This window comes from Watersipora subatra, chromosome 3 (assembly GCF_963576615.1).
Source record: "Watersipora subatra chromosome 3, tzWatSuba1.1, whole genome shotgun sequence".
NCBI classification, from domain to species: Eukaryota; Metazoa; Bryozoa; class Gymnolaemata; order Cheilostomatida; family Watersiporidae; genus Watersipora; species Watersipora subatra.
In genome coordinates this window covers 67857973-67910229 of record NC_088710.1, presented here as the reverse complement: position 1 = coordinate 67910229, position 52257 = coordinate 67857973, and the positions used below count along the sequence as shown (strand labels likewise).

The 52257-nt window shown below is 37.1% G+C and overlaps 1 protein-coding gene and 1 non-coding gene across 2 annotated transcripts; both read right to left on the bottom strand.

Annotated features, from left to right (window-relative positions):
• Positions 1-3587: 3587 nt before the first annotated feature.
• Positions 3588-50382, bottom strand: LOC137391989 (cadherin EGF LAG seven-pass G-type receptor 2-like). The gene is made up of 45 exons (XM_068078567.1): positions 49269-50382; positions 48014-48247; positions 47446-47655; positions 40917-41000; positions 38234-38376; positions 37777-37870; positions 37353-37515; positions 35194-35388; positions 34877-35108; positions 32484-32612; positions 32255-32424; positions 30912-31156; positions 28843-29045; positions 27331-27530; positions 26247-26408; positions 25860-26034; positions 24074-24199; positions 23714-23966; positions 22677-22819; positions 22424-22583; positions 20353-20600; positions 19454-19695; positions 18622-18783; positions 18420-18530; positions 18016-18169; positions 17687-17841; positions 17397-17510; positions 16900-17095; positions 15730-15929; positions 14711-14833; positions 14284-14608; positions 12394-12531; positions 12185-12314; positions 11867-12031; positions 11568-11679; positions 11264-11464; positions 10834-10987; positions 10588-10654; positions 10277-10343; positions 9954-10057; positions 9662-9833; positions 8657-8942; positions 5645-5785; positions 4135-4909; positions 3588-3920 (listed from the first exon to the last, which is right to left on the bottom strand). Exons 1-45 carry the CDS (start codon positions 50258-50260, stop codon positions 3899-3901), a joined length of 8877 nt encoding a protein of 2958 aa, XP_067934668.1. The 5' UTR covers positions 50261-50382; the 3' UTR covers positions 3588-3898.
• Trnaf-gaa (transfer RNA phenylalanine (anticodon GAA)) lies at positions 37933-38005 on the bottom strand. Its single transcript has one exon. It is a non-coding gene; the product is annotated as a tRNA-Phe (tRNA).
• Positions 50383-52257: the final 1875 nt, after the last annotated feature.

The window sequence follows — 52257 nt, the reverse complement described above, 5'->3', positions numbered from 1 at the left end:
TCCAGTGCCCAACAGTACAACCTTTGCTTTCTTTAGCTGCTAGTGTTGTAGCCATGGTTCCTGATTACTGATGATAGTCCCATCTATGCCCGTGTCCAGCCTGAATGTCGTTTTCTGTCAATTTACTTTGACTTCAGCTTGCCAACTGTCACAGGTAACTTGATCAATACAGAACTACTCGAAAAACTTTTTTTCAGGCTCAAGACTTCATGTACTGCCTTGCTCCTACACTGGGCCTGCCAGTGGCCAAGCTTGTCACACTTTTTTCATATTGATTATCTCGCCCTGAATACATTTGAAGTTATCTCTAGAAGTGCAAGGTCGATATAAAGTTCATGATGTATTCTGTTTAGACGGCTGGCCAAATTTGTTACCCCTGTAGCATTAGATGACCTTGTCATTACGTTGTCTATTGCTGTAAAACTTACGCTCTTTGCAACGAACTGCATCACAATAGAAGAAACCTAATCTTGTCCTAATCATTGAAAATTTACCACCCTCACAATTACAAAATGTCTCACTCAGTAGCCCTACCTTTAGTAGTTGGTGTGCATTTTTAGAGTTGATGCCATACTTCTTTAGTATTTGTTTTGTTTGCCCACTATCGGTGATGTCCATCAATACCATATTGGCATCACCTTTTACGCTCATTTTAAATTTAGTTCATCTTGTTCCATTTATTGATTTTTTAAGTTTCTCAAAATTCGCTAAAACCTCTGCAGCATCGATTGAACCATTGTATGCTTGAAGGCTTTATTCCAGGCCTACATGTGTTATGGCATATAGGAAGTCTATGAGTGATGCAACCTTCCAATCACTCATAGACGGGAATGAGTGGTGCGAAAGTGCCAGTTGTGAACTTTTAATAGCTACTGTGTTTAAACAAATGCCCAGTCAGTCACTTCTCTCACCACTGGTAGTCTCTAGCATCGTTGCTACAATGTTTGTGTTTTTTGAGGTTGACATTTTCTGATGCATAAAATATCTTTATTTCAACATTGCCATAAGTGAAGAGAGTTGAAAGTAATATTTAGCGTGAGTTACTTAGAGACCTGGTTTGTTTGTCAGACTATGTTTAAATGTCTCCTCAAATTCTTCATGTTTCATCAAACCTGACTGAACAACTCGGTTAATGCTCATACAAAATTGGTAAAACATATTCTGTTTGAAGATGGAGAACATCACCAGGTCAGTTTTTTGTGTTATTCCCAATTATTGTTTGCGTATTCAGAATAAATTAAAAATTTTTTAGATTGCTTTTAAGGGTGATGTAGGCGCTTAACCCAAATTACTTATTCATCGATGTTGAGGTCTCCAAGCAATCAGACATCTGTCAATTAGAAGAATAGTTGTCTCTTTGTTCTCTCTACTGACTTTGTCTTTCATCTGGAATCGGTAACTTCTGAATCAACAGCAATAGCAATTTATCGTGAATGTTTAACCATAGCAAAAGCGGCCTGCTACTGGTGTTGATTTAGCAGTTGCTGATACTAGTTGAAAGACAAAGGTCAATTCAGAAAATTTCTGAGGCCTTAGACAGCTCAAACTGAAATTTCTGTCTAAACAGGTAAGTCACCGCCAAATGAAATAAAAATAAGGGAAGAAATGTGTGTATGCTCCTGCAGAACAGAAATAGCTACAGTCCACAGTAAACTGCTAGCTCGTAAAGGAAACAGTTTGACTAAGTAGATTACTTCAATTAGTTTTCGCCTGACATTAATATCGACCTGTCCACTTCAACATAAATTAGGTTGATTGGATACTGAATATGCTTTACTTCATATGTATAGCAAGCATACATGTTTATGTGTACTGCATGGATATGTATTTGTATAATACTTGTTAGCTATTTATAATATAATGCTTAATTTGTGCTCGCAATGATGCTGTAAAGAATTTTTTTGCAGTTTTAGCCATGAAAACAAGAACAAAGACAGATTATTTGAAGAGATCTCGATGCAAGTGTAGCCAAGACACTAGATTGGACATGAGATAGACGCAAGACTACTACATCTGTTATAAAAGATAACCTAAAGGTTTTGTTTAGGGCCAAGGTGAATGCAGCTCTCTGATTTTATCAACATAACGGCAGAGTATCTTGTAGTAGAGGAGGAAAGTTGACACCCAGAGATTTGTCAAACAAATTCAACAATGTCAAATATTGCAGGTGTGAATGCTCAGTAGAGACTACTTCTCCCAATGGAAGCCTACTTCTATTGGCTACTACTTGAAGACTACTTCACCCAACAGAAGCAATCACAAGATGTCCCATATGATCATCAGCTGGTGTAATCTGCAACTAAATCAGTAATTCTGTGCATTTGTGTCATTAGCCTATTAAGTGATGTTCCTTCGGGGCAACTGATTACACAGGCTGTGTGCAACTATATTGTAAACTAGCTGTGCGACCCGGGTTTTAAAAATCAGCTTATAAACAAGGAGAGGTATTGAGAGTTGCTTGTCACTTGCTATTAGCCTGGCACATTGCCAATGGAAAATTTCAGTAAGCTTACTAATAAAAGCTCGGCTAATGGCGGTACGCCATGACTGCGTCATGGTATTTGTTCCGATATAGCGACATATATGGCCTAGCGAGTCTATCAATTTCTGTGGCTAAATCGGTATGGCGTTGTACTATACGGTATACGGTATGGATTGTTTATTCCAAGATAAAAACAGTGAATAATAATGAATTAATAGTACCGCTCCTGCTCATCAGTTATAGCAACGGCATATCAAAACATAAGTTGTTTATCATTTAGTACGTATCACTATTATATTTGCTTCAATCAGATTCTTTAAAACGTGAGCTTACCTAAATGTAATTTCAAGCAGATTTGAGCTATTGCAATACTTCAATCTAAAGCCTATTTATGCTCATTTCCTTTGACGCATTTGATTGGTAAGACTAAAAGATTAAGATTTTCCGCAAATCGGTGTATGTGTGAAACATCTTAGAGCTGAAATGGAAAAATAATTCAATCAGGCCTGAAGTAAGAGGTTTTTAAATTCTATTTACACATACCCAAACCAATTAAACATTTCTAAACGGTTTTTAAGGTGCAAAGTGCATATCAAGTACTTGGTTATTTTAGTCAAGTTTAAAAACACTAAATGGTAGCTTTCATATTGTACCACGGATGTACTTGAATAGGTTTTGCCGTAGGCAACGATTAAGCATCCCACATATAAGTGACTAATGTTTCTTACATCAGGTGGATGTTCAATTGCTCTGGGTTTCTCTCTTCTTGGATTAAACTTGTACATTTTGGAGGTAACGCAAAAGCTGCTTTAGAAACTCAGGCTACTATGCAATCCTAAGCATTTGACGATTCAAATAATTTGAGTCGGGACAATTTAGCCTCCACTCTTGTAGATAACCTTTTGAATTGGCTGATGACAATGGCCTCAATTTTTCATGCGCATAAAAAGTGCATCACTATATGTTAAATGTCAAACTAAGGTATAATCACAGCTGTTCATATGACAATATAGAGATGGTCACCAGAAAGGCAACCATAGTCTATTAAATTACATGTGTGTTTCATATAAACAAGGAAAAAACTTCCTAGTAAAAAAGTGTTTAGTTTAATATCAGTTCCCTGTACAAAAGCACATCGATACATTACACTATGTATAAATGTACAAAAGCAATATATAAGTACATGTATGGCATATTTACTAAAAGATTTGAGCCTAGATATGTGAGAGATTGCAAATGTAACACATTGACGTAAGTGGGGATGGAATAACTTGAGCTGTTTGACAGCAATACACAAACGAATTTGCTGCCACTATAGGTGACATGAAAAAGGTTCAATTAAGGTACTAAAAATCTCCAATGTAATGTAAAATGCTAACAATCTGTGTTAGGCCAGTCAGTGGACAGTTGTGACTGCTAGACCTCTGTCTCATTGTTTCTACAACAAATTAACAGTATTTGATATGTTTGAATAACATACATGTAAGTAGCTTTTTCAATTAGATGCGTATCCTATACCCTATAACATAATAGTGTTATTTATGCCAACATCTGAACTTGAGTTTAGCAAATCAAAGTATGCACTCTTGCGTCCCGAATTACAAATTAAAAAGGCTATAAGTAAAACTTAAAGAATAGAGGCTTGCACTTACACATCACTGAGCACATCCAGGTTGGTCTCAACAAAGAGAACACCCTCGCTTGTTGAATCACTGCTAGATTGGGTGGTGAGATGATGAGAGAGATCTGGTGGGGGAGGCACAAAGACATCTTGCTGGTTTCTACCACTTAATGCTGTTGAGGTGTTGTCAGTGTCAACTATTTCATCTTTTCTTTTTCTGCTGGTTGGTGAGTTTAGTTCTTTGTCGAGGTTGGGTAAAGCTGATGCAACTTGAGCACCTGATGGATCTATTGGAAAATCTATTGGGGCTTCAATAGGTCTTGGAGTTTGACCTTGTTTGCAATCTGGATTCACGCTTGCACTATTCTGTGGTCGTCTAGGTAAACTTTCCGTATTACTGTCTGCTCCAGTTGCTACAGGAGGTCGTCCAAAGCTGATCATTTGATCATGTGAGGACGGGCTGTTAAGGAAGCTTCTATTGATGTGCTGATTATATTGTGTGGGTGAAATCCGTGCTGGCATGTCTGGTGTTAGAGAAGAGTTATACCTTCCTGTAAGCGGTGGCAGCACATCAGGCCGTTCTGTAAGCTGGTTTCTGTTACTGCTCTGTAGGCTTAGTCCATCAAGCCTAGACTCGGAACCATGTGTGCTGCTTGTACTCTCCGATATCCTTCCCCATCGGCCAGGTGTGCCAAAATATGGAGGTGGCGGTGCATAGCCAGTGCCCTGATTAAATGTTGACATCATAACTTCTTCATTCTTTGGAGCTGGTGGGTGGTGAAGTTTGGACTGTGGAAACGCTTGTTCTAAGGCAACAAGGTATATGCATGAATATCAAGTGCAAGCATTATGTGTAATTTACGGATAAAAGTGACAAGGCTTCATCAGCATCGTCGCTTTTAATATATATATGATAAATATATATATTTATAATATATGTAATATATATTATAAATATATATATATATTATATATATTATAAATATATATATTTATAATGTATTTGAAACAAATATTAAGAAGAAAGTAAACTTTCAGTAATTGCGCTACAAATTTGTTTCGTGCGATGCACTCATCCCTAATATATATTATATATATTTATAATATATATTATAAATATATATTATAATAAAATATGTCTCTGTATTATGACATAATACAGAGACATATTCTATTGCGTGTTCATTGTGAACACTGAGACGTAATTTTTCTGGCTTTCTCTTAGCACATGCCGGTTATCTGATTCACATAAAAATAAATGAAACATGGTCTGGCTTGCTCCATGTAAAAAATAAAAGTGAAGCACATGTTTATTCATTACATTACAGGGTTCGAATTTCTGCAATTTTTCGTTGGTAATCATGATTAAAAGCACAGGTTTCACAGATGATCAAAAGAAATGGTAAAAACAAGTTAAAGGTCCTTTAAAGTAATAAAAAAACCAGCTTACAAGATAATAACAGATAAAATTGTCTTAATTATTGGCTTGGGAGAATACTGATGGCCTCTGCACATTTCATATAATAAAGGTAAATACTGACCAGGGCTAGCAACCACTGGACTAATAGATGTGATTGGAGGTATTGCATCATCTTCATCTGATGTGTGACTTGAAGCCAACTCTATATCTTTTTCTCTTTCTGTTCTGATCTCACTATCTGTCTCCGATTCACTGCTTGCATCTGTTCAAAATGATCAGGAAGGATGCACATGTGGACAATAAATAAAACAACCACAGGTTTTGTTACAATGCCAATATTGTTTACATTTTCAAAAGCTGTGCTAATATGCCTAAGCTGGAAAGTATTAGCAGTAAGGTGCCGTTTTAATTTGGAATGTATAGTACATGTTTCAGAAACACCATCGAATTGGCGTAAACAGTTTGACATAACCAGCGATTCTTACAAAAACATGAGTCACATAAAAATTTTAGAAACTTTCTGCTGAAGCAGCAACTGTTTCACATTCTATGCATATATATTCTACTAAAGTCCCCCTGTCATACAGCCCACAACCACAGTGTTAATAGAAAAAAATGGGTACTGCTGGTTGAGAAATGCAATATTAGCAGTCAAATGGCACTGCAGTGCAATAGAACTGCAATGGTAGCTGCAATGGTAGCTGTAATGTGCTGGGTGTTATTATGTACAACAAACAGCAATAATAAAAGGAAAAGATTATACAGTCAAACATTGATAACTCAAACTTGACGGGAACGAGTGAAAGTGTTCGAGTTATCAGAGCGTTCAAGTTATCAGAGCACTGTCATAAGTCCATGTACGATTTTATTTCATATGTTATTTCTCGCATTTATTAGTAGATACATGTACATATACAAACTATAATATAAATCAACAGCATGAATGGCTTGTTTCAAATTAAATGCTTCGAATGTAAAGTTTAAAAATTTTTTATCAGAAAGTATAGAGATTTTTCTATCACTAGAGATTTGTTTGTTATTTTATGTGATGTGACTGCAAGGACATTTTCAGATTCAAATTGGCAAAACTTGATCGGTGTTGAAATGCTCAGAGAAAAAGACATCTTTTTCTTTTGAGCATTTTAACCAAGATCAATGTTGCTGATTTTTCTTGAAGTTTATGTGAAGATTACCTCGCTTTTCCTTTTCTTCGAAGGACCATCGCTAAGCAGATGTTTGGTAAAAATCAAATTTCAGAAATAGTTTGCCGATGACGGTAATAACGAAGCCTACGAAGTACGAACTACTACAAGTTGAGGTTCATTTCTATGGCTTGTAATGAAGTGATATTCTAAAGCGATAACAACCGTCTCGGTAGCCGTTGGGCAAAAAACTGTTCGAGTTGATGAAGTTGAGGTCGATTTATCTGAAGCAATTTATCATTGCGTGGGAACGGACCAAACAAAACCGTTCGAGTTAACCATGTGTTTGAGCTAGCCGAGGGCGAGTTATCCATGTTTGACTGTATGTTCATATCTCTCCCCTACAATAGGAGAAATGCAATATTAGAAGCAAAATGGCAAGCTGCTGTGTAATATACACAGCTTGAAAGTTGGTTGTGTTGAATGTAGAATGGTTTTGACAGCGATCTGTAACAGAAAGCAAGCATTAGCATGTGTCTGGAAGTTTTCTGCAAACTGGAGCAAAATAAAGAAATGTTCTTGTCATAAAGGGGCATTGTAGTTCGGCCCTAGCTTGTACATGAGATGTAAAGAAATTTGGCTAATGTTCTAGATAATTTAATGGAACTTTCGGTAATTGGACAAACCACATAGGCTGATAAACTGTGTACCACATTTTCGTACCTGTAAATCGGTCTACGGTCTATGTCTCAAACGGTCTACGTTTATTACAGAAACCTTCAGCAATTGGACAATGCCATAGACTGGTGAAATGTGCACGTTTTCCTCGTGAAATGCTCACGGCTTTATGGTTCTACTATCTGTCGCACGGCTTTATGGGTGTTTTGTTGGCCGGTCTTAATTTTGATTAGAAAGGCTTTTCAGGTTTTAATGGCGATTTTAGGCCAAATTAATCTTTCTAGTTGTGTATAATCTGATCAGATGGGTTAATTTTAGGTTATTGTCTACAAATTTCAAAGACTTGGTAACATATTTAATTAGTTGTATAAGTGTTTGGTTTCATTATTATACTTAACCGACTCGACAGAAAAATGGTTAAATTTTTTAATGGGATTTCGTTACAAGGGTTTGGGTATGACCGTTGAAGAATACTTTTCGGGAGTTGTGTGCACATGCATTTATCATAAAGCTCCCAAACACTCGCTTCGTTCGTGTTTGGTCGTGGGATAATTTATCAAATTAGACGGAATTGTATATTTTTAGTGCAGCTGAAACAAAGAATTTTACATTTTCTGTTTCATAGTATGCAAGTTTCATTTATAGAAAATTAAAAGTTTGTAGAATGAACTTTACCAACTTTCACACTGGTATAATAGTAACAAATAAAATTAGGTTCAACAACATTCTACCTAAAACTATATGGGTGGCAGAAGCTATTTTCCCGATTATTCTATTGACTAGTCTAGACAAAGCTCTACAAAGATTTTTTGATATAAAGAACAGCTACTGGTATATAGGAATACGTCACCGAGCACAAAAATATTTTAAGCTAGTCTAGTTATTAGTTGACTGCAAAACAACAATGATAACGCCATTCGTTGAACTCCTTGTATATGTGATAGCACAATGGAAACACTTTTATAACAAAGTTACATAAAGTGTTTAGACTTTAGCATTCTCACAGACCATGAAGTGAGGTCTGAGTTGAAGACAGAGCCCTGCAATGAAAACATTTCATTGTATACTACATGAATTGTAATTGAAATAAATGCAATGAGCTGCCTGCTATTTCACTTTGTTAGGCTTTTAACTGTTGATGTCGTTATCTCTTAGTGTACTCCACCATGGATTTTACGTTACAGGTATTAGTACGTGCACTAAACCACGCACATGAGGATATATAAAATTGAAATCATTAAGACTAATCACAATACATTAAAAGGCATCATCTACAAACACATGCTAAAATAGACTCATAAGCATATTCTAACCTGAAGTAGTGCGTCTCCTGCGACTATACTGACTGTAAGTTGGAATATCTGAAGAGGTTGAACTCTGACCTCTGCGATAAGCAATGTGATCTGTGCTGGGAACAGATGAGGTCAACCTGCTATTTGATGTGGTGCTACTTTCACTGCCTGTACCAAACATGCCAGCGAGATTCATGTTGTTCACACCGCCGAACCCTCGACCGTTAGGCTTGTCCAAAGTGTCCGACTCTTCAAGAGTGCCATGACCTTGGCAAGTCCTCCATCTCCTTTGCAACTCTTCACGACCCTATCAGCCCACCACAGTTAATTGACATATTCTACTGTTGCATGGCACAGTATGTACTAGATATGATAAACGCACTTAGCAGGTCACAACATATGAATAAGTTCAGCAACTTTCTCACAGTACCAACAGTATATATCTATATGTAAATATATCGTGTATATATACATAATATATTGATATATACATATCAATATATATAATTGTATAAATACATGTATATACATATTTAAACGACTTTTCAAGACTGATGAAAGATGTTTTTGGTTTTTCCTTAAACTATTTTTGTCAGATTGCTGCATGTTTGTTTCATGAATGAGCTGCTGGGTTTTAGAGGCGCAAAATAAATGTTTCTGTCTATTTTTATGAATCTATTTACCTCCTTTGGCCAAATTCTGTCCTCTCCAATATATGTGATTGACAGTCGATCTTGCAGTTTTGAAAGAATAGATAATTCATTTCAGCAGTTTTGGTAAAGTTGTCGGTTGGTCAATGCTTACAGATGCAGGGTTGAAAGTGCCGATTAGCTAGCATTACCTCACAATATATGGTATGAAATATGAATGGCTCAAAACTCTAGCTTGACGACTTGCCAAACTTGGCATACATATATGCAATGAGCACAGGCAGAAGGACAATTGCTCACCTGCTTGCTGAACACAACATGAGAGGACAATTGCTCACCTGCTTGCTGAACACAACATGAGAGGACAATTGCTCACCTGCTTGCTGAACACAACATGAGCAAAAAGAGAAAAGACAGCTGTGATGAGAGTGAATGCTGAGAATATATAGTCAAGGGAGTCGACATCATTGAAGTTGGCACTGAGCAAGGCGAATAACCAGGTGCAGGCAGTGAGAGGCATGAATATCATGGCTATCCATACAGCTGACCTGCAAGCAAAGGAACGTCAATCATCAAATATTCTCTCACCAAACATTTAAAACCCTCAGGTTGCTCGATAATAGCGCACGGATGCATTCATTTTACTTATCTCATGAGTACTCGCTTACTTGAACTTCTTGATATCATTCTTACGAGCAGTGGTCATGTGACTACTGCTGTCGATATCTTTACAGCTGATGGCCATTGCAAATGTCAGAAGAACACCGATAGCCTACAACACATTAGAAAACAACGCAACATTACCATTATGCAACAAGTGTGAGAGCATCTGGGTTTTTATAAAAAAACTCATTTTGCACACACAATACTTGCTTCAGTTTGCATATATGACTTGTCTTCAACTTCCTTCTTACACGAATAAACTCAAACTTGCGCAATCGTTAGCATTTACTGGTCGGCAAGTATTAGAAAGACACGAAGCTTTACTTACGATGCAACAAAATATGGTGGGACCAGCCAGGCTCCATATCATACTTTCCGTTATATCCAGCCAGCACCTAAGCAATTAAAATACAGACATTTACTAAATCAGCCACTGGTATGAACAGGTGTTTAGCTCATGCTAACAATAATCATTTGCATCTACAGGGTATTCAACTATCTTTGGAATAAGATACTGTACCCATGCGATGGAAAACATGTTAGATTGCAAGGAAAGTGTAAAACTTGGTAAACGAGCAACCCTAACAGGCATTGCGCAATACTGTTGCTTATACACAAATAAAATACAAGCATACTTACAAAGTAGGGCCGCCGAAATCTTCTGAGCTGAGTCCTAAGGAGAGACCAGTCACTACGACTGGACCAACTGCAATAGCACAAAAAATGTCAATCTACAGCTATTGCAAGCTAATTGATAGTACATCTTACTTCTATGCATTCTCGTGTTTATGCAATTGCACTTCGTGAACAATTTTTTATTAAAGACAAGGTCAGACCATACTCTTTATAAAGCCTGATATACACGGAGTTTGCATTTGAACCTACCATAACCAATAACAAAGTAGAGCTGCATCGCATCTCCATCAACATGTCTTTTCTCAGTGAGGATGCGATAAAGATGCAATGAATCCACGAAGAGCCAGGCAAAAAGGGCGAGAACAAAGAACTGGAGCATCACAGCCACCACCTGGCATGCAACCTGCAAACGTGTGTCAAAATATTTTAACCTGTACGTTTTACAAGTGCAACTATTAATGATTGACGGCTAACCGCTGCAACAAATGTCCAAATGTTGGCAGTTTGTGAACTAGTTTACCACTACGCAATCAGCAGCGAGGTTGAGACAACATAGTTCAATGTAGTGAAACTTGGAGTGCATATTTTGATAATCTCGGCCACTTTAAACATTGAATGTTGCTAAGTAGCCAAACAAATTTTAACATAACAAGACAGCCAGGATGTCTAGGAAGCTCACCTGATTGCTATAACTGTCAGCGCCTGCTATAAACACAATTACAGCAAGGCAGAAACACAGTTGGATGTTGATCTGGTTGTAAATGTAGTTGGACTTGAGGTCCTTCAGGCATATGAAGACGATGAGAGTAAATACTAGGCAGAAAAGAGAAAGGGCTGCAGAAACGTACATATGTACACCGAGGGGTCTGCCTGATGCACCCTGTAAACAGCACATGGTATATGTTATATATGTGGGCTACATTAATGCTATTACGATTTGCTAGTATTTTGCAAGCTTGTACATAAATGGTTAAGAAACAAACCGAATTAAGAGGGAAGTCAGTGATCAGAGCATAAATGCTCAGGTGGTTGCAAGAGCAGACAATTCTATCCTCGTGTATTTCTTTCACGTCACAAAACTCTCCTGACCATTTCCTATAGGTAGAAAAATATCTGGAAGCTCAAGCACAAGTAAGCATTTTTTACTTAATAGAATATTGTAGAACAGATGAATCACAGAGCTATTATATTTTTCAATAAGCAAATTAAACATAGAAATTGTGATAGCTTGAACAGTAAATAAGATATCAAAATACGAGAAGAATAACACGAGTGAGCTCACATGTCGGAGTTTAGATAGACACACTCGGGATTCCTGTTCAGACTTGAGTCTCTCAACTTGTAGGTGATCTCTATTGGCTCATTGAGCTCTGCCTTGCTCTCTCCCTGTTGCAGTACAAGACTGAGTACAACGGAGTTGACTGTCAGTCCGCCATAGCTACGCGCCCTGCAATAACACAGCTCTGTGAGTTTGTAATTTTCACACCCGAGTCCTTCTAGAAACGAATACTTAAATAGAAAATATTGATAGTGAATTTCAGCAGAACAAAACAATCTCTTTAATGATTGCTAGTATTGAAAACAACATGCAGTAGCATACCCCAAGATGGGTTCATTGTAGAGGTCAATGTCTGAAGCATAAGGATTGTTTTTGCTCGATGCCATGGCTACTAGTATTTCTCCAGCTGTTGAGTAGAGTATATAGCCACCAACTGCTTTGTCTTTTAGAACTACAATAAACACTTTGCAACATGCCTTATCAGTACCAGGCGGTTTGGATATTTGTATGAACACAAGACAAAGACTCACGGCCATTAGGTTGCTCAGAGAAGAGACCATTAGGGAGTTTAATCGATGTAACTTCATCAAACAGAGTGCTTTCCTTCTTGATATTATTGTATTTGGGCAGTTTAGCTCCATTTCCTCTCATGGTGTCCAGTCCTAAAACTGCAACACCAATATTGCACTCAAAGAGTCTGCTGAAGCTACAAAATTTTGTCCCTGCTTCCGAATGATGAACAATTTTGAGCAGAGTTAAGCATGCTTCCTTTAAACCTTTGACTGCCTTTAACCCTTTGACTGCCTTTAACCCTTTGACTGCCTTTAACCCTTGGACTGCCTTTAACCCTTTGACTGCCTTTAACCCTTTGACTGCCTTTAACCCTTTGACTGCCTTTAACCCTTTGACTGCCTTTAACCCTTTGACTGCCTTTAACCCTTTGACTGCCTTTAACCCTTTGACTGCCTTTAACCCTTTGACTGCCTTTAACCCTTTGACTGCCTTTAAACCTTTGACTGCCTTTAACCCTTTGACTGCCTTTAACCCTTTGACTGCCTTTAACCCTTTGACTGCCTTTAACCCTTTGACTGCCTTTAACCCTTTGACTGCCTTTAACCCTTTGACTGCCTTTAACCCTTTGACTGCCTTTAACCCTTTGACTGCCTTTAACCCTTTGACTGCCTTTAACCCTTTGACTGCCTTTAACCCTTTGACTGCCTTTAACCCTTTGACTGCCTTTAACCCTTTGACTGCCTTTAACCCTTTGACTGCCTTTAACCCTTTGACTGCCTTTAACCCTTTGGCTGCCGCATTATTCGTCGAGTCAATTGCTCAAAAACACGGCATTTTGTTTTGGCTGTTGCTCTGTTATTACTAGGTCTATCTAGCCCAAATTAACAATCCAATCTAAGAACCCTTTAAACAACAGAATATGACCAATAGTACCTGTCTTGGCTAATCTTATAGCAAACCAGATGATGCCAAATACAACAAAGGTTGTTTTTTGAAATAAAAATACAACTGTCTGGGCTCTAGTTCATATTTCATAAACGCTAGCAATTTTATTTTGTTGCTAGAAATGTTACACGTTAACATGAAAACAGTTTAGATCATGTAGAATAAATTAATGCAGAGTTATATAATGTAATATGAATATATTACAAACCGGCATTGGAGCTCTAAAAAATGTACGATCGACTAAAAAATAAATTTTTATCCTTCAAAATATGAATATTGATAGCAATCTTCCTAAAAATAAAGACAATGAGTGATGACAAAAAGGAAGGTTTTGGATTTAAACTAAAAAACATTGTAACAACATTAGACATAAAACATCATACAAAAAACGTAAGTCTTTTTATAGAAACGAACGGTTTCGGATAATTGACTTTTGCCAAACATAGTTTTTTTATTGGTGAGAAAAGCAGTTACTAAGCAGTATAGCATTTCCTTTTAATATTTCATAGCTGTATAAAGGTTTATACTGTGTTGGAACTCGGGTTAAGGGGGCTGTCACAAAATTTTAAAAATGTTGATAAATTGTTAAAAAGCGTTTGCAACATCGTGATTAAATGGGTGCTACTTTGTCGTTATCCGTTTCTTTTGCCACTATTATTCAACTACTCGTCCTAACTGTCTAAAACTGATTAATAGGCAATCTAAATATATTTCTACTGTGAATATATATTGTTTGTAGATATTTTATAAACATAGTATGCTTATTCACTGGTTGTAAGTTTCATCAATTCTGAGCAATTGCAGATTGGTAGAAATGTGAAAATGGCACCCAAAGGTTAAGGTAATAAATAACAAACTTACTTGCATAAAAAGCTTTACATGTATAAAGTAGAGCAGATGTGACATGATCGTCTTGTGACAAGCGTCAGTAGCAGCAAACAGTAATCATGGTATTAACTAACCTATGTTTTCTGAGATGAGTTGAAAGGGATCCATGCCAATGGAGACGAATTTGGTAGCCATGTTGTAGGCTAGATTGCCCATATAGTCATCAAAATCCTTCAAAAGGTCAAGTAAGAGCGTAGGCTCCGAAGTGTTGGAAAGCTGCACCCAAGTGAGAGTCAGGCTAGGTCGAAGCAGCCTGCTCATCACCTGTATGAGGTTGTCAGTGAAATATCTATCCTTTGTATGAGTTAAGTTGAAGGCTATCGCTGACTTCTCTCTCAACAGAACTTCCCGCAGAATCTTGACACTGATTAACAGGTCATTTGCATAGAGGCTGTCGATCTATGAAATAGCCAAAGTGATGCAAAACAGGGCTACGACTTAGAGCTAATTCACTCACAGCAGCAACCTAGAAAGCATGTAAAAGATAAAGCTAAATTGAACCTTGTCGGTAGAATTCTTGAGGTCCGTGATGATTTGAGGAGCGATGTACATGTAACTCGTAGTTCCTACAGCGTGGATGGGTATAGAGGCATTATCGTCCGATCGCAACTCAAGGTCCATGAGCTAAGTAAAAAAAGGTCAAGGCATGATTCATAAATGTTTTAATCAGCATGCTTTTATGCTTTTGAAGATTGAACCTTCAATAGCATCCTCCAATGCATAGGGAAGACGCTTTGAAAGATAATTTTTTTATGTTAATCTTTTGGAAAAATCATACAAAGGCCCTTGGAAGCATGAAAATGATAGCATTCAAAGATTTTCCCACAAGATGGCATGCTGTAATCGCAAGACGACCATTCATACCAGTACTACTATATACATGTAATACTATAAAAACTTAATTTAACATTATTTAAATTTAAAATTAAAACTTTAACAACTGATTACTACAAACTTTCAAAGATTAATGTTCAAAAAATAGTCATTGACATTGTAAACAACCAAAATAGGTCAACTGCATGTAAAGTCTGCTAGGTGAGCTTTAGTCTGTGAACTTGAATTGGTTTCAGCATGACAGTCAACTAAAATTTATGAAATTTGATTACATATGCAATGATATCTCTGAAGGAGGAAAAACAGTGAAAATATCATCAAGGCAAATTACATGGACCTATTAACTATAAGTTAATATAATATAACTATAATATTAACTATAACTATTAAGTATAGTTATAGGTCTATGGGCAATTATTATCCGAGTTATCTGTGTTTAAAAAAATATTTAGCCACACTTTGACGTTTCAGCGATACTGGCGACCCCAGATTTCACAACACAGTTTGGAACGATTACAGGGATGACGATCAGTGTAAAAAGCTTCTATATGTTATAAAACAAAGTTAATGCTATAGTAAAAAAATGATGACGAAGGATTCTCACTACTCTTCGGTGTAGTATCTTATGTGAATGTCCAAGGTAGACAGACTGAGCAGTTGTCACAGTTCCTCATTGTCACACTTACCGTTTTATTGAGAGTGAGGAAGTTAGAAGATGTACAGCCAGTAAGGTTAGGAGAGAGCCATCCCAAAACATTGTCTTGACATACACGAGTGGCATTTCCAACGCTGTCAGGAGGACACGACTCTATGCGCAGCACTCCAAACTTGGTGCGGGTCCACCAGATACCAGATACATGAGTCTTTGGACAAGAGTCATAGAGCACTATACAATAGATGTGAGGGTAAATTCTATGTAAGGTCAATGACAGCTTAACAAAACTATTTCAATAACCTGAGAAGTTTGCTCTATGTAAGTATGCTCTATGCTTTATGTTCTATGTACGTAGCAGAGATTATGCCATGTTACACAACCTTGATTTGATACATTGACCAATCAATGAGCGATTTTTATGTATTGTAAAAATTGTGTAGCAGCCTTGGTAAAAATGATTTTCTCAATTAACTAGTAAGCTTAACACACCAGGCAAGTTGGAATAGAGATTTACAGTGCGAGTGCATTATTTAAAAGAGGCAAGTTGGAATAGAGAGTTACAGTGCGAATGCATTATTTAAAAGAGGCAAGTTGGAATAGAGAGTTACAGTGCGAGTGCATTATTTAGAAGAGGCAAGTTGGAATAGAGATTTATGGTGCGAGTGCATTATTTAAAAGAGGCAAGTTGGAATAGAGATTTACAGTGCGAGTGCATTATTTAAAAGAGGCAAGTTGGAATAGAGAGTTACAGTGCGAGTACATTATTTAAAAGAGGCAAGTTAGAATAGAGATATACAGTGCGAGTGCATTATTTAAAAGAGGCAAGTTGGAATAGAGAGTTACAGTGCGAGTACATTATTTAAAAGAGGCAAGTTAGAATAGAGAGTTACAGTGCGAGTGCATTATTTAAAAGAGGCAAGTTAGAATAGAGATTTACAGTGCGAGTGCATTATTTAAAAGAGGCAAGTTGGAATAGAGAGTTACAGTGCGAGTACATTATTTAAAAGAGGCAAGTTGGAATAGAGAGTTACAGTGCGAGTACATTATTTAAAAGAGGCAAGTTAGAATAGAGATATACAGTGCGAGTACATTATTTAAAAGAGGCAAGTTAGAATAGAGATATACAGTGCGAGTACACTATTTAAAGCTAGGCACAGCTGTTGCAGTACATGTACATCTACTACTTGCACATAAACCCTACCTCTGCAACCACTCTTTGTCGCTTCAGCAAATGGGTTCACGCATGTGTCACATCTCCTGCCACTGATACCTTCTCGACAGGTGCATTGTCCACTTCCCTGTTGACAAGATGAAAAGAGTGCTCCAGCTCCCGCAGGACTGTAGTAGCAGCTGCATGGCTCACACTTGTCGCTGCCAGTAGGCCGGTAGTATGAAGTCTACAGCGATCGATATATTTAAAATTTCTAAATATGCATGGAGCAAGCCTAACATCACCATTGGAAAGAGTAATTGGGTCACAAGCTGATATACTATTTGGCTAGGATTATTATACATTCATATTTCAACACGAAGATGTTCACAGTCATATTTCCGACAGTATTTTATCCCTTCGCTACTGTATCAACCGAAGCTCACATTTTATCCCAGCCTCTTAGACATATGGTTTTATGAACAAGCTAATGTAACCAAAGAACAGCTGGACAATGAATGAGTTCTCCATAAGCTACAACAACACACCTTGCACGTGCATTCACCAGTCTCCCTATCACACTGACTGTTATAGTTGAGCTCTGCGCTACAGTTGCATGGGCCGCAAACGGGCGACCCCCACCAGGCTGACAAACACTGAGTCTACAATGAAAACAATGAATATGCAAAGACCAAAAGATGTGGGTCCTAGATGTATGCTCGGAGATTTAAGCTTGAAAAGTTAACAAAAGTCAAAAAGAAAAGCCAAAACTAACAAGAAAGAAGCATTAGCATCAACCAAATTAGAATATGTCCTTGCAGCTGCAATATGTTCATACCTGGCGCTTATTCTCACAGTATGTTCCCTGATACTGATCAGTACAAACACACTGATATCCAAGGCTGGTTTCCCGGTCTACCACACATTGAGCTCCATTCTGACATGGACTATACTGCTGGCTACAGGTGCTCTCACATCTCGGGCCAACTAGACCTGCAGGTAGATCAGTATATATATATATTGAGTGAAAGGTAGGACATTTGACGTGATAAACAACTTCAAGCGAAAGGCTTTTGAAGAACATGTTTATGATAAGGAACGATTCCGTCAGCCACACAGAGGTGATTTGTGCAGATGTCCAGACAGCCGAACAACTGCATGGCTTACCTTCATTGCATTGACAAGTGGATGTCTCCCAGCCCACCTGACACACACTCGTTCCTGGAGTACATCGAAGATTACATGTGACAGGCTTAGCGCAGCCCTTCACCGCATACATCACATCTGCGGGCCCAGCCAAGCTGTCTGATAACATTACATCCTGTAAAATTTAAACTACGATTGAAGACACGCAGACATATTTTCAGCAGCATGGCATAAACATATTATTCTTACACTATTTGCTCTCTGAAACGAAAGCATCAGCGCTGATGGAGGGCAAGAGGGAAGTTATGGAAGGTAAAGCCAATAGACGGAGAACGCATGTGTACCATTTATACAGTCTATTATTCAAAACAAGAGATACTATGGTACTAAGAGTGACGATCCTAGAAAAGGCACAGTGCAGCCACCTTAATACATCCGGAGAATCCTGGGTTCTCAGAGCTCGTATCTTCATTCCCACCGACCCACAAGCTGCGCACACCTAGTCCATCGAGGCTGTTGTCCAGCGGTTTGCTCAGCTGTAAAAGTGACAATCACATTCATATTAGTAGCCATACTAGTAGCCATCCACTACTCTTTTGTCTCATGAGAAGTAGCTATACAACTAACCTGTAACTCTCCATAGTCTAGCTGAAGGAGGATCTGACCCTGATTAGCACTGTTTCTAATCAGCCTCATCTCAAAGTGGTGCCAGCTGTCATCATTTACCAGAGCTTCATCAAATGGGTACCGGTAATCCTCATATCTAAATACTATATAGCCACCCTCCAGCTACAGCATAACATAGCACCAACTGAATACCACGTGTCTTTGTTTAGCAAAGCCAAGGTGAAATTACTCTTACTGTGATGAAGTGATGAAAATTGCTATGGTATGCACGCTTGCTGTAACCTGACCAAGCGTTTACCGCTTAAGCCTGGTTCCCATATACGTCGCAAAGCACCGGCGACAGCACCGCAGGCTATCAGCGGTAAAATGTGGACCTACACGCCGGGTACCACCGGTAGTCGCCGACAGTCAACGCAAGAGTTTAGCACTGTTCAAATTTCGCAAAGAGTTGCAGGCAAAACCTTCCTGAAATGAACTGTACAGGTGAAGGTTGCCATTATTGAAACGGCATAACGAGTGAACATTTTTATGCGGTTATTAGCGATGCAGCTTTATGTGAACAGAAGCGCCAAGCCTAGCATCGCAAGTGTTTTGCTGCGCAAGATTACCGCCTGGGTCACAATCAAAATGGGAACCAGGATTTAAGCTTTGAATACAACTGACGTGCTGCGATGATGCAACAGCAATCGTCTCCAACATATCCTTAACTAAACCAGTAAGACCATCAAAAATGGTTAGTCAACTGCGCGTTGGTGCTGTACTCGTATGTCAGTCATAATTGTTAAAAACAACACAAAAAGAAAAAGAATGCAGAATGGAGCTTGAATCTTACCGTGTACTCAATGGTCTTGCCATGCTCGAGGTCAACTCGTAAAAGGGGTCTATTGTCAACGGTAGTCTTGAAGACAAAGCTGTTATACCATGGCTTGCTTACATTACCAAGCTCTGATGTGTACTTAAGGTAACCCTGGCCGTAATACGTATATGAAGGGCTTGTTCTTAGCCCACAGTCCTTGCCACTTCTTTCCTCAGGACAAATGCACTGGTACGTGCCCCAACTTGAGATACATGTGCCTGCAGTAAAAATATTTCTAAATCTGTCCATGAATAAGTTGAAACAGCATGGGTATCAAGAGGAGATAATAGCTGCCAGTCAATAACAGCTGAGAGCATAGATGTAAATGATTACACACAAGAACCTTTATGGATAATTATGGCTGAGCACAAGGATATCAACGGGGCACATACAGAAACTATTGTACAAGGGAGATAATTTGAGAGAGGACAGGTACATTCTTTTAAAGCATGCAGAGCAGGTGATTTTTGTAGCCTGAGAGTCACGAAGACATTTTTACAAAGTAAACCTGTGCTATCAACTATCAACCCTGTCAACATTGCTTGTGTTAAGTTTATCGCTATTGTTTAAAAAGACCAATTGATCTGGCTTGAAAGGCAAATGTAAAATGCATGACTCCTTTTTCATAGTCTGATAAGCATTACAAACTGCACATATTCCATCAGTTCCAATCATTCAACCCAAAACCCCAGCTCAGTCGATGGAGACTTTTAAGGAACTCACAACGTTCACTGTCACCCAGTGTTACAAATATTCAACAGCAATTTAAAATTGTTTAATAAGTTACCTGAACAAACAATTTGCTAGTTTGTATCATAGATTTGCTCAAGCATTACCATTAAACGATCATTTTGACTAGACAATCTTAGGCTAACCTTGGTTCCTGCATGGCATGTTGATGCAAGAGTCGGACTTGTACACACAACCCTTTTGAGTGTTATGGTCTGTGACAGCCGAGTTGAAATCCACATGCTCGTGGTTGACATATAGGTCACGCATACAACCTTCAAAGTAGTTGTAGGTCAGTCGATCTATATCAAGATATTCTGGTAGACCTCCGACTAGCATTGGACCAGTAAGATCTAGGTAACAGAGGCTAATGAAGCGACGGCTATCTTTACACCTACAAGATGAAATATAAGTCATGCAACAAATTTTAAGTTCGACCATTAGCAATGAGATCACAAGAACGATACTATATTTACTTAAAGGTTGACTTGCAACAAAATTCACATTACAGTTATTTGGTATCAAAAGATTCACCATGTCTTACTCTGTTGTGTTGCAGGTGCCAAATATGTGGAAATGTGATTAAAAGCTCTTAAAAGCTCAAAAATGAAAAGCCGCTGTAGATTGGAATCTCTTTATTTCGATGACGTAACCATGAAATTTGGTTATTGCCTTTGTCACGTGATGTTCTCTTGTGAATTGAAAGGCCATTAAAAAGCTCAATATAGAACTTATCGTAACACTAGTTTATGACAAACACTTCAGGTTTTACCTATGACCCCGTATCAAATATAGATGCTCGCTACTTTAGTTTTGTTTCGGTTTGGTCCAATCGGCAAGTCGTAATCTGACCATGTGACCCAATACTTCGCAAATAATTTCTGCAGCACTTTTCGATTATCACAGATGACCAACAGGCTCGTCATGATTATCAGACAATGATATGTATTATGTACTCCTTCAAACTAAGGCTAAAAAATTAAACGAATTTTTACGGTAAGTTATAGGATATCACTGGTAAAAGTGACAGCATTACGATGACGATAAAACAGACGCGTAAGAACAATAGACATGGTTTTATTGAATGCGTGAAATATACATGTATTTGTGAAAATATTTCGACGAATGAGGTTGCATGAAAGTGTAAACAGAAACCATCTTGTACAACTACATCACATTTGAGCCGTTTTGGAAAGACAATCCAAACTACAGCGGTACCATGTGGCTGCGATTTTCTGTTCGTTTTTGAGCTTTTAAGAGCTTGTAATCACATTCCCACATATTTTGCACCTACAACACAACAGAGTAAGACATGGTGAATCTTTTCATATCAAATAACTGTAATGTGAATTTTGTTGCAAGTCAACCTTTAAGTAAGAAAGATAAGTTTAAATACTTAGTTACACCTATTACTTATGCCTGAAACCAGAATACGCCAAATTGCAAATACTGGTAGACGGGCAAAACTGCATAGTGGTCTGACAGCAGCCACGGGTGGTATTACGAAAACAGCAGACACTAGCATAGAGTTAAGGAGGTGGCTACACAGACATAGATGAAACGTTTTATTTGCATAGCCTACGTATTGACTATGCGTAACCGACTAGCCGTGTTCCAACGCGCATTGAGTCTGAACAAACATGCTGGTCTATGTCGGTAGAAGAGAAACCGATACATCTGTGATTGGCCAAAAGAGTTGATTCCGACAAAAATAATATTGATTCCATTTTAACCATATTCAGCCAAGCTGATTTATTTTTCGTTTTATTTTGAAAACTGACACAGAGGTTAACATGAACAAAGACATCAATACAGACAAAGCCAATCCCAGTTCCAACAGATGTGCTAAGGTATACAGTCTCAGATAAAACTGTGCATGAAACCTTTCCTGACTAAATCTATTGAACCCAAAGCTTCTTCCTAGTTCAATTCATTTTATGAACTCAAATTATATTTGTAATTGGCCGATTTTTATCAATAATGTAAAACACTTAAATCTTTTGAGCAAAATATAATAATGTAGTAATATAATAATGTAGGCTGCAATAATGCTCTTGGCATCACAAATATTTGTGATGCCAAGAACATTCGGGTAGCCAGGCCTTTACCATTGCGTAATCATGACAGACACAAGAACATAAGAACATATGAATTCTCATTATCACGATGCATACAGCAGCAAATGTAAAAAGATGCAAGTAGTCTTAAAGCACATACGACATAATCTTAATTCTCATAGCACATGGATGCGTGTAGAGCTGTGGCTGGAACAGACTTAGGCCGACATCACATTGGTCTAAGGAGATTGTTAGTGTCCAGCTGCGGTAGTCAACTGTTACTGTATGCCATTGGCCATCATTTAATCCATACTGTTTACCTGCAAAGAATGGACAACTACCAGTTTCTTCTGCTATACCATAGCAAGATATTACACCAGGTAAACTCGCACAGGAATAACCAGATTACTTACCTACTGATACTGAGTAGGACTCATTTCCAAAAGACATAGTAAATACTACTGTGTGGTTGATGAGTTCTAAGGCTATGAAATCATGTTGATGATTGTACCTTCCATTATATAACAATAGGCCTGACTTCCTCCGACTCGCAAAGCTACAACAGAAGTTGGGCATCCTTAAATTGTTACACTACTTCAAGTGTGAACTTCTCCTCAAATAGAATGTGACTCTGTTTTTGAGAAATGGTGAGACACTAAGATTTCAGCTGCAAAGTTTTAACTCTTTCGCTACCCAATTAATTTTTTCATTAAACCACACAATTATGTATTCGGTAAAACCTAATATCTGAGAATGCTGTATATAGGTTGTCATAGCCTTTTAAACCGATTAAAGGGTCCATAAAAAGATTTTGATACCAAATTCGAAAAAACAAAGCCATAAAACAAGTCTACAAATGTACGGCAAAATCATCTCAAACACTTTTTGGCCCCTCCCCCTCCCACTGCGAGTAACAACTTGAACATGCTCCAAGTCAGAAGAGTCATCACCATTACTATATCTTAAGTCATTATTATTATCGTTAAACATAGAATAATCCCTGTCACTAGTACTATTAATAAGTAGAGAATCATGAGAAGTCCATTGATCTATGATTGATGAATGTAGCTATAATGCATCTGACATGGCAGGTCGCTGTGAAAATAAAAATTGCGATAAAGCTAAAACGTTTTAGAACAGTGAAACTCGGCTCAGCGCAGGTTGTAAACACAATTGATTCATTTGTTTAATGTAGCCAGCAATTGTTTCTTATAATTTAAGTACAGATGTGATATGCTAATTAAGTAACTACTCACCAACCCGAAACATTTTTTACGAAACGTAGTACAGCGACATCACGTGACTCTTGGCCATAAGCAAATGCTCTGCAGGGCTGCACTACACGGCTCGCTCGTAATACGCAATGTGTTAAGTCACTAAATATATTATGTGAAGAGCATCATAGAAGCGCATGAACACATTTCAGTAGAATTAAATAATCAATCCTTACCTCACTTGGAGGTTGAACATAGCCCTGGAGGTCAGCGCTGGGAACATAAGATAAGAGTTGGGGAGGAAAGTCGCTGTCCTCAAGGCACAGGTATCGGTGTAACTCTCAGTCTCTTCACAGCGACCAGTCGGGGAATGGCAGGCAAAGCCCCCCATAATCAGATCAACACACGAGGAACCCTGGCCTTGACAGACCTGCTGTGGGCATGAATCCGAGTAGTCCCCATTGCTGATGTCATATTCACACCGCTCACCTGTATATGTAGAAATTACAGGCTGACCAAGTTAAAACTGCGATGGCCAATACGAATCTCAATAAAGAGAAATGTGAGCCTAAAAGGGAACAAGAGAATAATCTGACCTTTATAGCCTGTGGGGCAAAGACACTTAAAACCATCCTCTATCTGCTGGCAAGTGGCTGAGTTCATGCATGGATTGCTATAGCAGAGGTTTATCTCTATGTCACAAATGTAGGAGATATTTTGGCCTGCGAATATCATCAAGAGCAAACTGTTTAGGAATTCATGACAGCAAATAACACAATTTATGGAGCTAAAGATATTTATACATTCACAGCTGACAAAGCATTTACACTTGTAAAGGTGTCAGTGACTGCCTCAAAAGATCAGTAAAAATGTATTAACATTTAACGTCAACAAAGTACAAACTAATGTATATAATATTTACTACAAATCTGTCATAATTGCATAAATGAGTATCGAATATGTTTTACAACTATATTTGAGCATCATTCTATCACTATTTCAACAAAAAAGTGCAGCTCTTCATCATAACAATTCCATATAATCTCACAATTCAGTTAAGTATTATCAACAATTGTATGTCTGTATCATGTCAAGATTTCAACTAGAGCAAAAAATTGTCTAACAGTATATTTGCTAAATATTTGATTGTCTAAACTATGTGTCTAAACTGTGTGTCTAAACTACGTGTCTAAACTACGTGTCTAAACTATGTGTCTAAACTGTGTGTCTAAACCATGTTGAAATGGTTTAATACCTTGAAGCCTGGGCCCGGGATAATTCAGAAAAATGTTTTCCAACCAGATTTAACACCCGGGTAAATTCAGTTTCGTAGTTTCGTTGTTTTTATTTTATTACAAAAGTTGCGTGGTGTAAGGTTTTCAGTATAATTCGAAAGTTTCAAGTCAATTGAACTGTTAGTTCTTGATATCATCGAAATACCAAGAACAATGTTAACTGATCAAGAAATAAAAAATGGCCGTCAACAGAACATTGGTTAGTTTCGCAACTGCATATTTTCGGTTTACGTAGGATTACGAATTTTTGGTCGCTTTGCGCAGTTTACGTTTTCAGTATAATTCCAACATTAAAAATGATTGAACTAGTAGTTTTCAAGATATTGCCGAAATACTAGAGGGCACGTTGAACTGACTGCGAAATGAAAAATGGTCGCCGTCCGAACATTAGTTTCTAATGACATACTGTCTGAAATTCTTAGTAATAAAGATCAAAAATAGACAACTAGAAAGCTTTTTCTCCTCAGCAACAAGAACTCTACACTAAAACGAATTGTTTTTCTATTCATAAAAAAATAAACACACTCTATTAAGCTCGGCGTACATCAACCATTATGTTTCTTCAGTTACATGTACCTCTAAAACATTACAAATTTGTTTTGTAAGAGAGTGAAAAGAAACTATGAACCACATTTTATTACTGTTTTTTTTCGTAGAGTTCTACAAGCTTAGAACTTCAATATGATATTCAGTTGAAAAGGAATTGTGCTCTCCTGAGTACATCCATAGTCGATGGTTGCTAATACTGTCTAGGATCAGAAGATTTGCTTGTGTACACAAGGTTAGGCCTCGAAGTGTTAATGAATTTAGAACAATTTCATGATAGCTATTGTAACCATGAAGTATATTAGTGTTGTAATCATTTCAAAATATTTTTCTAGTAGGCAAATACATAATACTATCATGATAAATTAAGCATATTTAATGTTTGTAAATATGTAAGAATGGTTCAGCGCAATATGAGAAAAGTGAGAGTATTCAGCGGTGACGGTTCTTGTTGATGACGCAAAGGTAAAACCCAGCTTTAGAAATTTAACAAACTTGTGGAGAGCCTTCATAGTGACTGGTGAAGCATTTGTAGTTTTACCTCCAAATCCAGAAGAGCAGTCGCAAGCGTGTATCGCAGTTGTCTTAATAGGACGAAATAGCATAGCCTCAGAATGAATGAAAGAAGCTGCTTCAGCAAATTGTAGCGTGATAGAACAGCGTCTGTAGTTGAAGCAAGGCTCCATTACACAGAGGGTGTCATCAAAGGGCATTATCTGCAGAAGAAGACTCGGAGCAATTAACAGCTGAATCAAAGCCATCAAACGTATGAATATCACCTTGGATCACCCGTAGATAAGCAGTCACACTGGAGTTGCAGAACAAATAGGACTAATCATCATAGGACTAACAGAAATCCTCTCAAGCTGCCAGCAGATGAGTCTGAAAAGACAAGTACTATACAAACCTCGAGTATAACTCAACTTACTGTTACAGCGGAGAGGTTCTTGAGCAAGTCAAGTTTCCTGTATATTTGCTCCTTGATGAAATCCTGGTCAAGGTAAACATCCACACCATTTACTTGTTGAATGGCAGCGAAGCTAACATTCAGTACAGGATTATGGAGGCTGGTGTCCACCTCTGTGTCATCCTGCGCACACAAAGGGACAAATATATATATGCTGGCAACTGAGATCTCAATGAAAAGCACTGATAACTTATAGCGGGTACATCTGGATGACTAATTGAGAATTGCTGGATTAGATGAGCTATTGGAAAAGAAAGCTGCGCTCAAACAACAAATGAGTCGAAAAGTTGATAACTCCATGTATAGACATCTATATGTTACCTTCATGCATGCATATGACTATATAGGCATCTATGTGTGTTACCTTCATACATGCATGTGACTACATAGATATCTATGTGTGTTACCTTCATGCATGCATATGACTATATAGACATCTATATGTTACCTTCATGCATGCATATGACTATATAGACATCTATGTGTGTTACGTTCATGCATGCATATGACTATATAGACATCTATGTGTGTTACCTCATGCATGCATATGACTATATAGACATCTATGTGTGTTACCTTTATACATGCATACGACTATATAGACATCTATGTATGTTACCTTTATACATGCATATGACTACATAGATATCTATGTGAGTTACCTTCATGCATGCATATGACTATATAGACATCTATGTGTGTTACCTTTATACATGCATATGACTATATAGACATCTATGTATGTTACCTTTATACATGCATGTGACTACATAGATATCTATGTGTGTTACCTTCATGCATGCATATGACTGAAACCTATCCTGATGCTATTCCTAACACACTTAGATACCGAGTTTTCTTGAAGTCTAAGAATAATAACCTTCCAAATGCTTTCATTCCAATAGCCATCACATACCCTAATGTCTATTTCACTAGTACATCAGATGTACTGTATTTGACTACCTTACATAGATGTATCCAATGCCGGCATATCTAGATATATATATGACCCTAATAGAAACACACAGCTAGTATCTCAACATACCCAGATATCTAGAATGTATATCTGAGAGGGGATTAGTCCAAGAACCTCAGCCAATGCTTGCACAGTATATATATACATGCTGGTCATAAACGTTGTGGTAGTCATGTCGTCCAATCGTAAGGTTACAGAGTTCAGCAGCATATCATCTGTTATGAGCCTGTAGATGAGCCTGCATGTTGCATTCACCTTGTTCAATATATCTGTAATAGAGGCTCTGCACAATGTATGCCCTAACTTTAATAATCCTTTTGAAAAGACAGGTATAACCAAATTATCAATTCAGAATACTTTTCCGAGTGTAACCTCCATCCATACACTATACACAGAGGTTGTAATAGCGCGTTTGTCTTCAAACACACCAAGACAAAGATATGAAAGCAGACAAACTATCAATGAAGAGTTTGAGCACACGACTCCTACAACTAGCATGGCCTGGTTGTCCCACCGTCAATTGTTGGGGCGCATGTAGTATACCTATTCAGAGTGAAGGGTTTGTATGGACAAAGTCTTCAGCGCTGTTCTGATTATTTTTTCTAAAATCAAGTACAATCTATCTGGAAGATAAATTAACAGTACGTAGTGATAAAATAACAAACGTTAGAAGTCTTTTGGTCATGAATGATCTGTTCAACTTGGAAAATTGTCAGTAGAATATGAGAGTGCATTCACTGTTAGTGAGAACTTCTACCTCATGATTTGATGGCTGCATCAGCTAAAAACCTAGTATGCATAGGCCCATCCATCTTATCATGTGATATGTCACTTACCAACACCATTAGTGACATGTTAAGGCAAGTTTTGTGCGTATGAACAATTGGTGACTCTACGTGATGGAAGCGCACGGTCAACGCTAGTTAGTGTACGTGAACAGTTTGGCAAGGTGATAAATAGAAACAAAGGCAGGGCGGAGGAAGCTATAATAAAGTGAGTCGTATATCTATCGAAGACTGTATTCGATAGATATAGGAAGCCATTTGCCCTTTGTGATTTGCCAGTAGAAAAGTTATATTCTTTACTTTCCTTCTGAAGTGCCTATTCATTCATTTCTTTCTAATTATTTTCTAGACATTCTCATCAATCTGAATCAACTCAAATTTCTATAATTCTCTTACTCACTATTACTCTTAAATATACTTACATCTGTCCATAGCTTATCTTTCCCTCCCTGAAAAATGCTAGCATTAGCTGTTGTTGTATGTAATTAACTTTACACTTTAATTAATCACCTTTCCTTGCATTATTTATTATTGGTTGCTTTTTGATAGCACCTGCTAAGTTAGGACAATTACCAACATGTTTTTTCCTGTTACAATATCTTGTTTTAAGTGTTTTTGTTCGCGCTTTTAGAGTATGGAAACCAATCAATATATATTTAATTGGCCTATAAATATAGATTGCACTAACACGTGAGTAAATTGACATACGAGCTCAGTCTGAGAACGCATTAAGCTCGTAAGTTGAAGTATGACTGTACCACATTTACTCTCGGAGAACATGAAGGAGACAACATACCACTGACTTGTACAATGAACTCTCCTTCAGTAGGCCGGTCACTGCCTAGAGCCCTATTGAGTACAATCTCCCCTGTAGCAGAGTTGAGTGTAAAGAAACTAGCCTCATTTCCAGACTTGACTGTGTAAAGTAAGCTACGCCTGTCACTTTCATCCGGATCAAAAGCTGGCACACGACCGATGACGCCTTCAGGGAAGTACGAGCTATAAACAAGACTTTAGCGTTAATAGAATTAAAGGGCACGTCTATGTGTAGGTCTTATCACAAGTTCCCAGTTAGCCAATAATAATCATTAACAGACAAAGCCAAAACAGCTGTTTTAGCGACATTTGCTAGAAAAGTGAGACGCATTGAGGCCATTTAGGAAGACGGTGGTACAGCAGATTGGTACGGATAAGGTGAAGTACGTAGAATAAGGTGACTACGTGAAGCAATAGTTAATCTACTATGTAACTACTCTGCCTGCCTGTCTACTTGTCTGGTCACAAACTCACATCACCAGAGACTCTCAAACTACTCACATCTACCTAATTTCTGTAATCAGTTTTGTAGTCGAATGAGAAATGTTTGTGCTCGGCATGCATTACGATTTTCCGCTCTGCTGTTTCGCTATTCGATTAAAATCTTCTGCCATTTCAGTCTTTGTTTAGGTATCTTGCTACCAAAGAAGAGGAGACTTTGTTTAGTTAAACAAACCATTTTTTAATTTCTTGTATTTTATTTTACAAAATGCTTCCATTAGAAAAAGTTTGAAAGAAGCCCAGTTTCCTGATAACCATACAGAGCAATATTTCTCAGTTTTAATGTTTCACTGATGATTAACTTAGTCTTGAGGATTACCTCAATGCCAATTTGTAAACAAAGTATCAACAATGAAAACCGAGCCAGTAGGCCTTTTTTAAGCTTCACTCTGCTACAATGATGACAAAGTAAGCTATTAGTCCTTTTGGTTTCTTTTAGGCTAAATAGAAACACTGGTGCTGTCAACTAGCAATATGTCACCTTTTTAGGTTCTACAGCAATCACACATCCATTCAAAAGGTTTTTAAATTCTACTAATTTGCAGCTAAAAGTGCCATTTTACTACACTGCGGCAGGCAATACAGCTATTAGAGTATATAAAGTGATGCTACTATACACATCCTGATTTAATAGAGTATATAAAGTGATGTTGCTATACACACCCATAGTTAATAGAGTATATAAAGTGATGTTACTATACACACCCATAGTTATTAGAGTATATAAAGTTAAGTAACTATACACACCCATAGTTAATAGAGTATATAAAGTTATGTTACTATACACACCCATAGTTATTAGAGTATATAAAGTGATGTTGCTATACACACCCATAGTTATTAAAGTATATAAAGTGATGTTACTATACACACCCATAGTTATTAGAGTATATAAAGTGATGTTACTATACACACCCATAGTTATTAGAGTATATAAAGTGATGTTACTATACACACACCCATAGTTATTAGAATATATAAAGTGATGCTACTATACACACCCATAGTTATTAGAGTATATAAAGTGATGTTACTATACACACCCATAATTATTAGAGTATATAAAGTGATGCTACTATACACACCCATAGTTATTAGAGTATATAAAGTGATGCTACTATACACATCTTGATTTAATAGAGTATATAAAGTGATGTTACTATACACACCCATAGTTATTAGAGTATATAAAGTGATGCTAATATACACACCCATAGTTATTAGAGTATATAAAGTGATGCTACTATACACACCCATAGTTAGTAGAGGTATATAAAGTGATGCTACTATACACACCCATAGTTATTAGAGTATATAAAGTGATGCTAATATACACACCCATAGTTAATAGAGTATATAAAGTGATGCTACTATACACACCCATAGTTAATAGAGTATATAAAGTGACGTAACTATACACACCCATAGTTAATAGAGTATATAAAGTGATGTAACTATACACACCCATAGTTATTAGAGTATATAAAGTGATGTAACTATACACACCCATAGTTAATAGAGTATATAAAGTGATGTTACTATACACACCCATAGTTATTGATGACGATTGTGAAATCTTTGAGCACTGGGCTATTGTCATTCACATCCTGAAGTTTGATAATGACTTTAGCCTTAGTGATCATGTGCTCAGAAGAGGCCTGCACTTCCAATGTATAGTTTTTACGAAGTGACTCGTAGTCTAACGAGACTTTACTGTAGAGAATGAAGGAGTTATCGCTTTGATCTTGCAAAGAAAAGGCAAATGTATCCCCGCTTACGAGCTTAAATGTCACCTGAAAATAACAAAAGACAACTGGCTACATTATCAAACACTTGTACCGCTTCAGAGAGTAAATGTAAAGCCGTGGTCACACGGGCACCGAACCGAACTAAATGACGCAAAACGACGTCGTTTTCAGCTCTAAAAAGTTCGGCTGAGGACATTTCTGACCGAAACGAACTATTTCGGTACTGCTCGAAATTTCGTGCCGAACCCTTGCTCTTATTGGCTGGTTAAAATTCTAGAATTCTAGCGAGCACGCGTCACATTTCTTCTTACGTGCGTGTGAGTAAAGTTAAAAAAGAAATGGGACGATACTTTTATTTCGTTAAATAAACAACATGAAGCAATTTACGACAAGGTTCACCCGGACTTGTGATTGGGTTGCATAAATGTAAGATGTTGCACTTAAGTTTTGCATAAATGTAAGGGAATGGTTGTGATTTTCTTTCGTGTGGAATATAAGTAATGTGTCATATTCATCCTGATGAAGTATCGTTGACTGATTTATTTATGTAAAACCACAGTACTATGATAAAGACTGATTTTGTTTGTTATGTACTCAGCATAGAAAAACATTCATATGTTAATAAAAAGAATATAATTATGTTGATGGGAAGGGTTAGCAAAATCTTTGTATCGAGTGATTTATTTTGAGCAGCTGAACGATCTTCTGATAAATCTGCTGTGTAATTATAATTGTTCCTAAGTTTTTTTGTTTACAATAGAAATATTTAACTCAAATACATAAAAACTACTAATGAAACCGTGTCTTGTCTCTATACGTATGGTATCTAAGAAGCGAAGTTACTTCGGTGGCCGTGTGACATGTGCCCCGAACCGAACCAGCCTCCGAACCGAACCGATCCTACGTCGGTTCGGTGCTCGTGTGACCACGCCTTAATGGTACTCTTGGCCATCAACATAATTGCGGACTTCTAGCCAGGTGACATTACAAGGACTGAGTGCCTTGACATTGACGAAATCTTTTGCCGCTATTGAAAACAATTATAGACCCAACATAAAACAATGGCAAAACAGCATTCCAACTTACATGTATCTAGATTTCAGAAGGTACTAATAAAAAAGTAGACTGTCTGGTAGATCATACCTTAGCATTGTCACCCAGATCAGGATCAGTGGCTCTTATAGGTGGCTGGACAGGTGATCTGATTGGCTTGTTTTCAAATATTCGTCGAATGATTATCTCACTCTCGAACTGAGGGGAGTTGTCATTCACATCATGAACCGTTACTGAGACAAGCACCTGCAATAAATCATATGGTCATATTCGGTATTATGGCGCTTTAGTAGGAGAATGTTTTGACAAACACGTTGCACAAATTGAATAGTTAATGGACTCACTGAACTTGACCTTCTGTCGTCTGCAGACAAATCTGTAGCCACCACTATGAGATTATACTGATCCACTCTTTCCCTATCCAGCGGTTGTTTGACTCTGATCGTACCTGAACAGGATATAATTTGAACACTATGCTAAATGATTGTATCATTACAAGACAACAGCCTTTATTCCAGTATGCAAAAAATGAGAGTTGGCAGAGAAAGTTGCATACTTACCATAAAGCTGCTATTTGAACGCCACCTTTATTTGAAAGCCACTTTTATTTGAAAGCCACTTCTATTTAAGCGCCGCTATGGAAGACGGGTTGAAAAATAGAGCGCCACCATTCAATTGAACTAGCAAGTAGAAAAGTGTCCACAAAACTGCTAATAATGACTCGATTACAGCAATAACAATTAATTCGTTCGTTGTTTCTGTTCGTACTGAAGTCCGTTTTCTAATCTTAAGTTTTATTATTTAAAACTTTGATTACAACACCACAGAAATAATTAGTAACTGTATCAGGCTAATAGCAGTTACTTGTTTAACGAGGTCTTGATACTTTGACGTTTATGAAAAACCTTTTAGTAATTATGATGACTTGTGATAAGTGCACATCCAGCTAAAAGTTTATCATTATTTTCGTGAAAGGTTCTTTAGATAGCAACGCAAAAACGTTTTGCTCTGCTTAAAAATGATTAGACGCAAATATCGACTATCTCAGCTGTGCTGAAAAGGAGCTCAGGTAGAAACCACTGCGGAAGGTATTGAACAGTTAAAAGATGATGCAATGGTTCCGTATAAAAGCGACAATCAGAATGCAATTTTTTTTGCTTGTACTGTAATTATGGTTTGTTTATGTCACTTATTTTTGAATATATATTTGTAGCATTTGATAGATTATTATTATGAAACTTACAAATTTTCAGATTTATAGCATATTATTTAATAGCATGATCGTGGTAATATGAACTCGGCTTACAATGGATCAAGGCTCGTAACTCCTGTTCTATTGCACATAAAAAGCCAGTTTTGTCTGCAAACTTTAGCAAACATATCAATGAGTGCAATGTACTTTTATGCAACATTGTTAAATAAACTTATAAAATGAAAAAATGCCTTCAAATTGAAAATGAAATAAAAAACTTTAAAGCTACAACAAATTGCAATGCAGGCTATAAGATCATCGTAGGTTAATTGCAAGCAATAGTTATCAATTGGTAGAGACATGTAACAGCTTCCTCGTGCATATTTATTTAGAGGTCTATGACAAGTTGGAGGTAAGTTACCAGATTTCTTGCATCTAAAAGATTAATGACACATAGCCCGAAGGAGAATGCAAAATATAGGTGACACTTCAATTCACCCGTGAAAAGGGTTAAATTTATCTTCTCAACATTCTGACGAGGTGTTTGAAAAATACAACATCCAGCCGCTATTTGAATACAACGCTACCTTTTATTTGTACGTCACCTCTAATAAAGATTTTGAGGTAGATAAACTTCGACACACAAACCTATCCTGAACCAATATTTACTTCATATGTAGAATCAGTTACATATTAGAACAAATATTCTTATAAGAATAGATTGTATTCCGTGTAATTTGTTCAAGAGCTAAAAACATGACAAAATACTTCAAACAACTCTTATCTAGTAGTAAAACAAGTGCACTAAATAAAACTATGAAAAACCAAATGCTAAAAACTAAACTATATAAAAAACTAAATTAATAAAGTTATAATCTGTACAAACTTGTTTTTGTTGTGAGTTTACCAGAAATAAATATCAATGCAAATATTGATCGAGTTCAGTGGTAGAACAAAAATATGTGTATGCTACACAGCTTGCTTTGTATTACACTAGATCAGCTTGCTTTGTATTACACTAGATCAGCTTGCTTTGTATTACACTAGATCAGCTTGCTTTGTATTACACTAGATCAGCTTGCTTTGTATTACACTAGATATACTCTAAATTAATCTATATACTGTTTATTATTTTTATTTATATTTACAATGTCTATCAGCTTTTTTCACTTTTGCTCGCGGAACTGTTATACATGTATGTAAAATTTTTTAGACATATGCTGAAAATTACATTACGTGCCGAAAGAAATAGTTGCTTAAACTGTACACGATGTGTTGAAAATATAAAAATTCTTATGTAAACTTGGTCGTAAATTGAGTTTTGACTGTAAATAGCCGAGAAAGCAGCTTGACTTGTATTATTGACACTGACTTGTATTATTTGAAAAGATAAGGGAGGGTAAAATTGTCATTACTATTAATGCTCAACTGCCATCTCATCACTGCACAAGTGAGTAGGAAAATATGGAAACAAAAACGATTGTTTGGCAATAGGAGAACATAATAAACCTGATTCCCACCTCCAGATTCTTCGATTGAAAAGCTTCCATTGCCATCATCTCCCCCCTCAAAAGTGTAGCGAACTTGAGAGTTGGGGGTGCCTGGTTGATCCTTATCAGTGGCTGACACGGTGGTTACGCTAGAACCTATACTCTTGTCCTCCAACACCGTAGCCGTGTACTCATCGAGGCTAAACTCTGGGGCATTGTCGTTCACATCGTCAATTATAACATATACCGGAGCAGGAACCGTCTGTAAAAATCGCATGGCAACATCTAGCAAAGTCCACAATTAATGAAAGAAACTGTTCGAAGGCATGAGTAGGCTAAATACAAACCTGACGAGGTGGAATACCATTATCTCTTGCAATAACTTCCACATAAAATCTTGAGGTAAGAGGATTATCCCGATCCAAAGTATCATTTACAATTATCTCCCCTGTAGAATTGTTGATAAAAAAAGGGAGAGGCTGCTCGGAATCACTGAAGAAATAAGTGAGTTTGCCATTCAACTCTATGTCCAAATCCTGTGCCTACAGCATTAATGTGAGAAAACACAGTTAATAATGGTGCCTGGTTACGAAGTATGATAAAATCAGCCTTCCATCACAATTAAGGCAGTGTGTTTAAACACTTCATTAAACTTATTCTAGCAGACGAAAACCGTTGATCCGCAATAAACATCTTCCCCAGAAATCTTAAGAGACCAAAAGCACAGCTTGTACCATAACAGGCATAACAGCTGTTGTCAAGGGCTTGTACATCACGAACATACAAGTGAACATACAAGCGGAGTTAGTCAAATAGCTCAATGAAGCCCATTTATCTGTACATCAGCCATCCCAGTCATTATGACCACAACAAAGGAAAATAATAATGATACTCGAGCGCTTACAAAGGCTGCACGTAGGCCGGCACCAGCCAACCATCTCCGCTATCATCAGAGATTATAACTACTTCGGCACCAATCAATAGAACTAACTTTTAGACAAATGCCACAAAGTCACAAGTACAAATCAATAAAGAAATTGGTCGGTCATGCATGCCATGGTCACTACTAACTCTGCTTTCAATTTTTTTCATGCGGTTCTCAGATCAGCGCTCTCCGGAGGATTACAAGATGCAGAAGGAAACAAGAAAACACATACCTATTTCTACTTTTATAATATGCAATGCTATATTTTTAACTTAGTAACTGACACACCTCTAATGAGCCTGCAGTCACAAAACTCTTATAATTTGTGGCTAATATCAATACAGAAATAGACCGCTAAACAGCATATGTGGATGTTCTGTATTTTTTGATTTTGAGTATTCACAAATGTTTCCCCAAACAAATATTTCCGATGTAGCAATATGGGGTTGAGGCCTACAGTTAGGTGTGTTTACGGACTACTCAGTTTGACCAATAAGCAGTGAGGCTGAGATACTCTTGCAATACTTTTGCAATACTCTTGCAATACTTTTGCAATGCTCTTGCAATACTTTTGCAATGCTAATGTAACCTGTGTAAACCTTCTTCATTCACCAATTTCAAACAGTTTTGGTTGCTTTTTATTTCATAATTTGTTTCCTTGGCAAACAATTATGTAATAGAATGTTTTTAAAAAGATTGGACCATGTAGTCTTGTTTTTATATGCAAATACAACCTGTTCACCCCAGAACTGTCATTATCTTATGAGTATTTATTATACTCAACTTTATCAACATTACACATGTATTGGCGATGAGAATAGCTATTCTTTTAAACAAGCACTTGTTGGCACTTCCATGTAGCCAGAGTGAGATGTATATAGCCCAAATTTCAACAAATATGATTTAGCTGAGGCACCGCGATCAGCACACAGGCTACATAAATGCCAGAAAGAATTTTACACTGTTGTTAACTTACATGATTACCTATCACTAGAGATCTAGCGACGCATTCATGTACTCTTGTGGTTATTCGACTTTAACTATTTAATAGCGATCAGATTGCATCGTCAGTTTTAAACAAATTGAAATATGAATTGTCACGGTTACGATTACTAAAATGATGTAACATTATAAAGGTTAATAAATGAATGGCCCAACATCAGATGTGTCCTTTAAATAATATAAATTACAAAACAGGCTTGTTCAAGGATTCAAATCTCATGATTTCACGCAATTTTGCTTCCATCAAAGGAGGCTACGGAACATTGATGGTGTTAGGAAGGGCATCCAGCTATAATCACTCCAGTTCCAGTTCCAAATCTCATGCGCAAATGGTCACAAGATACTATGTACCACCTAAGTGGTGACCACTAATGACCCCTAAATGAGAAAAGCCAAAAAAAAGAAGCTACGAATGATAGTAGAGTGCTTATTGTCAACCTGTGTGGGAAATTCTATATATATGATCTTCTATAAACAATCAAGTTTTGCAACATCTTATTGCATGAAATGAAACAGGCAAGGCAAAAAGGTAACTTACAATACATAGCGCCAGTAGCAGAATAGTTACTTATCACCCACCTCCACAATTCCAATGGAAGCACCCTTCCCTTCAGCCTCAGATATGTGGAAGGTAAAATCATCCTGAATGAAGATCGGTGGGTGTTCATTCTTGTCAGTTAAATTCACCTTGATTGTACACTCAGAAAACTGGTCGGCTTTGTCTGCTGCCCGCACGCGTAAACTGTAAGCAATCCGTGGCAAAAAGGATTTGTTTGCGCAGTCATAAAGATGTCACGATCAAGACTTTTTGGCACACGAAGATAATTTTGAACTAGCAAACATGGTTACGAACAAAATGGTAAAGGGACTACGAACCCGCAACACTAGCCATATATATCGATAGATTAACTATTTGTGATAATAGCAAATAGGTGATTGAGATATGTATATATAATGTGTATATGAACAAGCTAGCTGTGTAAAAACCTTATGTACCACACACCTGTAAGAGCTAGTCCTATCATAGCTCAAAGCTTTATTGACCCGTATAACTCCATATTGTTGTTCCTTCGTCATAATGAAATCGTTGGTAGGATCTAAAATTGGTATAATCACGTTGAGAAACAAAAAAGATGTACCAGCTACCAGGATCGGTATTTGCCGAAACCCGGGATCGAACCAGGGACCTTTAGATCTTCAGTCTAACGCTCTCCCAACTGAGCTATTTCGGCTGGTGATAAACGCTCACCCCAATGATGAGATGGATAGTAATAATCTGTCACCATGCACGCCTAATCAATGCATAGGGTATGCGAATCAGCTTCAATTCACATAATTCTGTTCTATTGTACCAACAACTACTAGTGCAACTACAAACTAGCACACTATTAGTACGATAACAGTAGTTTTACAGCTTGCAATTTAAAATGTACCCAGTGCTCAAATGAAAAAATTCTTGCCTCCGGCAACAATGCTGTATGTGATGACATCATTCTCATCTCGATCAGTAGCAGTAACAGTGATGACTTCCTGCTGAAGGGCAATATCTTCCGAAATTCTCTTCGTATATATACTCGCCGTGAACTCAGGCTTATTATCATTTCTGCAGAAGAAAAAAGTCAATGCTTACGCTATATACGGTAATAGTTGAGAGAGGGGCGATGGGTGCATTTCTCAATAGCTGTTTTCTTTCATAAATAGATAAAAAAATTGCCATAAGCAATCGCATTAGCATTGTCTTCTACCAGTTTAGTATCACATACCGATAAATAGACTGGGTGTTTAGTATCACATACTAATAAATAGACTAGGGGTTTCCATAACTTCCTGTAAATTCCTGGCAATGTCTAGCGTAATGGATATGCATATACAAGAACACAGTACGGGACCGTCGTAAAACCTTCCATAAAATAGAATGATGTCGCTGTAGTTATTTTTGTTATAGTTATATAGCCGACTACCTAGACAGCTATAAATACCTAACGCAAGTTATTGCTTCACAGTTCTCTTGTCGAAAGCTTTTGAAAAATTTGTTAAAGTTCGCCTAATATTTACTACAAAAACCAATTTCAACACACGTATAATTATGTATAATTATGGGTGGATTGTCATTCCAGCTAATTCTTAAGATAAACACTGCTAAAACATTGAAGTTCATCGTGTACTATTGTTTATCAACATAAGGAATACTAGTTCTAGTGTACCAATACTAGTTCATCGTGTACTATTGTTTATCAACACAAGGAATACTAGTTCTAGTGTACCAATACTAGTTCATCGTGTACTATTGTTTATCAACACAAGGAATACTAGTTCTAGTGTACCAATACTAGTTCATCGTGTACTATTGTTGATCAACATAAGGAATACTAGTTCTAGTGTACCAATACTAGTTCATCGTGTACTATTGTTGATCAACACAAGGAATACTAGTTCTAGTGTACCAATACTAGTTCATCGTGTACTATTGTTGATCAACACAAGGAATACTAGTTCTAGTGTACCAATACTAGTTCATCGTGTACTATTGTTGATCAACACAAGGAATACTAGTTCTAGTGTACCAATACTAGTTCATTGTGTACTATTGTTGATCAACACAAGGAATACTAGTTCTAGTGTACCAATACTAGTTCATCGTGTACTATTGTTGATCAACACAAGGAATACTAGTTCTAGTGTACCAATACTAGTTCATCGTGTACTATTGTTGATCAACACAAGGAATGCTAGTTCATCATGTACCAATACTAGTTCATCGTGTACTATTGTTGATCAACACAAGGAATACTAGTTCTAGTGTACCAATACTAGTTCATCGTGTACTATTGTTTATCAACACAAGGAATGCTAGTTCATCGTGTACTATTGTTTATCAACACAAGGAATACTAGTTCTAGTGTACCAATACTAGTTAAATTGTGTACTATTGTTTATCAACACAGGGAATACTATATTGCTACTGAAATAGCTCTACAGTAAACAAAGTTCAACCTTAGTTGATTTTTTGTTTTGTTGTAAATACAGTCAAACATGGATAACTCGAACTTCACGGGACCGAGCGAAAGTGTTCGAATTATCAGAGCGTTCAAGTTATCAGAGCACTGTCACAAGTCCATGTATTTACTTATTTATTAGTAGATACATGTACATATGCAAACTATAATATAAATCAAAAGCACAAATGGCTTGTTTCAAATTAAATGGTTCTAAAGTAAAGTTTAAAACGTTTCCATCAAAAAGTATAGAGATTTTTCTATCACTTGAGATTGGTTTGTTGTTTGAGATGATGTTATTGCCAGGACGTTTTTTAGATTGACATTGGCAAAACTTGATCGTTGTTGAAATGCTCAAAAGAAAAGACATCTTTTTTTTTTGAGCGTTTTACCCACGATCAATTTTGCCAATTTTTCTTGAAGTTTATGCAAAGATTAACTCACTTTACCTCGCTTCCGAAGGGCGTTCGCTAAGCGGAAGTTTGGTATAAATCAAATTTCACCAAACCTTTAGAAAAGTCGTTGACAAAGTATTTTGCTGATGGTGGTAATAACGACGCTTATGAATTACGAACAGTTGAGGTTTACCTCTATGGCTTGGAATAAAGTGATTTTCTAAAGCGATAACGACCGTTTCGGTAGCCGTTGGGCAAAAACAGTTCGAGTTAACAGTGTGGAGTTCGAGTTATCTATAGCAATTTATCATTACGTGGGAACGGACCAAAGAAACCGTTCAAATTAACCATGTGTTCGAGCTATCCGTGGGCGAGTTATCCATGTTTGACTGTATTTAAATGCTACAAACATAGCAGAGGCAAACTCTCCTATATTTCACTATAAAAGCTGATTTGAAGTACCGTAATTAAAATGGGTGGTCTTCAGCATCTCAACAGCCCACCCACATATCTACAGATTAATAGTGGAGGTAACTCTATAACTGGATCATAAAGGTTCATAAAACTGGATAAAAAGTTATTACTGTATGAAATTGTTAAAATTCGCATGTCAAACCCGCTTCAAATTAGGATAAACATACAAAGGTATCCACTCAGTATTCTCACATGATCGGCAGCACTGCCAGGTCACATGATTGCCAGGTAATTTATATTATAACCTTAAAAACAATAAAGCTATATCACAGACTTACACATCTAAGACATCTAACGTGACGTTGGCCGTGGCATATCTTTGGGGGTTTCCACTGTCATCAACTCGCACAACAAACTCAAACCTGCGCATAAAACAGATGAACGAGTAGTTCATTTCAATCAGACAGCATGACTCAGAGACAGCGAACAGAACCATCTGGTTAACAGTCAGTAAAGATACACCAGAATACTAGTTCCAAGAAGAAATTAAGGCAGATACGGAACATGAACCTTAAAGGTTGACTTGCAACAGAATTCACATTACAGTTATTTGGTATCAAAAGATTCACCATGTCTTAATCTGTTGTGTTGTAGGTGCCAAATATGTGGAAATGTGATTACAAGCTCTTAAAACTCGAAAACGAAAAGCCGCCGTAGATTGGAATCTCTTTATTTCTCTGATGTAGTCATGATAGTCTGGTTATTGTCTTGTCACGTGATGTTCTCACGTGAATTGAAAGGCCAATAAAAAGTTCAATATAAAACTTATCGTACCACTAGTTTATGACAAACACTTCAGGTTTTACCGAAGACCCCGTATCAAATATAGATGCTCGCTATTTTACAGTTTTGGCTTGATCTAATCGTCAAGTCATAATCTGATCATGTGACCCAATACTTCGCAAATAATTTTTGCAGCACTTTGCGATTATCACAGGTGACCAACAGGCTCGTCACGATTATCAGACAATGATATGTACTCCTTCAAAGTAAGGTTAAAAAATTAAATGAATTTTTACGATAAGTTATAAGATATCACTGCTAAAAGTGACAGAATTACAATGACGATAAAATAGACGCGTAGGAACAATAGACATGGGTTTATTGAATGCGTGAAGTATATTTGTAAAAATATTTCGAATAAGGTTGCATGAAAGTGTAAACAAAAACCATCTACCATAGCTACGTCACATTTGAGCCGTTTTGGAAAGAGAATCCAAACTACGGCGGTCTCGTGTGGCTGCGATTAACTGTTCGTTTTGGAGCTTTTAAGAGCTTGTAATCACATTCCCACATATTTTGCACCTATGACACAACAGAGTAAGACATGGTGAATCTTTTGATACCAAATAACTGTAATGTGAATTTTGTTGCAAGTCAACCTTTAATAAGACGGCTGCTCCAACGGAAATGCTACAGATAAAAAGACAGGATGCAGCAAGAGCACAGCTTCTTATACAGCAGTATATATAACAATCATTTTTTCTATAAAAATGATTATGGGCTGCCCAATAAAAGTAATATCTATATAATGTATAAGTAGTCAAGCCTACTGCTAACAGCACTCTATGCTCTAAAAAGTGCGGAGTGTTATAACTAGTGTGTTAGAATAGGTTAAAGTTATTTATATTTTTCCTCGTTGATGTTTCTCACTGGAGCCACGACAGGTCTGCTCGTGCTCCTGCACTCTTCAGGTGACTGGTGGTGTATCCAGCCATCACCCGTCTGGTGGCTGGATATACCACCAGTCACCTGAAGAGTGCGGAAGCATGAAACAGACCTGTCGTGACTCCAGAGAGAAACATCAACCGGGGAAAAAATGAGTAATTTTAACCTATTCCAACACACTAAGTATTTATATATACACATATATAAATATAAATATATATACATGTATGTATGAATATATATACAAGCTTAATGCCCGGTGTGGCACAGATTATAAAAAACAGCTTATAAACAGTGGCAGGTAATGTAGTTTCTATTGGCTCATTTTCTTTATCCAATCGATTGGAGTAACTTAAGCTAGCAACTTGAACGAACTATAAGTAACTTATAAGCTAGTAAATTAATTTGCTATGATAAGAGCCATGAAGTCAGCTTGTAATCCTTACGTTACGCGTCGCGTCATGATCTCTCACGCAATCAATCATGATTTTCAAGCATGCTAGTAGTAACCAATAGTATTTTCACAAGCGCTTCGTTCATATTTTAACGGATGTAATGAGTATGACCACAACTATTCCATTGTATAGAAATTCCTTGGCTTAATAGATAGCATGCCTGTCTGCAGACCTGGAGGTTCCAAGTTGAATTCCAGTGCAAAGCAGATTTTTCGTTCTTATAATTTTATCGCTATAGCTGGACACATGAATGACAGGCAAACACTTATATTTATATATATACTACGGAATTCCCAGCGTTGCCCGGGTAATAAAAAAGTCTCTGCGCAGAAAACTTATTTTTATTTAAAATACACAACATTTACTATTCTAACTTTTAAACTTCATATCATGAGAAAAGTGTTTTTGTGCAGTGGAAATAAATTAAGAGAAACAATAAGCAAAGAGTACATAGAAAAAAAGTATAAAAAAGTTTACTGTTGCAGCAGAAGCTCCTTGTATTCAAAGTTTTGATGGACGATACTGGTAAAAACGCAAAAGTAAGATATCAGACTGTCTTTGTCTGATATTTTGTTCAACCAAACGGAGAGAGAATGTAGAGGCAACACCTACTCCAGATAATACATTTGTTCACGTAAAAAGTATTTAGTTTTTATAGATTTACTGAAACCGGAAATAAGAGTGTAATGACACATTTGAAATTGAAGCAGCATATCTGAAAAGTACAATTTAAAAAAATAGGTAATGGGTAATGGTGAAAAAAAATGAACTTTTAAAATTTTTTCTAAAAAATAACAACGGTACAAGGTAATATTAATTAACAATAAAAAGTGAATGTTTAGCTCGTGCAATAGCGATAAAAATATACTTATATGTAAAAGCATTCGAAATGATAAGAACGGCCTAGCCTAATGATTCGAGACACTTGTTTTTAGACTATCAAGATCAATGTCGCGAGTTCAAATCCTCTGAAAAGCAGATTTTTCATCGCTAGATTTTAATTGATATAACTGGACACAGGAATGGAAACAAAAAGACCAACAAATAAACAAACACGGAGATTTATATATAGATGCATGCTGTGCAGTTCAAAAACACAAATGAACAATCAGCGCTACAGCTGTCAGTTACTGAGATGGATTTCTGTGCCAATGGAAGAGCACGAGTTTGGAGTGTGAGTTCTTCGTTTGGGCGCAACTTATGTATAATATATGTATAATATAGTATGTAATAGATTTGCATGCGTACAAATACATTACCAACTGCAATCTCCAACAGCAACCAACAACAGAGAGATTGTAGCAAAACAAAGAAACCGCAAGCATCAAGGTTCCCTTTACAATATAACTGATAAGAATGCCCTATCAATAGCTATATAGCTCAATAGCTATACCCCCATGCAGCTGAGACCTGGCAAAGCGAATGTATGCAACAGGATGTAGCTCTCAATTCCTAGACACCAGATTACATTAATTAATTATGAACTATAGGAGGGGGATTACAGAATCCTTCAGTTGGTCATCTCGTTCGTTACATAAAAATCTAACTCATCAGTTTCAGCGTGGCATGCGAGCAACCAAATACATACGTAAATAGATCTCCCAGCTGTGTCGGGGTAAAGAACAATGCATTCTTTAGGGAAAGCTATGTACAAACTTGAGACAGAGTATGGAATGCAATATATGATAAGTAAAGGGAAGAGAGCAATACAGAGCCAGCGTGGTACTACCTTGTTTCCCTCTTCTCGGCTAACTAAAGCTCGTTACAGAGAACTTCCTATCAATAACAGGCATCTAGTGTCTGTACTGAGACTTCTCAGTGAATATGAACAAGACAGAGAGAAGTAAAGAGCAAAGTACTTCGCAAAAAAACACTACACAAGTTTTTATACCAACCACAACACAGCGTTATACTACCAATGAACAGCGTTATACAAAAAGAGCTTTCTCTTTCAATACAAACAATTTACTTTACTATTATTTGTTTTATCTCATGGCCTAATTTTCTTTAAACAGACTTGACTGGTGTCAATATTGTATCAACAGCATACCATCATATCTATCTACACAACTACCAACAGCATACCATTGTATCTATCTATCTACACAACTATCAACAGCATACCATTGTATCTATCTACACAACTATCAACAGCATACCATTGTATCTATCTATCTACACAACTATCAACAGCATACCATCGTATCTATCTACACAACTATCAACAGCATACCGTTGTATCTATCTACACAACTATCAACAGCATACCATTGTATCTATCTACACAACTATCAACAGCATACCGTTGTATCTATCTACACAACTATCAACAGCATACCATTGTATCTATCTATCTACACAACTATCAACAGCATACCATTGTATCTATCTACACAACTATCAACAGCATACCATTGTATCTATCTACACAACTATCAACAGCATACCGTTGTATCTATCTACACAACTATCAACAGCATACCGTTGTATCTATCTACACAACTATCAACAGCATACCATTGTATCTAATGGTACGTAATCCAGTTATACCTTATAAACTAACCAGATAGAAACAGGGTAACTAAAGAAGAAGCTGCCGACGTCAGTTCAGAGATGAGTTAGCTAGTTAACATTGTTAACGTTGTTAATATTATAAAACTAAACTTGCACAAAAATGCAACATGAAAAAAGCAAAGTTAATGCTACACTCTTAAAATTTATGCAACATGGCAATTTATCTCACATTTTCAATCCCAGCTTCAACTTTTCATGTACTCATATGTACTTGATTTGTCTACCCACCAACACATCCGCAGAACATTCGCACGAACATCGGTGAAAATTAAAGTGCTAAAAAAATTGAAAATGCATCTAGTTTAACATAAATTAATAATCATAAATGGATGTACTACAACTTTAATATTAATAATTTTAAAGATGCCCGAAATTTTGTAGTGAATTACGGAAAAAATCTATGAAATGTATACTTTCGCTCAACTTAGGATGAAATTAAGATAAACAATTTTCTACAAATCACTCATTTGAATATTATCATAATAATAGGTGCAGTACCAGAGGTAGCTAATGCATTCTCACCAGCGACACACATTGTCCACCCAAATATCTCAATAAGTTGTTACTCAAGGGTGCCGCAAGCCACCAGACTGTATGCAAAGAGAAATGCGAGACAGCACTACCATCTTCAAAATTGTTACACACTACGCAGTCATCAAATCTCTCAAATGCTCTAAAAATTCAACATTTCATGCAAGTTTAAAGTGACATTTCTTTCCCATTAGCGTTTAAACATTAAGTTTTTAGTGATGTGAGTAGGTTTGCGTTTAGTTGTTCGATTTTTTTTCCTCCAACTTTTGGTACTTCACTGAGCTATACACAAATATGTACACTTTCTCTCAAATTGATTGAGATTTTAATGTTTTGTCCCTCATTTGACTGTAAAAATTACATTGTGTATTACTTAGTAGTTCTAAGAATTAGAAGAATTAATTTTTGGTAAGTTATTTAATATTATATCGCTATGAGTGAATTTTTTTAGTCGGCTTTAAAACTGATTAAAATATATAAAATTAAACAACGCGTTACACAGTACAAATTATGTTGAGTGATGCAAAAGAACACTCAAAATGAACGCAATTGATTTTGGTAATATGGGTAGGATTGCACCGAGTTAATTTTTTTATTCAAAATTCTCATCGGTAAAAATATTGCAACTAAAATGTACATATAGCATTGTTGATCACTTTAAATGTTGCATTTGCAACTAAACAGAATAATCCACTGGACAGAGGACTTTTCTTTTCTCCCATGCGATGACCAACTAGCGAGGTGATCCACCTGGCCGCTCGCTCGTATAACGCTTCAGAAAGAATTTTCTTGTCACATGACGCACTCAATGGAATACTTCAACTTGAGCAGATTAGGCATTAATAACTAGTCACACTACTCATCTTTGGTTAAATTTAATAGCAATTTAATAGTTTGAATTGTTCTCACCTTAAAGACTATTACGAGAACAACATCCACAAGCTGTAGACCTACTAAAATCTCAAAATGAGAAGCTCAGTTTGTTCAATCAGCAATATTTGCGAAACTAAGCGAAGGGTACTAGATTAAATTCATTTTATGTTGTTAAATATTTAAGGCAACACAGATCAGAGAAGTCTATTACATGTATATCAAAATTGTAAAAACAACCTCACAAGTTTTTTTGAAAACTGACTGGAGACTGATGCTCAAGGTAATAAATAGCTGATCATAGGCTGAGTTGATCATATGTGCTGAGAAAGCTCTCTTGTTTGTATACAGGTGAGAGATCAGGGCAGACTTACGATTTTATATCCCTTTATCGATTCTACCGTGAAATTGTTGACACTTTCTAAAATCTTTTTACTCTCAAGCAGAAATCCAACTACTACTTCTTGATATAAACAAGTAATATGTATCGTATGTAATACATCATGTATTACATACGATACAAGTATTCTAAGATGATTACAGAGTTAAAATAACTTTTCGCTACCAGCAAAATTTTACAATTCTGTTATCAATTAACAACAAAAACAAATTAAATAATGATCAAATATAAGCTGTATTGATGACGAAGAGACACTGCTTCTCTGACAGCTAATTTCCCACAAGCAATGGTAGGCATATAGCACTGTACCTCGCTATGTCCTCCCGGTCTAACTCCGCAGTATTGGTAATAACTCCGGTGTCACTGTCTATGGTAAAAGGCAGCCCAGCACCAACGCCAGCACCCTCCCTAACTGGTATGATAGAATAGACGAGCAGTTGGTTATCTCCCTCGTCTGCATCTGTAGCCTCCACTGTGGCTATCGGCTCTCCAGCAGGGTGGTCTTCTGGTATTTTAAACCTGAAATATGCGATAATCTTAATATAACTGCAAAACATATTTTTACACCTCCAGCAATCAGCAATGTTAGCTACAATTTATTGTGTCATAAGAAAACAGTCACAATAATTGTTTAAACCAACACGTTTCAGTGAAATACAAGTATATCTTGTCTAGCTGGTGTTAATGAAAGAATGAGAGCTGATTGCCTTGGAATGTGAATGGTATGCAAGTGCTAGGAAAGAATTAAGAAAGTTCATCCTGTTTTGAAGCTCCATAAATTCTGGCCAGCAGCCAAGAAGCTGGTGTAACTATTATAATAAATACAATTTAAATATTTTTAAATATGCATAATAAATGAGGGAAGAGCTCCACTTACAGGTAGGAGAGGAATTTGATCTTTGGTGCATTGTCATTGACATCGGTCACTTTGACTTTCACACTGACCACACTGTAGAGGGGCGGCCTGCCCCCATCCCTTGCTTTAACTCTCAGGTTATATTCCTCACCACCTCTTACATCCCTATCTAGAGGAGCGACAACTCTCAAATCTCCGGTGTCAGGTACTATATCAAACACTGCCGGCATCGGATTGCCTGATGTTATGGAATAACTGAAAAACAGCAACATAGAGCGCATGCACTAAGCTGCGATGCAGCTAGGAGAACCTCTGATAACTGGTTTCTAAAACTCTTCAGACTCTGGCTTGAATAGCCCACAGCAAACTGTGCACCGAGTTGCACTTATGTGCCTCTTTAATCCCACAGGAAAGCCTATCAGTTGAATAGAGATGATGGAGAAGACCTAGATTGTTTCATAGGATAGTCTTAACAAATGCTGTCTCAATGTTCTCCGATAATGAAAAAGTTCAAACACATACAAGCTCAGCCACCATAGACCAAAGAATAGGTGAAGTTTTGCTTGATGCACGCACTCAATGCTAAGCAATTCATCTTTTATGCCACAAACAGGTAAAAGGGTTTTAACGATTATTAATGGCGTGTCGATTATTAGTGACACACCGCAACGACGAAGGGTGCAGGCAAAACACCTAAGCCTATCATCTTGTGAAATTAAATGAGTAGTAAATCAACATTTATATACTAAAACAATAAATCAATTTTTTGCAAAGCCGAGCGCATTCGCAAACTAACAAGGACCAACAAATGAACATAGAAAAAGATAATGGAATTCCAATAGACCAGAACTCATAGTCAGAATAGGTCGAGCGGCCAGAGTAGGACCCTTTTTTACTGTCCGTCAGTTGCCAGATACTTCTGATCAATTATCTGTGAACCGAGGTTCCTTAATGTGAACAAGCGCTAACTGATTCTCCTCTATACTTGTCATATAATTTTGCTTTTATGGTAAGCCTATTCAGAAAGCTTTCATATCAAACTAAACATCAAAAGGATATTGTTGATAAAAGAATAGCGATGGAAGCTGCCATTTGTGTGGCATAATAGCGCTACTGCTACTATGCGTCAACAAAATGAGCAAATAGCGTGAGACCATTTCGCTGATTCATCAGTCTGACACGATATGAATAAAGACACGGACAACTCCTGAACGGATTGAAAGCATGCTTGACACTTTCGGCGTATAATCAACCATCGAATTATTGTGACACTCACGTGATTCTGCTGTTGCTGCCCATATCTGGATCGGTAGCAGAAATTCTGCCGATTATGACTGGTGCAGAGCTGATATTAACACTCTCACTCACATCTAAAACGTAGCTGGGTTGCGTGAACTCCGGAGAATTATCATTATCGTCAATAACAAGAATGTTCACCATAACAGTGGAGCTCAGTCTATCTGCTACATTATCTGGTTGGTCCTCGGCCTTCACTACAAATGTGTAGCTTGATATATTTTCTCTATTCAACTGACGGGCTATGGATAAATCTCCAGTTGCCGTGTCAATTAAAAATTCTGTAACCTCAGCAGCATTGATGATGGAGTAACGTATAAGTCTGTTTTTGCCAATATCAGCGTCAGCCGCTTGAATTCGGGTAATAATCGAATTGACTGTTCTAGTTTCTGATACATTAATGTTGTACACGGGTTTCTCAAAAATAGGAGGGTGGTCATTGAAGTCCTCAACCATAATAGTGAGCATAGTCTCAGCCGTGTTTGCCGGAGAGCCTTGATCTTGGGCCCGTACAGTGAATTTATGAATCGCTATGTCTTCTCTATCGACACGGCCGTTGGTGGTCACCCAACCGCTGGTTTCATCTATTAGAAAGACATCGAGACTTCTCTGATCAACATCAGCGTGTAGGGAGTATAGTACATCACCGGCACTACCCTCATCTGTGTCAATAGCTTCTACTTGGATGACTTGAGTGGCCAGGGCGAGCTCCTCGTGGATGCTAACATTATAGGGAGCATTCACAAACTGTGGTACATCCAGGTTACTGAACAATTGCCTTTTAGCACGACGGGGAGTCAACACATGCAAATGCACAGCTACACTGAGCTTTCCGTCAAGTTCGAATCGACATGGTAAGGTAGACTTATCCATGTACATAGACCAGCCTGCGCACCTCTCAGAGAGAGTTATGTTGTTGCTTGACGGAATTCTATCAGCGAGCTCGATGGGCAAGATTTGAGAAAGCCTCATATGCAGTACAGGAAACTCCTTATCATTTTCTATGAGTAAATTCTTTACATGAGTGTACAGATCTATGTTAACACTAGGAATCGATTGCTTCAAGCCATGTTCAGTCGAAGTCAGAGCAATGGAAAATGATAAATTAACACGCAACGCATGGTTAGTAGCAATCACTTTGAAAGAAAAGTTCTGCGACCAGCAATGTTCATTATCTCCCTTATAATACAAAGTACCATCATTTGTTATATTCACTTGACAATCATGGTGTGCTAAATCAACTGTAGTGAAGCTCCAGTTAGGCGATGCGAATACAAATTTTGAAATTTGGTAGATTCCTCTATTTGAAGTTGTTGTCAGGCCGAGAGCGACAGCGCACAGGCATGCAGTGAGCAGCAGTTGAGCGTGTATTTTGTGCCTCATTATGGCAGGTTAAGTCGGTTACCCTCTAGCCAAAGTCCTCTAGCCAAAGTCACTCCATCAAAGCGAGTCCTGTGCATATTTACATAGTAAGAACAGACCTCATCCACACTTCTTTCATCTCCCTACAAACGTGTGATAAAGAGATAAGCGTGTGGATTACATCAAATAATTTGTTCAAACACAGATATAATCTGTAAAGAGCAACGTTGTTATCAGCTATTCGGCAGAGATGAAAATTAGTTGTGGTATGAGGACCGAAGCTGACCTCCAATGGTTTTAATTAAAGCTAAAAAGCATTGCCTGCTGTACTATACAACTACTAGGTACAACGTAGGGCTAGTCTGAAAGTTAAACTGAATAAAAAGTGATGTAGAAGTACCTGACTGCTGTATACTGCACTTATGACAGCACTCACACCTAAACCTTAGGCTGTTATTCTGAATGGTCAATCATACCGCTGCACTCTTCACTGCCCTTTCTACCAAGAGTGATTTAAAATCACAATGTTTTGATAATATCTGCCCCCAGCTACATGCTAGTCAACAAATTTACAAGTTCAAATTAATATTTAACAAACTTCTGTTTTGTTTATTCGTATCATTTTAACAACTTAAAAAACAAAGCTTGCTTGGCAAAATTAGCCAATGAGAAAATTAGCCAAGAATGCAAATGTTGCGAACAAATGCTGATATATTAGAATAGCTGCTGATCTGATTGGAAGCCCATGCATAACGCATCAGCGCTTGTACAGGTGCCACCATCAGGAAAAAACTTCAGCACAAAACACCAGAGTAAGTAGCCAGATCTTAAACCTTGTAAAACAAGACACGACCAAGAAACAGAAATGTCTCACATAAGCAGGGACTTCACACGTAGAATGAATTATGTGTACACACATTAGCTATAAGTGATTTGATTGGTAGGCAAATGCTAAAATGCTAAGTTTTGTAAAAAGGTAGCTGAATAAAATACTTGTTCAAAAACTGTACAAGAATGGTAAATCCACAACAACTATACGAGTATACGAATCAACACACAGTGTTTGACTTAAACGTCACAAAGACATCAATATTTGTGTGTTAGAATAACTCAACAGAACAATGCAAATGAACAAATATATATTGACTGCCTTACAATGCAGCTTATTAGCTCGAAGATAAAGTGAAAACTAGAGAGAACACATTAGGCGACAAGGCATGACTGAAAAGCTCAATTTGCTAACATTTGGAAAAACGCAATAATTGCTTTTATTGAGACCTTATGTTCCAATGCAATCAAAACATTTTAGTATACCCAACAAAATCTATTAGTCTAACATGGAAATATTATCAATGTTTTAAAAAAATAATTTTGTCTTATCGGCTTCAACAGACAACTGTCAAAGTTGTAGCTATCAGACCGTTAGCTGAAACCACTAAAGAAACTATGAAGGCAGGAAATCACCAAGAAAATCCAAAACCTAATTTGCAATAAGTAACTTTTTACTTCAATAAAAACAAATCAGTAATTGCTCTTTCAAATCAATTATCCAAAATGCATGTACAGATACAAGATACAGATACAAGTCGACCACTTTTTTAACTATT

What these genes read in the sequence shown, in the direction of transcription:
- LOC137391989 (XM_068078567.1), bottom strand. Translation starts at nt 50,260, where the DNA reads ATGAGGCTTTCTCAAATCTTGCCCATCGAGCTCGCTGATAGAATTCCG. An exon ending in ATGTTCAACCTCCAAGTGAG is followed by an intron (nt 22,820 to 23,713) that starts GTAAGGATTGAT and finishes CTTCTGTTGTAG; the next exon opens with CTTTGCGAGTCGGAGGAAGT. An exon ending in TACAATGAACCCATCTTGGG is followed by an intron (nt 12,032 to 12,184) that starts GTATGCTACTGC and finishes GTGTTATTGCAG; the next exon opens with GGCGCGTAGCTATGGCGGAC.